The 72,089-nt window shown below is 43.9% G+C and overlaps 1 long non-coding RNA gene across 1 annotated transcript; it reads right to left on the bottom strand.

The window, feature by feature from the left end:
- Window positions 1-22,123: 22,123 nt before the first annotated feature.
- Window positions 22,124-48,823, bottom strand: LOC141107861 (uncharacterized). Its single transcript, XR_012235978.1, has 2 exons — window positions 48,407-48,823; window positions 22,124-22,742 (listed from the first exon to the last, which is right to left on the bottom strand). It is a non-coding gene; the product is annotated as an uncharacterized lncRNA (long non-coding RNA).
- Between the last annotated feature and the right edge of the window lie 23,266 nt (window positions 48,824-72,089).

Raw genomic sequence — 72,089 nt, 5'->3', positions numbered from 1 at the left:
TTAAAACTAATGAAATTTCTGGACTGACTATATTGACAGTATGACATGACCAGGGTAATAGTGACTGATAGTTGGAGTCAAGATTAAGAAATTATAAGAATTTTACAATTATTGTATGGGAAATAGTATAGGTTGGGAAATGTAAAAAGAATAGTCTATATAAAATACTTTGTAGTGAAAACATGTACTTCAAGGGATTTATAATAATAAATATTATTAATATTGTAAGAGTATTGTATTATGATAAAACTATATAGATACATGTATATTATTTTAGAGAATGTTGTAGAAGTAAAAGGAACACACTAAATTAAGTTATTAGATGAAATGAGAATGTAGGAGCCATTGCTTTGTAGGTTGCCCTGAAGTGCTTGCCAGAGACCTATTGTATCCTGACACTGACTTTATTTTTATTTATTTTTTTACAACTATAATTTTGAAGTGTATTTTATATCCAGACAAATATTCGGTGATCGCAGAAGACATGATGCAACTTGTTACAAATGTTAATTACTACAAAGGAAGGATTTCATGCAATAAAGGAGGAACTGAAACATCTGAGACTTGTACCCTTGCAGAACAGGTATGCACTGAACTTGTGTCTTACAGCATCCAAAGCAGATTGTGCTATGATACTGGACCAGCAACTGATGATGAAGAAGGAGATCTCTCCAAAAAACATCAAGCACTTGGCTAAGCTGAAAAGACTTATGCAGGAAAAGGCAGAGCCTTATGGGACTGAGTCTGCTGAATGCTCCTTGGGACCAAATACTTGGCTTTCATTCACTAACTAAACAGATTGTTCCTCTTCCCTGTTATCCTTGATGTGATGTTGCTGAGTAACTGTTGCCTGTTGCAAGTAGTTTGTGGCAAGAATGATCACGATGCCACTGAGACTGACAACTATGTTTTCCGTGCCACATATGGAGAAGGACTTTGCAGCTACAGAAGAAGATGCAGTGTTTTTGATTGGACTGATTTATTTATTTTTTATTTTTTGGACTGATTTATTTTTATTTTTTTTTGGACAATTTATGTGATCAGTGTTGGGTGCATGGGGTCTCTGAGGAGCATGGTGGGTGATCTGTACTGTAATTGCTGTGAGACTTATGCCTCAACAGGGGGGAAATGTTGTGGAATCTCATATTAGCCAATGTATTTCATATATATATATTGATTTGCATATATTTTATTGATAATTATTATTATTATTATTATTATTATTCATATTATTATATAGTAGTGGTTTTATCAATATTATTATTCAATAAGTAAAGCAACAATTATTAATCTTTAATAATGTATACTGTGTTTTCCATAGATTTAGAAAGTCTTCATTTATAAGTGTTAAACTTTAAATGACCTCTGCTTTATGACAAGTACTTGTACACAGGTGTTCTCGAAAATGTATTAAGATAGTTTACTGGGTGAAAGTTCATTAGGATAGATTCAAGTAATATAGAATTGTCTCAAGTCTGAAATGCACATAAATCAGGCAGATAAAGATACGAAAACAGGTGGTTTAGAAATAATTAAAGTTATGTACAGTACATTAAATTAAGTTTGACAAGGTCAAACAAAGGTCTGCTTGTGCCCTCATTAAAACTGTTAAAATACATACATATAGTGAGACATATAACACATCTGGTGGGGTTATTGAAAGTTCATTTTCCCAAATGTCATAAATCTGTCATTCTTGAACTTAAGTAAATCTTATGAAGATAAGGAGAGTTTGATAACACACCTGGGTGCCAGACTGTCTCTATACAGGTGTTTTTAATTGGACAAAAACAGTTATAAATCACTTTAATGAACATATAGGAATTTTGGGAATAATTAAGTTTATCTGGTTGTAGAACAAGTGTCAGATTTATGGTTGGTTACTTTGACGTAGATCTAGTGACCAATCATATGTAAGAGAGATGTTAAGATAAGACTTGTAAAAGTGTATATGAATGCAAGCTCTGCAATTGTTAGACAGACAAGTCAGATAGGAGCTCATAAGGCTGAACTCTATGTATGCTGCCCTATTGCACGGGTCATAGAGGTCAGAACCAATGGGCAAGTATCTGTCCTAACTTGTCCCCTCGGACAAGTCAGATAGGAGCTCATAAGGCTGAACTCTATGTATGCTGCCCTATTGCACGGGTCATAGAGGTCAGAACCAATGGGCAAGTATCTGTCCATAACTTGTCTCCTCATACGAGTCAGAGAAGACTTCTTAATTTGTTCCAGAATGTGGTCTCAGGTGAATTTCTCTCAAGAACTTGGTCGAGCTGGAACCCAGAACTCTGTGAGGGGACCAGACCACCAGCAGATCGGCTGGTCCCTATCAGATAAGAGGTTCCCAAGAATTGGCAGTAAAGACCCATTCTGGTTCAAGGTGAGAACAATTCACAATTGTTTAAATTTGGTTAGAGGATAAGAATATTTATATCTAATATGCTTGCATTGTAAGAAACTGTATAAATTAGATCTGTATTTTGTAATACTTTGAACATAAACCTGTATGTTATCAGCTGTTAATAAACCTGCATTGCTGAAGTTCTGCCTGGTTCGATACTTTACTATTCTACTTCAACTCCCCCACTGCCTGTAATTACTGTCTCGAACCACAAGGTACTGCTTAAGTTTGATGCTATTGCTTCCCCTCTGTTCCCGATCATCTTGGGTCTACTGTGGCTTCAGGCCCACAACCCGCAAATCGACTGGGGCTCCGGAGAAATCAGGTTTCAGTCCCTCTACTGTCAAGAACATTGTCTGCCCTTACCTTCCAAGATATCTGGCCCTTTGCTGTGCCTGGAAGCTGACTCAGAATTACGCTCAGCAGTACCTGAACAGTATCACGAGTTCTTAGACGTTTTTAGTAAACGAGGGGCAGACACACTTCCTCCTCATCGTTCCTACGATTGCCCAATTGAGTTACTGCCCGGAGCTGAAATCCCCTTTGGGCGAATTTTCCCTCTGTCTGAGCGGGAGTTGGAGGTTTTAAAAGAATATGTTGACAAAAACCTTAAGAGGGAGTTCATCCGGCCATCCACCTCTCCGGCTGGGGCAGGGATCTTTTTTGTGGAGAAGAAGGACCACTCATTGCGTCCTTGTGTGGATTACCGGGAGCTGCACAAGGTCACGGTCAAGAACTGGTATCCCTTACCCCTGGTACCTGAGCTTTTTCAAAGATTAAGAACTACTGTTGTGTTCACCAAACTCGATCTTCGTGGGGCCCTTCAATTTGGTTTGCATTCGTGCAGGGGACGAGTGGAAAACGGCCTTCCGTACCAGGTTTGGCCATTACGAATATCTGGTGATGCCCTTCGGCCTGTGTAATGCCCCTGCTACCTTCCAGCACCTGATAAATGATATCTTCAGAGACTATCTGGACATTTTCGTCATAGCCTACTTAGACGATATCCTGATCTTTTCCTCATCCTTGGATCAACACCGGAAACACGTCAAGATGGTACTCTGCCGACTCCGTCAGCATGGCTTATACGCCAAACCAGAAAAATGCGAATTTGAGCGGCAGAGTATCCAATTTCTGGGCCTGGTAATTTCCACAGAAGGGTTCAAGATGGACCCACAAAAGGTCACAGCTGTTCTGGACTGGCCTGCACCCTCAGATAAAAAGGAGGTGCAACGTTTTGTTGGCTTCGCCAATTTTTACAGAAGATTCATCAAAGGATTTTCTGCAATTATCTCTCTGATCACCCAGCTAACAAGACAAAACGTCCGATTCCAGTGGAATCCCCAGGCTCAAGCTGCCTTTTCTACCCTAAAGGGACTCTTTACCTCTGCCCCCATCTTGAGCCATCCGGATCCCTCTCTTCCTTACCTATTCGAGGTTGATGCCTCAGAAACAGCTGTGGGGGCAGTTATTTCTCAGCGCCAAGGACTCAAGGATCTCATGCACCCCATAGCTTTCTTCTCTCGGAAGCTTTCACCTGCAGAAAAGAATTACGATGTGGGGGACCATGAACTTTTGGCCATTAAAGCCGCACTCGAAGAATGGTGATACCTGCTAGAGGGAGCTGCGCATCCTATACTTATCTACACGGATCATAAAAATCTGGAATATTTACGAACTGCCAAACGTTTGAAGCCGCGTCAGGCATGATGGGCGTTATTCTTTTCCAGATTTTCATTTCACATCACCTACCGGTCAGGATCAAAGAACATCAAGCCTGACGCTCTCTCTCGGATGTATGATGACCCCAAAGAAACTTCAGTTCCGGACACCATCTTATCTGAGGGCAACTTTCTGCTTTTCCAGACAGACCTGATGTCTGGTCTAAAACAAGCCTCAGAGGGGGTGTCCAGTCCTCCAGGATCAATCTTGATACCCAGGGATGGGATGCTTTGGAAGGACAGCAAAATTTTTGTGCCAGAAAGTTGCCGGACAGAAGTGCTGAGCCTGTGTCATGACCACCCGCTGGCCGGACATTTTGGGGTTCACAAGACTCATGAACTAATCCAGCGCATGTTTTGGTGGCCGAAGCTTGAGAAAGATTGCAAGGACTATGTTAAGTCATGTGTCATCTGTACCCAAAGCAAGTCTGCCAGGACCAAGTCCTGGGGCCTCCTCAGACCACTACCAATTCCTGACAGACCCTGGAGCATGATTGCCATGGACTTTGTAGTGGAACTACCCCCTTCTGAAGGACATACAGCTATCTTTGTAGTGGTTGACCGTCTGTCGAAGATGGCCCACTTCATACCCCTAAAGAGTACGCCGTCTGCTTTGGAAACCGCCCGGGTGTTCATCAGGGAGATTGTAAGGCTGCACGGGGTACCAACCAACATTGTATCTGACAGGGGAGTCCAGTTCACCTCCCGCTTCTGGAGGTCACTATGCCAAATTCTGAAAATTGAACTTTCCATGTCATCTGCTTTCCACCCCCAGACTAACGGACAAACTGAAAGGACGAACTAAACCCTGGAACAGTACATCCGTTGCTTTACCTCATTTGTCCAAGATGATTGGGTAGCACTTTTGCCTCTAGCGGAATTTGCTTTCAACAATGCCAGCCATTCAGCCACAGGTCAGTCACCGTTCTTTGCGAACTATGGGTTCCATCCTGTCTTCCTGCCTAACATTATTCCGGAATCTCCTGTTCCAGCAGTACAAAGCACTGTCGAGTTCCTGGGTCGCAACAACAAGTTGTTGCAAGAAGCTATGGCCAAGGCGCAGGCAACCAACAAGAGGCTTTATGACAGGAAGAGAAGAGGTGAATTACGTCTCCAACCAGGTGATCAGGTGTGGTTATCTACCACCAACCTCAAGATGGCTTGCCCTTCAAAGAAGCTGGCACCCAGATTCATTGGCCCTTTCCCAGTTAAAAGGAAATTGAATGAGGTCTCCTATGAACTTACCCTGCCTGAGTCGCTCAAAGTGCACCCAGTGTTTCACGTGTCTCTGCTTAAACCCACAGTACCCGACCCTTTCCCGGACAGAGGATCGGGGCCACCCGGACCCGTTATTATTAATAAGGACGAGGAGTATAAGGTGGAGGCTGTCGTAGACTGCAGGAGGAGAGGTAACCAACTTCATTTTTTAATCAAATGGAAGGGTTATGGACCAGAGGAGAACTCATGGGAACCTAAGCAAAATGTGCATGCTCAAGAACTGATCCAGGCCTTCTTCCGCAGACATCCTCAGAAAAGAGCTCTTTTGGGCACCCGGAGGTTGCCCTTAAGGGGGGGGCAATGTCATAGACATACTACTTCCAGACCTGCAACAGGGCTCAGGCGCATCCCCACCAACAGGTTCCCAGTAACGAACAGGCGTGCGCCAATGCGCATGTGCCGATCGCGGAGATCGCACGCACAGTGACGCGGCTTTGGCGCCCAGTGGCCTTTAAGAGGGGCTTCCACCATTCAGCTCTTGCTGTTTGATCTACAGCTTCACCTGAGACCTGTTCCTGTAATCAGCATCCGATCACCTGACCTGGCTCTCTGACCACGCTGCTGTCTCCAATCCTGAACCTTGGCTTTCCCTGACTCTGATACTGTTTACCTGCCTGCCTGATATCCTGTTACCAGAAACCAGCCTGAACTTGACTATTCCTTGCCTGCCTATTCTGTTGAACTGATCCACTGTGTATGACCCGGCTTGTCTGACCTTGCTTCTGCCTGCTGTGTGCACCCTGCTGACCTGCATCCAGCTTACCTGCATCCTGCTGACCTGCATCCAGCTTACCTGCAGCCTGCTGACTTGTATCCAGCTTACCTGCACCCGGCACTCCAGCCAGTTCCAGTGTCTCCCAGTGGACATCATCTCCAGCTCCAGAGAATCCACCAGGCACTCATACGCCGCTGTGCTCCTACGGTCACTGTCCTCAACTCCAGTGATCTGGGAACCAGGGGTGTGCGAGAGGTCTCCCTCTGCACGTCAGGCTCACATACGAGGTACGTGTCAGTTTCCTTCTTCTGCGATCTGTTTGCTTCTGTGTTTGTACTGCCTCGTGGTTCCCCTCGTTCCAGCGCCATCTTTGTTTGCGGCCTGTGTCCGGCGGAGGGCCCGGCCGCTCCGTTAGTGCTAGGCTATTTATATGGCCTTCTCTTGGGCTGTCCCATTGCTCTCCGGTTCATTACAACTACGGGGTATGTGTCACTCGGTCCTCGCTGTTAGTCCCCGCTGTCTATGCTAATTATAGCTTCTTTGAGTCGGAGTGTGCGGAGTCTGCTCCTGAGATCCCTTGCATGCGCACGACCCAGGCTGTATTTTTTTGAATGGGCACTGGCAGGCTGTATTTTTTTGAATGGGCACTGGCAGGCTGTATTTTTTAAATGGGCACTGGCAGGCTGTATTTTTTTTAATGGGCACTGGCAGGCTGTATTTGATGGGCACTGGCAAGCTGTATTTTTTAATGGGCACTAATAGGCTGTATATGATGGGCACTGGCAGGCTGTATTTTTTTAATGGGCACTAATAGGCTGTATATGATGGGCACTGGCAGGCTGCCTTTCATGGGCACTGATAGGCTGTATATGATGGGCACTGGCAGGCTGCATTTTATGGGCACTGGTAGAATGTATTTTATGAGCCCTAACACAGGCTGCTCTATGCAAACAGTCATGTCATCACATTCTGTAATATCATCAGCCTGCTTTAGGCCTCAAACTTTACAAGTCTTTTTTTTTATCCTGTTAGAAATGGATCCCAATACTTCTAATCCTGGACCAAAAGAAAAACACAGGTCGTACGAAGCTGGTTTCAAACTTAAGGTTGTGTCAAGAGCAAAAGAAAGCAATAACAGTATTGCAAGTAGGGAATTGAAGGAGGGAGTGGCGGAAAATGTGGAGGAAAATGAAAGCTGACTTGGAAAAGATTCCAAAGACAAAAAAAGCTTGACGTGGTTTGACGATTTCATATGGGGCTCTAGAGACTGAATAGCATAAATGGGTTATGGAGTGTAGTCAAAATGGTTACTGCATAACACGCATGGGAATTCGCTTACGCGCCCTTCAAATGGCTAAAGATGACAAATTAAAAGCACCAGGCATTAAAAATGTTGTTGCATCAGCAGGATGGTGTACCTGCTTAATGAATAGGTTTGCCCTATGTTTGCGGCAAAGAACCACAGGAAATGAAAAAAAACATTTCACAGTTGTTCTGTCATGTTTGGCTAATGGAACTAAGCTGCGGCCTGTCATTATTTTTAAAAGAAAGACCTTGCCTAAAAAGGTCAAATTCCCACCACGAATTACAGTGCGCGCACATATTAAAGGCTGGTAGGATGAAGACAGAACAAAAAAATGGCTGGAAGAAATTTGGAACGGACGATCAGGAACAGCCTTAAAGAAAAAACCATCATTGCTAGTTTGGGATATGTTCAGAGCCCAAACATCTGATGACATAATAAAATTGGCAAAGTCTTCTCAAGTTACTTTGGCCATTATTTCAGGTGGGCTTACATGTGTATTACAGCCCCTAGATGTATGTTTAAATAAATCTTTTAAAGACCGTGTGCGAAAGCTGTGGCATGAATGGATGTCAAAACAAAAGTTGGAAATCTGATGAAGCCTGACATAAAATTGATAGCAAAGTGGGTCCGTGATGCATGGGAAGAGATTCCAGAGGACATGGTGCAACGTTCCTTTAAGAAATGTGGCATTAGTAATGCTATGGATGGCAGTGAAGACAGCGCTTTGTATGAGAACGACAGCAGTGATGGTGATGACTGTGAACTCAGCGATGATGCAAATGTCTAGACTGATAACCTCACACCTGCTAATGCTGAAACTCTGTTTGGACATACAGATGATGAGGAGGAATCCAGTTTTGAAGGATTTTAACTATTGTGTTTTAGCTTGGTTGCTGATTGAGCTGAAGTTTTTGTGCTTTTAAAGTTATTGTTGATACCATATTGTTTTGGACTCTCTTTTCCACTTACAGAGCTAGTTTACTGTTTTTCTTTGAAATAAATATTCAAAAACATTATTGGTATCTATTTCATTTTTGAAATTTACCGGTAGCTGCTGCATTTCCCACCCTAGGCTTATACTCGAGTCAATACGAGTCATTTGTACAACATCAGATATATCACCCCTTGGGTGTTACAGTCTGGGGTAAAAAATTTCTCAGTTTGGGAGTACAAAACGGGAGCCAGTGGAGATCCATGGACAGAAAGTGCAATGACCACATTTGTAGATTCTTCTAGCATGTGCCTCCCTTCTCTGGGCAGGAGTGTGATGGCTACACGTTAGCCTATCCCGGAGAGAGTTGGTATGGCTAAAGGTGATCTCCGGGTTATCACAAATGTATTTCCTAAGAGTAGGGTCATCATATAGCAAATGCCAGTGAAGTGATAGAATTTTCCTGAGTTGTTGTTGCTGACCTGAGAATTTGACGATGAATCTCACGGCGGGAATATTATTTTCCTTAGTATTAGATTTATACAAAAGTATATTACGGGGTTGTTTAAGGGCTCTGTTGTAAGTCTTCTGTAAAAGAGATTTTGTGATTCCTCTCTATAGTAACCTTTGGCGCAGAGGATTAGCCTGATATTTGATATCTGAAATCTGACAAATGTGTGCAATTCCTTCTTAATGATATACTGCGCGTATGGAATGCTATGAACAAGTGCAGCTGGGTGTGCACTTCCAGCGTGCAGAATAGTGTTCCCCGCAGCTGCCTTGCAATACAAGGTGGTGGCCAGGCAGTTCTCAGAGTCTTTAAAAATTTGGAGGTCTAAGAATGTAATAGTGTTGGGGTGACAGTTTACAGAAAATCTCAAGTTGAATGTGTTGTTGTTTAGAATCTTTACAAATTTGTCATGCAATCGACTGGTCCCTGTCTAGATGATAAGAATATCATCTATGTAGCGTAGTCATTATTATTATTATTATTATTATTATTATTATTATACAAGATTTATATAGCGCCAACAGTTTACGCAGCACTTTACAATGTATAAGGGGGACACAATTACAGTACAGTTCAATACAAAAGGTATAGGAGGGCCCTGCTCGTAGAGCTTACATTCTAAAGGGAGGGGGTGGTGGTACAAAAGAAAATAGCTGCAAAGAATGATTTGATGGGGGTGGCTCAGGGACAGTTATGTGGGTGTGGGATATGCTTCCCTGAATAAATGAGTTTTCAGGGATCTCCTAAGGGTGGACAGGGTAGGGGCTGATCGGACATACTGGGGCAGGGAATTCCAGAGGATGGGAGAGGCTCTGGAGAAGTCCTGAAGGCGAGCATGGGAGGTGGTAATAAGGGAGCTAGAGAGCAGGAGGTCCTGGGAGGAGCGGAGGGGGCGATTTGGGTGATATCTGCAGATGAGGTTGGTGATGTAGATGGGGGCAATGTTGTGAATGGCCTTGTATGTTATGGTTAGCATTTTGAATTTTACACGGTGGGGTAGGGAAAGCCAGTGAAGGGATTGGCAGAGAGGAGCAGCAGTCACAGATCGATTAGTGAGGTGTATTAGTCTAGCATCAGCATTCATAATAGACTGAAGGGGGGATAGCCTGCTTAAGGGTAGGCCATTAAGGATAGCGTTGCAGTAGTCGAGGCGGGAAATAATCAAGGAGTGAATAAGTTGCTTTGTGGTGTCATTAGTCAGGAAGGGTCGAATTCTGGAGATGTTGCGGAGGTTAAGGCGGCAGGATTTAGCCAGTGATTGGATATGGGGGCTGAAGGAGAGGTCAGAGTCAAGGATTACACCCAGGACCCTGGCATGTGTGGAGGGACCAATGGTTGTGTTGTTGATATTAATGGTGAAGTCACAGGAGGGGGACCGTGAAGGAGGAAATATAACAAGCTCAGTTTTAGAAAGATTAAGTTTGAGGAAGTGGTGTGACATCCATACCGATATGTCATTCAGCAAGTTTGAGATCCGTGAGGAGATAGTGGGGGTGAGTTGAGGAGTGGAGAGATAGATCTGTGTGTCATCGGCATAGAGGTGGTATTGGAAGCCATGGGAGGTTATCAACTGGCCCAGGGAAGAGGTATAGAGTGAGAAAAGGAGAGGCCCAAGGACAGAGCCTTAGGGTACCCCAACAGAAAGAGGAAGGGGAGCGGAGGAGATAGAGTTGTGACACTGAAAGTGCGCTTAGATAGGTAGGAGGAGAACCAGGATAATGAAGAATCACGGAGGCCAAGGGAGTGTAATTTGCTGAGGAGCAGCAGGTGGTCAACTGTGTCAAAGGCAGCAGAAAGGTCTAAAAGTATGAGTATGGAGTAGTGGCCATTGGTTTTGGCAGTTATTAGGTCATTGGTGAGTTTTAGTAGGGCAGTTTCAGTAGAATGTTGTAGGCGGAAGCCAGACTGTAGGGGGTCAAGAAGGTTGTTGCCCGTGAGGTAGCGACTCATTTGGTCATGAACAAGGCGTTCGATGAGCTTGGAGGCAAACGGCAGCAGGGAGATAGGTCTTAAGTTATTCAAACAGGTGGGGTCTAGTGAGGGTTTTTTGAGTATGGGGGTAACCAGTGCATGTTTGAGCGGAGAAGGAAAGGTGCCGGAGGAGAGGGAGAGGTTGAAGATGTGGGTTAGGGAGTTGAGGATAGAGTGGGAAGGTGGTCGCAGTAATTGAGAGGGGACAGGGTCCAGGGGACATGTAGTGAGGTGGGCCATGGAGAGGAGTTTATCAACTTCTTCTGTGGTAACTGGGCAAAAGGAGGAGAGTATTGAGTGTGGTGTTGGACCTGATATGTTGGGTAGGGGAGGAATTTGAATGCTGGATATCTCCTTGCGAATTGTCTTGATTTTGCTATTGAAGTGGTTGGCAATATGTTGAGCGGTAAGCAAGTTGGTGGGTGGGGGCAGTGGGGGGTGAAGTAAGGAATTAAGGGTAGAAAAGATTTGACGAGGTTTGGATGAGAGGGTTTTGATGAGAGGTTTGTTTAGCAGTGTGGAGGCAGGAGTTGTATTTGAGAAGGACAGATTTGTAGAGGGTAAAATCTTGCAGGGATTTAGATTTACGCCATGCTCGCTCAAGAGCATGCTCGCTAATGCATGGCTAGTGTATGGGCCCAGATTCTCTTCTGAAAATATCTCCCGCTCCCAACCCCCCAGGTACAAATTGGCGTAGGCCGGGGCACAACATGTGCCCATGGCCATGCCTTGCACCTGGAGGTAGTGGGAGCCCTTAAAGATAAACCAATTGTGTGTGAGAACATAAAAAAGAAGCCTGAGAATAGACTAATTGAATGGCCAAGATGTGTGATCCTGTTCCATGAGGAAGGTGCATACCATTCAGACGCCCTGCTCGTGAGGGATGCTCTAATACAAGGATTTGACATCCAATGTCATGAGCAGGGCATCGGGAGGGACCACCAATCCTTCAATTTGTTTGAGTAGGTCTCCTGTGTCCTTCACATATGATGGCAGCCGGGTGACGTGGGGCATAGTGAAAAAATCAACAAATCTACTCGCATTTTCCGTGAGTGATCGTGTACCAGACATGATGGGTCTATCGAGGGGCGATAAAGGATTTTTGTGAATTTTTGGCAGCGTATAAAACATAGCATCCCACGGGAAGCGATTATTCAAGTAGGTATCCTGATCAATTAATCCCTCCCGGTAGGCCTCACCAATAAGTTCTTTGTATTCTTTTTGAAAGGCTGATGTACTGGCTATAGGGATTCGTCTGTACCAATGTTGGTTAGAAAGAACATCCATACACATCTTATCGAGCGTCAGTAAGTAATACAATATTCCCTCCTTTATCGGAACGTTTTATTATCAAATCCGATGATTTCGGAGTTTAGCATAGGCCTGGTGTTGTTCAGAAGATAAATTCCTCTGAAGGGAATTTATCTGCACCATGTCTGCAGCCTCTGACCATCTCCCCCTGCACCATGTCCGCAACATCTAAAGAACTGCAGGCCTCACTTGCCTCAGGTAAGATCAGTGTTCATGATTCAACAATAAGAAAGAGACTGGGCAAAAATGGCATCCATGGAAGAGTTCCTAGACCAAAGCCACTGCTGACCAAAAAGAACACAAAGGCTCACATTTACCAAAAAATATTTTGATTATCCCTAAGACTTTTAGGCAAATATTCTGTGGACTGATGAGACAAAAATTAAACTTTTTGTAAGGTGTGCGTACCGTTACATCTGGCAAAAAACTAATACAGCATTTCATAACAAGAACATCATACCAACAGTCAGACATGGTGGTGGTAGCATGATGGTCTGGGGTAGCTTTGCAGCTTCAGGACCTGGACGACTTATCATAATTGATGGAACAATTAATTCTGAGCTCTACCAGAATGTCTTGCCATCAGTTTGTGACCTCAAGCTCAAGTGCACTTGTGCTATGCAGCAGGACAATGATCTGAAACACAACAGCAAGTCCACCTCCAAATGGTTCAAACAAAGCAAAATTTAGGTTTTGGAGTAGCCTAGTCAAAGCCCGGACTTAAATCCAATTGAGATGCTGTATCACAGGGCATTCATGCTGGAAAACCCTCCAATGTGGCTGAATGAAAACAATTCTGCAAAGAAGAGTGGGCCAAAATTGCTCAACAGCAACGTGAAAGACTCATTGCCAGCTATCTCAAACGCTTGATTGCAGTTGTTGCTGCCAAGGGTGGCACAACCAGTTATTAGGTTTAGAGGGCAATTACTTTTTCACATAAAGCCAGGCAGGTTTGGACAGCTTTTTTGCCTTAATAAATGAAACCACCATTTAAAACTGTATTTTGTATTTACTCGGGTTATCTTTGTGTAATAATAAAATTTGTTTGATGATCTGAGTCATTTAAACACGACAAATATGCAAAAAAATAAAAAGTCATAAAGGGGTCAAATACTTTTTCACAGCATTGTATATATATATATATATATATATATATATATATATATATATATATATATATATATATATATATATATATATATATATATATATACAGTCAGATCCATAAATATTGGGATAGTGTCACAATTCTAATATTTTTGGCTCTATATACCACCACAATGGATTTGAAATTAAACGAACAAGATGTGCTTTAACTGCAGACTTTCAGCTTTAATTTGAGGGTATTTACATCTAAATCAGGTGAACGGTGTAGGAATTACAACAGTTTGTATATGTGTCTCCCACTTTTTAAGGGACCAAAAGTAATGGGACAGATTAACAATCATCCATCAAACTTTCACTTTTAAATACTTGGTTGCAAATCCTTTGCAGTCAATTACAGCCTGAAGTCTGGAACGCATAGACATTACCAGACGCTGGGTTTCATCCGTGGTGATGCTCTGCCAGGCCTCTACTGCAACTGCCTTCAGTTCCTGCTTGTTCTTGGGGCATTTTCCCTTCAGTTTTGTATTCAGCAAGTGAAATGCATGCTCAATCGGATTCAGGTCAGGTGATTGACTTGGACATTGCATAACTTTCCACTTCTTTCCCTTAAAAAACTCTTTGGTTGCTTTCGCAGCATGCTTCGGGAATTACCCATCTGCACTGTGAAGCGCTGTCCAATGAGTTCTGAAGCATTTTGCTGAATATGAGCAGATAATATTGCCCGAAACACTTCAGATTTCATCCTGCTGCTTTTGTCAGCAGTCACATCATCAATAAATACAAGATAATCAGTTCCATTGGCAGCCATACATGCCCACGCCATGACACTACCACCACCATGCTTCTCTGATAAGGTGGTATGCTTTGGATCATGAGCAGTTTCTTTCCGTCTTTATACTCTTTTCTTCCCATCACTCTGGTACAAGTTGATCTTGGTCTCATCTGTCCATAGGATGTTGTTCCAGAACCGTGAAGGCTTTTTTAAATGTTGTTTGGCAAACTCTAATCTGGCCTTCCTGTTTTTGAGGCTCACCAATGGTTTACATCTTGTGGTGAACCCTCTGTATTCACTCTGGTGAAGTCTTCTCTTGATTGTTGACTTTGACACACATACACCTACCTCCTGGAGAGTGTTCTTGATCAGGCCAACTGTTGTGAAGGGTGTTTTCTTCACCAGGGAAAGAATTCTCCGGTCATCTACCACAGTTGTTTTCCATGGTCTTCCGGGTCTTTTGGTGTTGCTGAGCTCACCAGTGCGATCTTTCTTTTTAAGGATGTTCCAAACAGTTGATTTGGCCACACCTAATATTTTTTTTCTATCTCTCTGATGGGTTTGTTTTGTTTTTTTCAGCCTAATGATGGCTTGCTTCACTGATAGTGACAGCTCTTTGGATTTCATATTGAGAGTTGACAGCAACAGATTCCAAATGCAAATAGCACACTTGAAATAAACTCTGGACCTTTTATCTGCTCTTTGTAAATGGGATAATGAGGGAATAACACACACCTGGCCATGGAACAGCTGAGCAGCCAATTGTCTCATTACGCTTGGCCCCTTAAAAAGTGGGAGGCACATATACAAACTGTTGTAATTCCTACACCGTTCACCTGATTTGGATGTAAATGCCCTCAAATTAAAGCTGAAAGTCTATAGTTAAAGCACATCTTGTTTGTTTCATTTCAAATCTATTGTGGTGGTGTATAGAGCCAAAAAGATTAGAATTGTGTTGATGTCCCAATATTTATGGACCTGACTGTATATCCTGACCAAGCTTCACCTACAAAGTCAATGATTCCGCAGCCTATCCTGGAGTGAGGTGGCACGTCTAAATGTGATCCCCTGGGTGATCACGAATGTATTACCTAAGAGTAGGGTCATCATTAAGCAAATGCCAGTGATCTGATAGAATATTCCTGAGTTGTTGTTACCGACCTGAGAATTTGGTGATGAATCTCACGGTGGGGGTATTATTTTCCTTGGTATTAGAGTTATACAAAAGTACATTACGGGGTGTTTAAGAGCTCTGTTGTAAGTCTTTACAACAGAGGGATTCCTTTCTGTAGTAACCTGTGGCTCAGAAGATTAGCTTGATATCTGATATCTGAAAGCTGACAAATTTGTGCAATTCCTTCTTAAGTCCTGTACACACAATCAGACTTTCCGACGGAAAATGTGCGATCGGAGCTTGTTGTCGGAAATTCCGACCGTGTGTAGGCTCCATCTGACTTTTTCCATCGGAATTTCCGATACACAAAGTTTGAGAGCTGGATCTAAAATTTTCCGACAACAAAATCCGTTTGCATAAATTCAGATCATGTGTAGATAATTCAGACGCACAAAGTGCCACGCATGCTCAGAATCAAGCAGAAGAGCTGCACTGGCTATTGAACTTAATTTTTCTCGACTTGTCGTACGTGTTGTACGTCACCGCGTTCTGGACGTTCGGAATTTCCGACCAACTTCGTGTGACCATGTGTATGCAAGACAAGTTTTAGCCAACATCCGTCAGAAAAAATCCGATGGATTTTGTTGTCGGAATGTCCGATCGTGTGTACAGGGCATTAGTTTGATATACTGCGCGTATGGAATGTTATGAACAAGTGCAGCTGGGTGTGTACTTCCAGCGTGCAGAATAGTGTTCCCTGCAGTTGCCTTGCAGTACAAGGTGGTGGCCAGGCAGTTCTCAGAGTCTTTAAAACTTGGAGGTCTAAGAATGTAATAGTGTTGGGGTGACAGTTTACAGTAAATTTCAAGTTGAATGTGTTGTTGTTTAGAAATTTTTGGGCTGTTTAAGGGCTCTGTTGTAAGCCTTCCGTAAAAGGGATTTTGTGTATCCTCTCTGTAGTAACCGTTGGCGCAGAAGATATCTAAAATCTGACAAATGTGTGCAATTCCTTCTCAGTCTGATATATTGCGCGTATGGAATCCTACAAACAAGTGCAGCTGGGTGTGCACTCCCAGCGTACAGAATAGAAAATAAGCAGCCTGTGGCCTATAGAAATACACTGAAAAGAAAACTCAGGTTAAAGTGGGTTCATGATCTCCATAGGCAATGAGGACCCCGGCCTATAAGCAATTGCTGGAGATCAGGCGAAAACGTCTTCAGGTATAGTTTCTTCTGGCTGACACAGACCTTCCTTGGTGTTAAGCTATTACAGAGCCCTCTTGTCAGCTTATGCCTGACAACATTTTATTTGGAAAATGGGTGTGGCCCCCTTCACAATACTGAGTTTCAATAAAAGAAACATTCTCCAATTCGACCACAAGATGGCACTAGGGGATCACACATAGGTTATATATGGCAGGTCTTTAACCACCTCAATACAGGGCACTTACACCCCCTTCCTGCCCAAGCCATTTTTCAGTTTTCAGCGCTGTCGCACTTTGAATGACAATTGCGCGGTCATGTTACACTGCACCTTAATTACATTTTTATCATTTTTTTCCCACAAATAGAGCTTTCTTTTGGTGGTATTTGATCACCTCTGCGGTTTTTATTTATTGCGCTATAAACAAAAGAACAGGGACAATTTTGAAAAAACACAATATTTTTTACTTTTTGCTATAATAAATATCCAATTTTTTTTTTTTTTAAACAAATTTTTTCCTCAGTTTAGGCCGATACGTATTCTTCTACATATTTTTGGTAAAAAAAAATTGCGATAAGCGTATATTGATTGGTTTGCGCAAAAGTTATAGCGTCTACAAAATACGGGATAGATTTATAGTATTTTTATTATTTATTTATTTTTTACTAGTAATGGCGGCGATCTGCAATTTTTATTGTGACTACGATATTGCGGCGGACACATCGGACACTTTTGACACATTTTTGGGACCATTCACATTTATACAGCGATCAATGCTATAAAATTGCATTGATTACTGTGTAAATGTGACTGGCAGGGAAGGGGTTAACTCTAGGGGGCGCTCGAGGGGTTAATGTATGACCTAAGGAGGTGATTCTAACTGTGGGGGGAGGGGACTGACTGGGGGAGGTGACCGATCGCTGTCCCTATGTACAAGGGACATGCCATCGGTCTCCTCTCCTCTCTGACAGGACGTGGATCTGTGTTTACATGCACAGATCCACGCTCCTGCTCTGTTACCCGGCAATCGCGGGTGCCCGGCGGACATCGCGGCCGCCGGGCACGCGCACCGGGTCCCGAGTGACGCAGCGGGCCGTAGTGGTTCGGGAGGGCAAGGACGTCATATGACGTCCTCCCAGAACAATAGAAGCCTCGTCCAGCCGTCATATGACGGTGGGCGGTGGCTTAGTGGTTAAAGCGGTGCGCCACCGAAAATAAAATTTTTTAAAAGTCAGCAGCTACAAATACTGCAGCTGCTGACTTTTAAAACATGGACACTTACCTGTCCAGGGCACCCGCGATGTCGGCACCCGAGGCCGAAGCGTCTCTCCGTCCTCGGGTGCTGCCGCCTCCATCTTCGGTAAGGGAATCAGGAAATGAAGCCGTGCGGCTTCACTTCCCGGTTCCCTACTGCGCATGCGCGAGTCGCGCAGCGCAATCCGGATGGTCCCTGCTGCCTCTGGGACCCGTGTGTGTTTCCCAGCAGGCAGCGGGAGGGAGCAGGAAGTGGCGTAAATACCCGCAGATTCTGCGGGTATCTATGCCGGAAGTGGGTACAGATACCTGTAATATACAGGTATCTGTACCCCCCTCCCCCCTGAAAGGTGCCAACTCTGTCACCGGAGGGGGGGAGGAATCTAATGAGTAGAAGTTCCACTTTTGGGTGGAACTCCACTTTAAGCTATTGTTTGACCACAGTTACAGAACAGTTGACTGATCCAACTGTCAACTGAAATGCACCAATTGTATCTAAGTTCCCATTGTTTGAGGACACCCTGTGTAATTGTTACCAAGGCATTTGTTTGAATAGGAAACCCTCAAAAAAACTTATGCATATGCATATCTGTTTCTAAGTCTAATCAGATTCTTCCATCTACAGTAAAGTCTGATTAAAAATCATAAAACACATATATACTGTATATATATATATATATATATATATATATATATATATATATATATATTTATCAAACGCAACACATGGACACACAGAGCTTTCTTGGGAGCGAGCACGCATGAGTGCCTCCAAAGCCAACAGCCTGCAAAGGAGGCACTTGCTGAGAAGAGGAGGATCAGGGCTGCTCTGTGAAAAACAATTACACAGAGCAGGTAAGTATAGCATATTTGTTATTTAAAAAAAAAAGATTGCCTTTACAATCACTTTGGGCATGCCCCACTGCAAGGGCAGATTTTTTTTATTTTCCTGGAGTTGGGATTTAAACCTTTATTATGAAAGAGAAAGTCAGAGAAGGCACTTGGGTCATTCAAGTACATAAATGGGTGATTTTATGTATATTTATATGTGAGTGTTTGTATGTGTGTGTGCGTATATATGTAGGTGTGAAATGTCGTATAGGGGGTACTGGTGTGCACTAGGGTGTATATACCCCTGGTCTCTGTACTCCGTAGTTTACCCACTCTTGACTCCTGCACATTATATATTACATACACCTTACATCTGGGATTATTTTCTCCCTCCACTGACCCCCCAGGGCTTGATTTGGAACCCAACCTTTATTCTGTCTAATGTGGATGATGATTTCATAAAGTCATTAAGACCATTAATCGATCTATTGTATAAATGAGTAATACTTTTTTTGGGAGGATAGCTTCTGTTATTAATTTCAATATCATTGATCCTCATTTCATGCTTTATTCATTTCCAATTTTGTTAACTGTATTGGTGTCTTATGTGGATAAAATTGAGGTTTGTAAGGTCCCGAAGAAACGCGTTGACCCCATCACATCGACCAGAGATATCTCACTCTGGTTACATTTCCGATTGGTTGATGGTGAAGTTGTGACCTCTTGTGCAATAAATTAATTGTTTTTACTATGCACTTATTTCATGTCTTTAATGTGATTTGTTAATAAAATTTGGATATTTTTTAACTGCTGCTTGTGTACAATTGGAGGCATATACAAAGTCCCACACTTTTTTCTTTGGATTATAGTAAAAAAGTAAGTAGCCATTTGGCTTTTCATTTTCAATAAATCCTATTTTAAATAGTATTACACTATTGGAGCTTTTCATCTATTATGATTATCTCCTGCCCCTGGATGATTGGGAGGTGTGAGGGATGACTACAGTGAGGAATTCATCCACCACTTCATTACCCTTGGAGGTTACATTCTTGCTACCCCATAGAGATTATTCTGCTTGCCTACTTGACCATCCTAAAAATAGGTGGTCCCAATCATTTGGTAAGAGTCCCTGATTACTTATGTGGTGTGCCACTGAAAAATCCTGCATCCAGTCACTTGGTGGTGGAATATACACGTATTCTTGGACCATTTTTCTTCCTTTTTCATTGCACTTTATTTTTATCCACTTGTTTAGTGTGTCACAGTATTATAAGGAGTGATATATTCACTGACTAGCGCAATTTATTTTTTGTTTATTTTCTTTGGATTGTGCCATTAGGGATGATGCCTCCTTTGGTAACCTATATCTGTTTAACATGAAATTTGCTACCACATGTTTGTTCCACATTATTGACCCTTGCACTTTGTAATTTATCCAATCCTGACCTCTGCAATTTATATATACAGTAGGTATAATGATCAGGTATGGGTGAGATGATTGGTCATGGGGGCGGGCAGCTTGGCTTGGCATTAGTCATGGGGCAGCTTGGCATGTTCTCCTTGGGCGCTGGATGACCTTGTCCTGACACTGCACAGGGTTGATACACGAGGTTAATAAATCTTTCATGGTCACCATGTGACAGCCCTGGGGGTCTTCGCAGCTATTTGCCAAGCACTGTCACTGTAGATTGGAGAAAGAAGTGAGACTCACACACTCTCCTATATCGGGAAGAAGTATGTATTTTACTTTGCTTCTGACCACTGAACAGAGCAACATGGATGTGAAACAAAAGCAAATGATGTGCTGCCTCAGTGATACATGGTCTGCTTTAACCACTTGCCAACTGTCTCCTGTAGCTTTACTATTAAAGGGTGGCTTGCCGGTGCAGAATCACGTAAATAAACGCGATTTGCACCTCTGGGTAGGGGACACACGTGCGCTGCCCCAGCTGTGCTGTCATGCTGCCAATGATTTATGGCCGGAATTCGCTGATCAGCGGAGTGAATGACAGAAGTGAGCCCTGTGCTGGCAAACAACACGGCTCAGATCGGACAGCTGCGATGTGCCATTTTTTTCCTCCGTTCAAAACAGGGAGTAAAAATGGGCACATTGCTGAGTAAAACAGCACACAGTACACACACTAAACATTGTTAGGCACACAGTTAACCGCTTGCTTGCCCCTAAATGTTAACCCCTTACCAGCCAGTGTCATTAGTACAGTGACAGTGTATATTATTAGCACTGATCACTATATTAGTGTTACTGGTGATAGTAGAGTCAGTCCCCCCCCACAGTGTTAGTTAGTGTCAGATCTCCCGCTGCACCTTTGCAGTCCCATTGTAAGTTGCTGATCACCACCATTACTAGTATACAGAAATAAATAAAAACTCCAGTATATATACCATCACTGGTAGACGCTATAACTTTCACGCAAACCAATCAATATACATTAATGGGATTTTTTTTTTATCCAAGACGTAGCAGAATGCATTTTGGGCTAAATTTATGAAGAAATTCGATTTTTGATCATGTTTTATATCAGAAAGTAAAAAATATTGTTTTATTTTCAAAATTTTCAGTCTTTTTTTATTGATTATATAATAAAGTATAAAAAAACTCAGTGGTGATCAAAAGCTCAATTTGTGGTGAAAAATTATTTAAATTTTATTTGGATACAGAGTTGCATGATGTGTAGTTGTCAGTTAAAGTAACGCAGTGTTGAATAGCAAAATATGGCCTGGTCCCAAAGGGGGTAAAATCTTCTGGAGCTGAGGTGGTTAAAACAGAACTAAAACCTCCTATCTTTTACAGCCAAGGAAGCTGCCATCTTATCTTCTGTTGAATCTACAGTTGCCATGATGCTGCACATGTGATGAGCTCTGACACCAGCCATATGATGGCTTGACAGTTCATTTGAAAGCTAACATAAGCACACTAACAAGGCATGGCTTGAATGTAACTGTTTTCAAAAACAGTTAAATTGGTGGATTTAGTTCCACTTTACATGCAGTAACCATGGAGCCTATCAGAATCCATTCTAAAGAAATCAGACTAGTACATAGATTCTGATTGGCTGCCATGGGTTACAGCAGTTAAAGAGGAACTGCAGTCTGCTCACATAATTTGTAATAAAAACATATTTGCCATTCTGAAGCTTCCCTCCAACCACTTTGCATATTATTTTATATACTGTAATTCTGTACTTGCTAAATATGCTGCAGAAATCTCCCTCCACTGAGTCTGGCTGCAACCATTTTAACTGTGGGCAGCTGAAGCTGCTACCTGTTCACTTCCTGGATTTACACAGACACACAGAGGCATACCTCCAGCTCTGCAGCTCTCATTGGCCCTCTTATCATTGGTCCCCCCTCGATTCCTGGCAAACGCTCACAAGAGTGAGAGAGAGAGCTGTGCATGATGTCATAAGCCTAGGCTTTTTACCAGACAAGAAACAGGAAGTGGGCTGTAGAAGATATTTACTGTCAGAAAAAAAATGTTTTACTCTCCAAAGTTAAAACAACCAGGGCCAAGGATTTAATAGATGGAAAGTTGAAACAATTACTGAAGGTCTGCTTTAAGCATAAGAGCTCTTTATTGAATAAAGAATATATATGTTTTGTCTTATTAATAACTGTGCTTGGGGTTTAAAAGGCAGATTACACAACTAAAAAAAAAACCAAGAAAACAAACAATGTGAATGAAAGAGTAAAGCTACTTTATTGTACAGATTGTCATGTAATGAGAAACAATCGGTGCATAAGGGTAAATGGCAGTCAGACTGAATCCCCTGACTTTATGAGCTTAGATATAGGATTTAGGAGGCGGCATTAGTAGGCAAAATGACTGTCATACATTTATAAAAGCAAAAGATGCAGTAAAGCAGAGGAAAAAAATAAAATCTTTTCATTATTGGCACCTTCCTGTGCTAACAAAGTGAACAGGAACTTTATCTCTGCAGGTGATACATATGTAATTGGTTTGAAAGCTTTGAGAATAATTGTGCCCGACGGTGTTTCTGCAAGTAGTTAACGGAAATGTTTGCGTACTGCTTTTATCTACAAGACCAGTGGCTCCTCTGCAGATCTCCCTGACTGGTTTAATGGTCGAATGGATGAAGGTATTGACCGGTCGAGTTCTTATAACAGACATGGCACTGTTGCAGTTGAATGCAGCGACAGTTTGAGTGGTGAGATGCTTTTCTTTAAAATTTTCCCACTCCCAGTTTTCTTTTGGTTGGCATTGGGAAAGACCAACGAGAATTCCACTGATAACCAGAAGTGTTGTTAGTGAAAACATCTTGCCAGGCATGTTCTGAAAAAAATAAAATAAATACAAGCAAAGTAATAAACAGAGAGAAACAAACAGAGATGAAAAGTGCCCCCTTTGTTGGTGTCAGTGAGATGAAAAGTGCCCCCCTTGGTGTCAGTGAGATGAAGAGTAGCCATGATTTTTTTTTCCGTTTTATCAGCAGACTGTGGGCTTTACCTCCAGGATGACCATTGGGTACTACAGAGGAGAAATCAGATGATCTCTTCTCCATACAGTACAGTGAATCTCTGCTCAGAGCTCTCTTAGATGACAGATCCTTTCCAGCTGGGCCCAGGAGAGGAGCAGATTGAGTTCTTCCTGTACTCGATCTGTTTGGCCTCAGTGCAGAGGGGAGAATTAGTAGTCTAATAGAACTCTGATATTGCCATAAGGATAGGGTTGCCACCTTTTCTTCAAGCCAAACCTGAACACTTTAGCAGCACAGGGCACTTTTTTTTTCCTGTAGTATACGCTATAGGATTATAAAAGACCTGGGACATCTTTGGGTGCCCCAAGGAGAGTAGTAATGGGGTACTTTGCTGGGAATGGTGGGTGTGTCCAAATTACTCTTGCTGACATCATCACCCTGCCCCCCGGAGTGATGCCGAACCTGCCTGCAGACAGCCACCCACAGCTCCCAGATAACATCAGATTTGTGTGTGATTATCTTAGTTACTTGGGGAGCCACAGCCCTGTCTGACAAAATGTGTCCGGTTTTAGTCTGCCTGAAACACGGACACATGATTCAAAACCTGGACTGTCCGGGTGAATCCTGACAGGTGGCAACCCTACACAAGGAGGACCTGCCACCTGCACTATGCTATTACATAGGGATCTTACAAGCTCTTGCTATATTTCAGGCTCACTGAGGCCAATACAAAGCATTCTGTGAAAGGGCCAGGGGAGAGGAAGGGGTGGACAAACAACAGTACAACCTCCATGTATAAGAGACTCAGCTCCTATAGTTGTAGCTCCTGTGCTCCAACTATAGGAGCTACACCATCCAGCCTCAATTAAAGTGTAAATATGAAAGTCGTATTAAACCGAAAAACAAAAGGTTTATGTATTGCAGCTTACCAGTCCTTAGATGTGGTGGCTGCATTAGTTTTAATTTTTTATGCTTATTCTTCTTTATTTCACCTGGTGATTCTGCCAGTAACACACTTCCTGCCCAAGAGTGTCTGCATTCTGGATGAAATAGTAAAGCAGACACCTTTGGACTGCATCATTGCAAGCCTGGGGTGGAAGTAGTGCTAGACTAGAAGATAGATATAGTTGGCTAATGCTTTAAAACAGTTGCAGGTTTTTTCCTTTTTGGATAAAGGTTTAACATAGATGATTAAAAACTTACCATTGTAAGCACCCCTCTCAGTGGTAAATGGTTTGTCTCAACTCTCTAATCGCTCCTTTATCTGAACAGCTTGGTCCGTTAAAGGAAGTGGAAAAACAAACTTAATGACAGATTTTCCAGGTGAAAATAAAGGAAAAATAAAAAATAAAACTAATGCAGCCATCACATCAAAAAATTGGTAAGCTGCAATCTAAAACATTTTTGTTTTAGGGTTTAACACCACTTTAAAAAAAGTAAAACATCTCATGAGACTTTACATTTTTTATTTAAAAAATTGCCTGGAGTTTAAATAAATAATTCAAATATATATAAAATAATATCTAATAAAATAAGATTTATCATTAACTCCAATCTGAGCTGGGTCTCTGTTTGTGTTGTATGTCTCCACTGCAGTGTTATAAATAACACCTATTACACTTGATTCCCCTCTGTCCGCACGCGTCACATCCCAGGTGGCCTTTACTATTTGAAGAAGGTGGCCGAAGTCATTTCCATATCCGCTGATGAAGTACCGCCCCCTGGGACGTGACGCGTGCGGACAGAGGGGAATCGTGTGGCATCACCCGCAGCCGTTGCTGATTCTTGTGGTGCATGCCTGTGTGCTTGGCACTGGGTTACAGTGCCGTGTTTGTAAGTTTTATTCTGCTTTTATATACAGTAAATACCCATTCTGGCAGAGAGTACTATGTACTCTTTTTATTCCATGTTTAATCGTGACACCGGAGAGATTGTTCTTTGTGCTTGGAGGGATCTGGAGCGTGCAGAAAAGGATCTGTTTCTCCTATTAGCCTATCCTGGTGATTCCATTCATCTACACAGAATTGATTACCCTATTTGAGGAATGCGCTTGTGACCCTATTCCTACAGGGGTCCACTTTGGGAGGACAGCTGCTAATATTACCAGTGATGGAGGCTCTTCACGAAGTCACCTATATGATTTTTCAACATCAGCACTTTATATGGACACTTAAAGTGGTTGTAAACCCTTTTTGCTGACTTTTACCTTTAGGTAAGCCTAGAATAAGGCTTACCTATAGGTAGTGGAAATATCTCCTAAATGTGCGCCGTTTAGGAGATATTTCACTTGTAGTGCATCAATGTCTTCATTGGCGCATGCGCTGTGAAGAAACGGACCACCTTGCCGATTTTTTCCCCAGCGTGTACCGTGACTGACGGCTCCCGCGCGCATACGCGGGAGTGACATCACACGACTCCGTCCAGTCACAGAGCCAGAGTCCGTGGCCCCGGAAGGAAGAAGGGCGAAGATGGACGCGGCCTGCTCAGGGGACAGCGCAAGCTTCGTTTGCAGGTAGTGTCATGTAATGGGCTAGTATGCGATACATACTAGCCCATTATGCTTTTCATTTGCAGGCCTTGTGGGGAGCAAAAGAGGAAGTAAAACCCATCGGGGTTTACTTCCTCTTTAATATTGGTGCTCGTGATTTGTTATTCAAATATTTTAGTTTTAGCGCTGCACTATTTTATTATTATAGTGCTAACTTAGCTTTGCCAAACAAAAACCCTACATGGGTTTGATTGAGAGAATCTCTTTTCTCTGACTTGCAGCAAGGGAAACTGAAGTGTAACAGCGTGGTATATCAATTCCATCTAAGGCATGTAGAGATTGTTTTCAGGACTCCCAGTTTGAATGTTTGTCTGTTGTAGTGGAGCATCCCAATCTTTAATAGTCTCTGATAGCTGTCTTAACCTGGCGGTATTATTAGGTCAGATTTATGCGCCTCAAAGCGGTACATTGTTTTGCATGGAAATTTGGCATTTTATATTGTAGGCCTGTAATTTAGGAATAACTCAGTTAAGTGAGTAGACAGTCTGGTAGACATCCCGGGTATGATAAAGTTTGAAGCACAAAATCATAAATTATAATAAATAATTATAACAAATAATAATAATAAAATTTATTCAATAATGTAATCAAATCAAAAACACTGAAATTTGCTCAGTTGCAGAATTGTCGCTGCCGTTACTTTCAGTGTTTACTTTCCCCACTAATCACTATCATTCAATTCTGAAAGTGTTTCTAATTTACTATCGCTGTTTTCTAGCTGGTCTAAAATGGCTTTTGACATAAAGGGACGCATTTTGGTTGTCATGGACATTCTCAAGTTCCCAGGCAGAAAGAACAGTATATATATATATATATATATATATATATATATATATATATATATATATATATATATATATATATATATATATAAAACTACATGCAGGAGACAAAGCATTAAGGACAAAAGGGATGTGTCAGGGCTGGGCTCAGACCTTCCTTCTCTGAGCTGGCCGCTCAGCTGTCAGCTAATTGCCAGCTCCTATCTCTCCACAGTGACTCAGCTGTTGATGTTATCCTGCTCGTCAGTCCTGCTTAAGCCATCCAGTCCCTCTGCCTTTGCCTTGCTCAACATCACAGAAACTTTCTCCTGCACTCCTGTAAAGACTTGCTTGGTGGACATTCCTTCTGGCTCCAGATCCTGTTTGCTGTTTCACTACGCTGATTCCTGGCTTCCTGACTTTCTAGCTTGTCTGACTATCCATTCTGGTTACCGAACTTTGGCTATGTTTTGACTACGTTTGTTCTATTAACTTTTATTATTAAACAAATATGATTTAACTGTACTTCTGTCTCGGTCTGATTCACGGTTTCTGACAGGATGTGAAATGATTTGATACACTGTAATCTTACAGATTATATTACTGTATTGTATGTGTTTTGTTTTTTGCACTTTAATTTGCCCCCGGGCTCCGTCCCTGTGCGTCGCGACGCTCGCAGGGAACGGAGCCCAGCACAGTGATGAATCGAGCCGAGTACACAGCCTGCAGACACAGCGGGAGGACATGGTAAGTAACTTTCCCAGGATATCCTGCGATGCAATCCCGAGTGTGGCTCGGGGTTACCGCTTTTGGTCATGAAAATTCAGCCCGAGCCACACTCGGGATTACCGCCAGAGAGGTTAATAGGGATTTACCTTGTATGATAATGGGAGCCACAAATCTTAGTGGATCGTATAGACTGTTCATCACTGAAAGAGCACCATGTTTGCTAAATTGCTTGTCTGCAGAGCTGAATTGAAAGTCGAAGGTGTCTTTTTAAATTCCACCATAAGCCCAGACTTCTGTGAACAGGAGGCAAATCTTTAAATTCTGTGGCATGATCACCAGGCTATAAGGCTTTCACCACAGCAGCACTGTTTGAGGCAATCTTATGGAGTCTGAGTTTGGCCTCAGAAAGCATACCTTGTGTCCTTTGGAGCAGGTCTAGGGCTTCTTCATCTGTCGGTAAGAATTTGAGTCCATCGTCCACGTAGAAGTCTCTCTCAATGAAGTGTCGAGCATCTGCATTCTGCACCATATTCCTTTTCGACATCAAGAGCAGTCCTTTGTAGACTATATGTTGCAACAGCAGGCAAAGGACTGTTTCAGAAGACGTACCTTTATATGGTATTCAATCACTTTGTTGTTTATGTTGTTGTCACAGTTCCACAGAAACCTTGGGAAGTTCTTATGGTCTTCTCTTACTATAAAGCAATGGAGCATTTGTTCATTGTCAACACTTATGGCAATTGGCTCTCTTCTGAACCTCATATGTACTCATGCAAGGTTGTTGGTTAAGTTAGGACCAGTGGGAAGAACATTCAGGGATACGCTTTGATGCTTGGCACTGGAGTCAAACACTATCCTGATTTGATTTGGTTTATGTGGATGATGCACTCTTAAGAAAGGCAGATACCAGCACTTGTCATGTTCTAGAAGAGGTGGAGCTGGTTCAGCGTGATCATTGTCAAAGATCCTTTTTATAAACGCAGTGAAATGGTCCTTCATTTCAGGCCTGTTCTTTAGAGTTCGCTGAAGTGAGTTGAATCTGGATAAAGCTTGTTCACGACTATTTGGAAGCCTCACTCTTGTAGCATGAGGTTTCATCTTTGAAAAATTCACTGTCCATTATTGCGATGAACTCTCTATCTTCAACTGACAAGGTTATTCTGTCGTCATTGCGTGTATTACAAAACACTGTGCTGCCTAAGTTGTCATCACAGGGGATGGGAGTAACATCAGATACCTGGATGATGTCAAGAGGCTTCTCCTTTACTTCATAATGATGAGTGCATTGTCTGAAGTGAGATGCATGCCCATTTCTTAAAAAGTGAGTTTTGAAAGAGTTGATCTCAGATTATGTGCGCATTCTATTCAAGCATACATTGCCCACTATTACCCAGGCTAGATCAAGTCTTTGTGCATATTGGGCATCGTCAGAGCCAACGCTCTGCTGGTGTACTTTATGTACTCTGAGAATGTCTCTTCCCAGCAGGACTAATATTTCAGCATCCTGAGGAATATCAGTAATGAGGTGCCTTAAAGCGGAGTTCCACCCAAAAATGGAACTTCCGCTTTTCCGATTCCTCCCCCCCTCCAGTGTCACATTTGGCACCTTTCAGGGGGGAGGGGGGAGCAGATACCTCTCTAATACAGGTATTTTGCTCCCACTTCCGGGCATAGATACCCTAGCCACACGCGGGTATCTACGCCACTTCCCGTCCCGTTCTGGGAGACATACGGGTCCCAGAAAACAGCAGGGACCAGTGGGATAGCGCAGCACGAGTTGCGCATGCGCAGTAGGGAACCAGGAATTGAAGCCACAAGGCTTCACTTCCTGATTTCCTAACCGAGGATGGCGGCGGCAGCACCCGACAGGGAGGGACAGAACGGCTTCGGGTGCCGACATCGCGGGCGCCCTGGACAGGTAAGTGTCCTTATTTTAAAAGTCAGCAGCTGCAGTATTTGTAGCTGCTGACTTTAAAAAAAAAAATAGGCGGAACTCTGCTTTAAGTGGGGATGGTGATACGCAGCTTCTGGAGTAGGAATTTCTTCCCTGTTGTCTGGTATTTCGTCACCCGACTAATGTTGGCAAGGGTATGCCCTTTCTTGCCTTTGCTTTGATATGGGAGACCATGAACCCATCAGCCCTTCTGCCGAAGGCTTTTACATGACCAGAACAGGTGTTGAGAGTTTATGGTGTAGAAAGCCCGGAGCAATAGCAATGAAGTGAATAAGCGCAGGGCAGGCATGACGGGGTTAACAGGGATTTAACCAGACTAAAAGGGTGGTGAGTATAGAGCCGAGGGGGAGGGGCTGGAGGAATACTGAAAAGGGGGCCCCGCCTGGGATGAGTCACCAAAGCATGGGGGAAAGTTCAGAGAGAAGCAGCATGGCAGAAGTGGAGAGAATTTTGGCCCAGCTCAGAGAGGAGGCAGCAGTGCGGGGTCTGAGTGGCTCCAGGAGACTTGAGGTAAGGCACTTATGAGGACAGATGCGGCGTCCGGGCAGGCGGACAGGAGTGTTACCAGAGCCCGCAGGGCCAGACCACCGGAGCGGTATTCGCCAGAGCAACGATCGGAGGCGCAGCGGCAGTCGGGGGGGAGCCGGGGGGGATCTGCGGCGGGCCCACCTCCAAAACGGTCGGCACAGGCGAACAGCGGAAGCCCAGGGAGAACAACCGACCGGGAAACCAGATCATGCGGCGCAAGGCAGGGGAAGGACAGGGCCGCATTGAGGCCTAGCAGACGCGGTGAGTGCGAGCGCGCCGGCCCCGCCCCCAGGCTAACAGAGATGGAACAGGGACAGATGCAGAGGAGGGATGCAGATGGGAGCTCCGGGCCTACAGCGGCAGGAGATCCCCAGCGGCCTGATCGAGGACAGAGGGAGCAGAGATAGGGGAGAGCGGAGGCCGCCAGGACTGTGGTACCGCACACCGGTCCTGGTAAGGCTGTCCAAAAGTCGCCACACGGACACGCTGCTCAGAGGAGGGAGAGGATGTCTGCGACAGCAACAGCTAGCGGGCCTGGCAGGCTCTCATTTGAAGAGGAGGAAGATATGGTGCTGAACCTTGCGGACGATCGATCAGAGTCCGAAGAAGAGGCGGCTCCCGGGGAGGACAGCAGAAGTGGACGGCAGACGATCGGCTGATGGGGCGACACCTATGCAGCCCGGTAAGTCAGCAGCTATTGTACCTGAGACATGTTTGCAAGTGAGCAGCGGGCCTAGCAGTGGGTCAGGGTCTAGGACAGCAAGGGGGGGGACGGGGGAGACCTCCGTAGGTGCTGTGGGCTTATTGGGTTTCTTGGAAGGAAACAAAGATCTAGTACAGAAGTTTGAGCAGGCCGGCAAAACAGCAGTGGGACCAGCGGCAGCTTGGGTCCCACCTTTAGCAGGATCGGGGGAAAACGTAGGGTCAAGGGTGAGTACAGAGATGACGGCAGTCGCAGGGGCCAGCACGGTGCCGGCCAAGGAAGGGGTGAGTACGGTCGTTGCGCAGGGGACAGACAAGACGGCTGTGGCCAGTGAGATGGTGGCGATGCAGGATATAATTAGAATTGCGGATGCAGCAAAATGTGAAGTATATGTATGTTATGAAGGGCCGTTAGGAGCGCATCTGAAGCAGGAGGTCAGGGAGAAGCTGTGGAAAGGTGAGTATGTGGAGATTTTTTCTCTACTCCCTTTGGAAAAATTCAAAACCTGACGATTCCAAAAAGGAGGACGAAGAAAAAAGGAGATATCGGTTAATCTCGTGTACATTTACCAATTGGCTGCAGGCGTTCGCCATAATGGCAAGTGTTATTGGGGAAAAACAACCCGAACATTGTTCGGCGCTGTTTTGCTATCAGGATTCTATTGGGGAAGCGTATAGAGTTTATGGCGGGACTGCGTGGCTGAGGTATGATGAGCAGTTTTGGCAACGGAGGGCAGTGCGAAAAGAGCTGCGATGGGACCACAAAGATATCAGCCTATGGATGCGTTTAATGACGACTACGCAGGCACCGAACCAGTTTTTTCAGGGGGGGGGGCGGTGGACCTTCAGCACAGGGACAGTCGGCCGGAAACAAAAAAGGGGTGTGCTGGCAATATAACACAGGGACATGCAAGTTTGGAAATTCATGTAGGTTCAAGCATGAGTGTTCAGGGTGCAATGGAGCCCATTCAGCATCCAGATGCTTCAAACAAGGCAAGGGTCGCTCAGGGGAAGCTGGACACAGGAGGGAGGACTCCGGTGAGAGTGGGAAGGATGCGGCCGTTTCTCGGTAGGTATCCGGATAGGAGAGCGGCACAATTATTGGAAGAAGGTTTCGCTGTGGGCTTCCGAATACCCTGTTCACTGGCGGTAGTTCCTCCCGTTTCACCCAACCTCCGATCCGCTTTGCAACACCCAGATGTAGTTGGTGAAAAACTACGTAAGGAGGTTGCAATGGGAAGGATGGCGGGGCCATTCTCGTCAGCACCTTTGGCTGATCTGGTGGTGTCACCACTGGGGGTAGTGCTGAAGAAGGAACCCAATAAATTCAGGCTCATCCATCACCTGTCCTTTCCAAAAGGGGGGTCGGTGAATGACGCCATAGATCAGGGGGCATGCTCAGTGACATATACGTCATTTGATGCAGCCGTAGGGTGGGTGCGCCGGTACGGAAAAGGGGCACTGTTAGCTAAGGTTGATATAGAATCGGCTTTTAGGCTGTTACCAGTGCACCCTGAAAGTTTTAGGTTGCTGGGATGTCATTGGGACGATGAGTTCTACGTCGACCAATGCCTACCGATGGGTTGCTCTATATCATGTGCGATATTTGAGCAATTCAGCTCTTTTGTAGAGTGGGTGGTAAGGGATGTTTCGGGTGTGAATTCTATAATTCATTACCTGGATGACTTTCTATGCATAGGACCAGCAGAGTCCAGGATCTGCGCGGTGCTCTTGGCAACGCTGGAACACATAGCAGACAGATTTGGCATTCCATTGGCGCCTGAAAAAACTGAGGGACCTTGTACTGTCATCACGTTTCTAGGTATTGTACTGGATTCAGAGGCCATGGAATGCAGGTTACCGGAGGCAAAGTTGGCAGACCTAAAAACAAAAATTGCGAGCCTGATTGGATTGCGAAAAGTGCAATTGCGCTTATTGCAATCGGTGTTAGGCAAGCTTAATTTTGCTTGTCGCATTTGCCTATGGGGAGGGTGTTCAGTCGCCGGCTGGCAGCAAGTACGAGTGGCGTTAAGTCCCCGAGACATTTTGTATGCTTGGTCAAGGCACATAGGGATGACCTGAGGGTATGGCATACCTTTTTGGAGTCATTCAATGGGCGAGCGTTATGGATGGCAGGACCGGTCAGTAATTTTGACCTGGAGCTCTTTACGGACGCAGCGGGGTCTTCAGGTTTTGGAGCTTTCTTCCAGGGGCAATGGAGTGCAGGCCCCTGGCCACAGTCCTGGATAGCGGCGGGTTTCACGAAGAATTTGGAGCTGTTGGAATTATTTCCAGTAGTGCTTGCAGTGGAGTTGTGGGGAGCATCATTCAGGGATCTGAAGGTGCGTTTCCATGGGGACAATTTGGGGGTGGTGCAGGTAATCAATAAGAACACGGCGTCTTCTCCGCCGGTTATTAGATTACTTCAACATTTGGTGCTGAGATGCTTACAACTGAATGTTTTCATTCACGCTGTACACCTGCCAGGAGTGGAGAATGTGATAGCTGATGCATTATCTCGCTTCCAGTGGGACAGGTTCCGAGAGTTGGCGCCGGATTCGGAGCAACAGGGAGTGCCTTGTCCCGAATGGTTGTGGGGGATAGCGTTGGAATCATCACGGGATGGATAAAGCGGTCGGAAAGTGGGTCTACGTGGTCAGCATACACGAGGGTTTGGAAGGAGTGGTTGGCGTTTGTGCAAGAAGTGGGTGAGGAGCCAAATGGGTTTGTGAGGTAATCAGGTGGGCAGGACTCTTCAGTCTGCCCGGGTATGGTGTTTTTGAAAATGATGGTCATGTTATAGTGTATGTTGTTTTTTCCTCTTTTAATTTCAGGTGCGGCGACCGGGATGGTCTGGATCATGGGCCATTCCTATGTCTGCTGGGGGGCACGGAGAGGGGACGTGAGGTACGATGGTAGGCAGTTGGGTTTTGACAGACAGGAAGCCTACATAAAATGGTTTGGAGTCCCGGGAATATTATGGGGCCGGTTGGTTACTGAGGTGCAGCGTTATGCAGCTAGGGACAGACCGCCTGATGTGTTGGTATTACATGTGGGCGGCAACGATTTGGGGATTAGGTCCATGTTAGACATTACACGAGACATCAAATCAGATATTGACCGTTTGATGGAGCAATTTCCTGATATGGTCGTTGTATGGTCAGATATAGTGGCGCGTATGACATGGAGAATGGCCAGATCAGTGGAAGGTATTAATAGAGCCAGGAGGAAGATTAATAGGGAGGTGAGCAAATTCATGGTACGGAAGGGAGGGTTGGCAATACGTCATCTAGAGTTGGAGTTTGAGACCTGGAGGTATTTGAAAAAAGATGGGGTACATTTAAACGAGGTAGGCATAGACATGTGGGCTTTGGGCCTTCAGGACGGTATACAACGAGCACTTTGGGTGTGGAGGGGCATCCACGGGTAAGGGAATTACCCTTGTGTGCTGTGGCGGACGTTGGTCTGTGCAGGGAAAGAAGATATCAGAAGGATGAGATCGGGACTATCGTTGGAGGGGTCCTGATGGTGGTTCCCGGTTAACGGAGGTTAGCCGGGAAGTGATAATGGGGCACTGCGGTCAGGGGTAGTCTTTGAGCCAGCTTGTCGGCTTGAGGCAGGGATAATACATTGGAGAGGGACTGCAGTGCAAGAAGGTTTATTAACACAGAGGTTTATTGATTTCCTGCTCAGACCAACGTTAGATTTCATAGGTTTTATAACAGATATGTTTTTTCTACTTATACGTTTTATATGTTTTGATACTTGAGTCATTATATTTGTTAAATAAAGTAGGCTGCTACGGCCTTTGTTACCCCAAGAGCACGGTGTGGTCTCGGTTAATGAATAAGGTTATAAGTGGGGTGGTATAGTTTATGGGGGAGTTAAACACATCTGTTATACAACAGTCAAGAAAGCCCGGAGCAATAGCAATGAAGTGAATAAGCGCAGGGCGGGCATGACGGGGTTAACAGGGAATTAACCAGACTGAAAGGGTGGTGAGTATAGAGCCGAGGGGGAGGGGCTGGAGGAATACTGAAAAGGGGGCCCCGCCTGGGATGAGTCACCAAAGCCTGGGGGAAAGTTCCCACCCACCCTCCCTACGTATAGCGTTTTTTTCGATTGGGAAGTGTTTTTTCTGTTTTTCTGTATAGGTACTGGCAATGGGATGTCGTAGCGGTGGCGGACGTTGGTCTGTGCAGGGAAAGAAGATATCAGAAGGATGAGATCGGGACTATCGTTGGAGGGGTCCTGATGGTGGTTCCCGGTTAACGGAGGTTAGCCGGGAAGTGATAATGGGGCACTGCGGTCAGGGGTAGTCTTTGAGCCAGCTTGTCGGCTTGAGGCAGGGATAATACATTGGAGAGGGACTGCAGTGCAAGAAGGTTTATTAACACAGAGGTTTATTGATTTCCTGCTCAGACCAACCTAAGATTTCATAGGTTTTATAACAGATATGTTTTTTCTACTTATACGTTTTATATGTTTTGATACTTGAGTCATTATATTTGTTAAATAAAGTAGGCTGCTACGGCCTTTGTTACCCCAAGAGCACGGTGTGGTCTCGGTTAATGAATAAGGTTATAAGTGGGGTGGTATAGTTTATGGGGGAGTTAAACACATCTGTTATACAACAGTCATGCATGTTCCTTTATGCCAAAGATCTCAAAGAATGTAGGTTTAACAGGGGGATCTGTTGCTCTGCTCATCTTTTATGGCATACATCCTGGTAGCTTTCTCAGGTTGATTCTTCGGATATGTGCGGTGTTCAGAAAGGTTAGCCTAGTTAGACAGGGGTCTGACTTTGCCAACTTTAGCTCCATGACGAGGTTGCTTAGTTCTTGAAGCTTGCGATGATCTTTGTTTCCTATTATTCGAATGTTTTGCAGTCTCTTGAATAGAGCACTTCCTATGGTTTCAGAGCTACCCTAGGTTTGCTCAAGTATTGCTGATACAGCAGCAAGACCTGCATCTGGATAGTCAACTTGTACTGTGCTCAGTATTTTTAAACGATCTGCAGATTCTGGCCCCAGCCACTTTATGAGCAAATAAAGTTTCTCCTTGACAGGAAGGTTGAGACCAGCAATAGCAGCTTTGAAGTTTGATCTCCAAGCCCTATAGTTCTCTGGACAGTTGTCGAACCTTGAGAGGCTAATGTTAATGAGCTTGTGGCAAATCATATCTGGCGAAGTCAGACATGTCTGATCTCTCACTCTTTGGCGAGAAAGTTACTTGTGGGACACCTTGGGTGTGTAAGTTCTCTGGTGAATAAGAGTGAGGTTTACCAGGATAAAATGACATTGCAAAAGCATTTAGCTTAGGCTCTATTCACACCCAGGCGTTTGGAATTGCTATTCCAAATTGCAGCAAAATGTGGAATGCATTTGCAATGCCATTACTTCTTAATGGCACCCCAATCGTGGGACAATCATGGCAAAACCACGCAAACAAAATGGTGGGATGCATGTCGCCCAAAAGAAGTGAACTTCTTTTGGGCGACGCGCGTCCCGCCATTTTGTTTGCGTGATTTTTCATGCGACAATCGCGGTAAAATCGCGCAGCATTTGGGGTGCCATTAAGAATTAATGGCATCGCAAACGTGTTCCGCGTTTTGCCACGATTTGGAATCGCGGGCAGAATCCTGGCGATTCCACCCGCAATTCCAAATGCCTAGGTGTGAATGAAGTCTTATAGGGCGTACACACAGTCGGACTTTGTTCGGACATTCCGACAACAAAATCCTAGGATTTTTTCCGACGGATGTTGGCTCAAACTTATTTTGTCTACACACGGTCGCACAAAGTTGTCGGAATTTCCGATCGCCAACCACGCGGTCACGTACACCACGTACGACGAGACTAGAAAAGGCCGGTTCAGAACCAAGTGCGGCACCCTTTGGGCTCCTTTTGCTAATCTCGTGTTAGTAAAAGTTTGGTGAGAGACGATTCGCGCTTTTTCAGACTTGTGGCTTTCAGATCGTTTTCTGCCGTCCAGTTTGTGCTTGTGGGTTTGTATCTGCTCTTCAGTGCGTGCAAGCAAGTTCCGCGTGACTTAGTCATTGTATTCTTGTTCGTTCGTTACTGTTTTTCAGGTCGCTCTTCACAGGCCTTGCTGTTCTTCAGTGCGTTCTGTTACTTCGTTCTGAGCAGCCGACCGTTTTCTAGCCATGTTTCGTATGCGTACTCCTCGTAGAGTTCGTGCTGTGCGGGGGCTTGGTGTTGGGGTCCTGACCTTGACACAAGTCCAGTCCATGAACAGGGTGGGGAGGAGTTCATGGACCAAGAATTGGTTGCTTCAGCCTGACCAGTTCTCTCATATGCCATTGCTCCGTGAAATCCGTGAGAATAATCCTGATGATTTCAGGAACTTTCTCAGGATGACGGACCTCGTGTTTCACCGTCTGTTGGCTTCGCTGACCCCCTATATCAGCAGGCAGGATACCTGCATGAGGCAAGCCATCACTCTGGAGCAGAGGTTGGTCGCTACCCTGCGGTATTTGGCCACAGGGAGAAGCCTGCAGGACTTGAAGTTCTCGACAGGCATCTCCCCCCAGGCTCTGGGGATCATTATCCCAGAGACCTGTTCTGCCATCATCCAGGTCCTACAGAAGGAATATATGAAGGTAAGATTTTTATCCTTTAATATCACATTTTGTTGTATTGAATGTTTGCTAATATATTGTATTTCTTTCCTCATTCCCTAATTACCATGATTGGAATATGCTGTGAATGTCCCCTTTGTCCTCATGCATGCTGGATTTTTATGTAATTATTATTTTATGTCCTTCATACATATTTGCCCTTCACTAACCTCCCCAGCATGGTCTCTCCTGGCCTATATTCACCTAATGTAGTCACTTAACAATGTATTTTTTCTGCTCCATAGTAGTGCTTTACCCCAAACACCCCCTAAAATGTTTGGAAATGTTATTTTTTATTTAAATTCAGGCAGAGTGCCAGAGGTTTTTTTTTTGTGGTGTCCCCAAATAATTTTTAGTAACCCTCCCTCCCCCAACTGCTAAGTCAGCTGATCCCAATTCTCTATCTATCCTCAATCATCTATCTGCTGACTTTGCCAAACCCATACACACTATACCCATCTCTTTAGTGCTCAGATGTATGGATGAATTCCCCAAAGCATGTAGTGCAAGGGCCTGCCTGTATACTTTCCAATGGTACTGTTTAAAGTTTTTGTATCCTATTATTATCTTGATAGGTAATAGCAGAATGTCCAAATGTCCTCAAATGTGTACAATGTGTATTTATATCTTTGTATTATGACACTTCTTACCTGTCCAGTGGTCTGCCAATAGTGTAACTAAGGAGGGGCTGTTCAAAGTAATACCCATTATTTAGGCATTCATCTCTCAATGAAGTGAAGAGGGTTACCTGTCCAAGATTTCCACACACCCCCTATAATGTTAGACATGGCCCATGAGAGGGGGGGAGGGAATATGATAGGTGTACCTTATACTTTGGCCTTGTTAAATTCCCCTTAGTAAATGCTATCTGGACGTTGCCCCATAATGTTTGTGTATAATCTGCTTGCCATGTTTCAGAGTAAAAATAGTAATGTTTATTGTTTTTTCCTCAACAGTTTCGTTCCACGCCACAGGAATGGCAGACTGTGGCCTCCCACTTTGCCGAGCGGTGGGACTTTCCTAACTGCGGAGGGGCAATTGATGGGAAACACGTCCACATCATCCCACCACCCAACTCGGGGTCGTACTATTATAATTACAAGGGGTTTAATAGTATAGTGATGTTGGCGGTGGTGTCGACTAATTACGACTTCTTGTATGTGGACGTGGGGAAGAATGGACGGATGTCCGATGGTGGAGTCATCACCCAGACGGAGTTCTACAGGCGTCTCCAGAATGGCAGCTTGGACTTGCCAGCTCCAGAGGACAATGTGGAAGGACTCCCATTTGTGTTCGTTGCTGATGAAGCGTTTGCGCTGGGGGACCACCTGATGTGGCCATTCCCAATGAGGACCCTCACCCCGGAACAGAGGGTTTTTAATTACCGGCTGGCCAGAGCCCGAAGAGTGGTGGAGAACACATTTGGAATCCTGGCCAGCCGGTTCCGACTATTTCTGACACCCATCCATATGGCGGAATATAAACTGAACCATATTATACTGGCGTGCTGTGTTCTCCATAACTTTTTAAGGAAACATTCGGCCAACTATGCTGGCTCAGTTGGGCCTGAGGCCGGAATCCTACATCAAACCACACTGACGGCGCTTGAAAGTGGCCGTCTTGGCTTGCCCTCCCTGAGTGCCCGTGATGTCCGGGTTCTTTGCGGGTAGGGGGGCTATCAATATGCCAGACAATCTGTGAAGCCTTTTTATAATAAAAAAAAAAGAAATTCTTGGTGGACATTTACTGCTTGTGTTTGTTTTAGCTGACCCTGACAGAAATGTGTTGAGTCCAGAAAATGTCGTGATTGTGTAACCTTATACAAAGCACTGTTGGCTGTTATTTCCTAAATGCAAAAACACATTTCACTACAAGTGCACTTGCAACTGCACTGAAACTGCACTTGTAGTGCAAAGAGGATTTGCCCTTACTAAATAACCCCCATTTTTGCTGAAAACAGCAATTACATCACCCCAAAAGTGTTGTATTGTAGTGTTGAGACAATAATCCACACATTCTTGAGTAAGCAACTTTTTTATACCTGCACAATCACATGTGCATTTACCAAAGGTTTTTAAAACAAACCAACATGTTTGTTGTATAACAATTTTTGCAGTAGCATTATCAAAAATCGAAATGTCCATTTCAGATAAAACAGGCCTGTGTAAAACCAACAAGAAAGACAAAAAGCTTGAACTTACAAAGTTCACATTAGGTAAAACTTGAAGGCTATATCAGACATCAGTATTTAGGAACTGGGTTTGATATAGCGTTCAGATGGGGGGAAAGCACCCCTGGAAAAGCCAAATTTGGAAGATGCACACCAATTTACGAATGTCAACATGTGCTATCTGCCATCAGGGGGGATCAAGGGACGTGTTTTGGGGGAGCAAGCCCTTCCTCAACGCTACTTTATAATTGAGGAAGGGGTTAACCCCCAAAACGTGTCCATTGATCTCCCATGATGGCAGATAGCACATGTTGACACACTCTGTGCATCCTCCAAATTTGGCTTTTCAAAACATTGCAAAAAGTTTTAAAAGATTGGACCACAATACAAAAAGTGATTTTGTGGGGTTTTAAATTCGCCCCAAAACATCAATGATGTTATTATTTTTTTTAATCACATCATTGATTTTTTGCTGTATGTTTTGCAGTTCTACATTATACCCCATGATCTCCCCGATCAGGATCTGGGGACTTTCTGATGTGAAACATTCTGTATCCCTCACATCACGTTCACCTAAAAAGAGAGAAACAAAACAAAAACAGGTATCAAGGTATCAAAAATCTGCCACCATCCATCTCTTTTACCTGAGCCTGTGGTCGCAGACACTCACCTGTTGTGGTGCCAATCTCCACCACATCTTCTTCTTCCTCCTGCTCTTCTTGGGTTGGTGTTAGTTCCCCTTCTTCCAGAGGTGGGGGGTCTGTGGTCTCCTCGGGTGAGGGGTGTCCTCAGAGTCTTTTCTCCCCTATGTAAAACAAAAATGGTATAATTAGCACAGAGATATTTGATGGCAGAACTAGAAATAGGAAACATTGCTTGGAAGTGGGGTACAATTGTTTATTTTAGCCGAGTTCCAAGATGTCTTTTTTTTAATGCCCTTTGTCAAGCTGCAATACTTTACCTGTTTGGTACAAGCTTCACAGATGTAGCCCCCCCCCTATAGTATACACTGGAGCACCTGTGTGGCCCCCCTAATAAAAATGGTGTTCTGGGGTCCCACACTAGTGCTCCATTGTCCAGATGTGAAAAGAGCTGCTCAGTGTCCTCTCCTTACACAGAATCTAATTTGCATTTCATTCTAGTAACAAACCCATCTACACAAACAAATATTTGGCATCCAAGTAGGTCCCAAAAAAATGTGGGAAAATGCATATGGCCTAAACAATGGTGTTTTAGAGGCCGAAAGAAAAATGTTTGATACGAACGAATAATGGGCCCATGAACATTAAAGTTGCCCTTTTAAACGTTACAATTAATAAAAGCATATGGAGCAGCACGAACGGAATAAAGACAGAAAGAATAGGAACACAGCACAACTACTTACTTTTTTGCAGCACTCTCCGGATCTTTCGGTACTGCTCTGGCTCTCTCAATTTCAGGTCCGACCACCGCTTCCTGAGCTGATCTTTCGATCGTCGTACCCTGAAATTCTTCTGCAGACTTATGATCACTTTCGCCATGATCTTGGCCTTTCGGATATTGGGGTTGGGGTAAGGCCCATACTTTTTGTCATAGTCGGACTTCTTCATGATGTCGACCATCTCCAACATCTCCCCAAAGGACATATTTGTGGCCTTAAAACGTCTCCTTCTGGATCGAGACGTGTCCGGATCCGGGCTTTCCTCCTCCTCCTCCTCGTTCCTGCAATTATCACGCACCTGCTGTGACTCCGCCATGTGCTCTTCCCCCACTGCGCCGAACGAAAAGGGGCGGGGAATAGACTAGAAAGAATGTCAGGGGCGGGCGGAGTTACACGCATGCGCAGTGTGTATAAAGCGTAACATGCGTGCGTATTACGTACGATCTGTGAGCGGAGGAAGGAGCATTGGATGCGCCGATCGTAAGAACGAAGGTAAGAGACAAACTTGTGCCTATACTGCTTCTACATTGAAGCCTATATTGTAACAAGATTAGGAGAGTTTTGTCTGACATTAGGCTTTGTCTTGTGTTGTGTCTTGCAGTGAACATGGATATGCTACTGAAAGACAATGACTTCATGTCAGTATTCGTAGATATGTTAAGGGGGCTGCCCTGTCTGTGGGAGATTAAACACCCCCATTTCAAGAACCAAGCAAAGAGGAAGGCAGCACTGGAGCAATTGTGTGAAATTGTGAAGCAGGTGATCCCCACGGCAGACATCACCTATTTAAAGATATTAATTGGTGGCCTGAGGAGTACATATCTAAGGGAGCGCAAGAAAGTCCTGGATTCACAGAGATCCGGAGCAGCAGATGACATCTATGTCCCCAGGATGTTGTACTACGACAGGCTGCATTTTCTGGCAGGCCAGACTAAACCCAGGCCATCCCTCTCCAGTCTTCCTTCCACGCTTCCTTCCCCCCTGGCTGAGGTTTCTGACGCCCAACCTGGGCCTTCCAGGCCGCATGTGGAGGAGCCCAGATTGAGCCAGGTATTGCATTCCTCTAAATATTTCTGCTTGTCCAATCAATGATGTTAACTAGATGTTAGTTGGGAGTACTAATTTATGATTGTGATTGATGATGCAAAACATTACAACCATGTCCCTTTTTCATACACAGGGAAGTCTCAGCCAGGAGGTGGCCGGGCCGAGCCGGCTGGCTGATCTGCAGGTCCCTCCACCCCCACTGGAAAGAGAAAGTGGCAGTAGGAGGAGTGCCCTAGAGGAGGCTACCAGAGGACTCTTTTGGAGGGCTACAGAGGTCCTGGGAGCACCACACACCGTGGAGGAGGACATTGCTGCCGTCATTGCATATAAAATGCAGAGGATGGAGGAGGGCCAACAAGCCATGTGTGAGGCGCTCATATTGGAGGCTCTTAACAAAGGTATGAGGGGCCAAATGACAGCTCAGACACACCTTTGCGATGGTCCTCCTCCTCCTCCTGCAGGTCCTCCTCCTGGTCCTCCCTCTCCTCCAGGTCCTCCCAGTCCTCCTCCAGGTCCTACTCCTCCTCCTGCCACATCTCCAACAGCACAGCCACAGCCTGGAAGGAAGCGTGAAAGGAAGACCAGAAAGTGAGGACCCTGGATCCAGTCTGGTCGGCCAAAAAATGCAGCCTCTTGTGGTACCACAGCCTGGGGACACACATGTCATCTGCTGCTTTCAAGATCTCTGAGAATCCCGGACCAGACTGCCCTCCCTTACATATGGACTCCTCAGGCCACCAATTTTGATGTTCAAGAATTGATGTCTGCCGTGGGGGTCCCAGGCTTCGCTAATTTCTCATGTTGATCCAGTGTTGCCTTCCTCTTTGTTTGGTTCTGATCCCTTAATAAAGGATTTTTGTTTTGAATTATACTCTCCTATGTTTTTTACTTCAAAAATGACAGTTTGTTTGTGAGGATTCAGGTACATTTCAAATATACAATGTGAAATGAACAAGGGACACCAACAACAAACAATCTCCTTGAGATTAAATAATAAAAGATATCAATGGTGTTGGGGTAACTTGACACACAAAACACACACAAAAATATTCTGGAATAAAAATAAAAATAACATTGAACAAAGATCAGCCTTTGAAAAAATCCAAGCATTAAATAAAAAAAAAGGTTTAAAATCCCCAAAAAATTAAATAAAAAAAAAAAAATCTGTCAGATGTGACAACTAATAACAATATATTCAAGGAATCCCAATAAAAAAACAAAAATAAAACTTTGTGAGAAGTCTGTGTGAATATGAGCAGCAAAACTACTTCATTCTTGTCACATTATAAAGAAGAAGAGAGTGCGCTGTATTAAACCATTTTTAACATGGCAGCGTGACGAAAGTGCTATATCCATTGCGAACGCTAAGTTTACCAGAACGAGCTGTTCCGTCTTGGAAATTCTTCTGAGCATGCGTGGCACTTTGTGCGTCGGAACAGGCCACACACGGTCGGAATTGACGCGATCGGATTTTGTTATCGGAAAATTTTATCTCCTGCTCTCCAACTTTGTGTGTCGAGAAAATCAGATGGAAAATGTCTGATGGAGCCCACACACGGTCAGAATTTCCGACAACATGCTCCGATCGGACATTTTCCATCGGAAAATCCGACCATGTGTACGGGGCATTAGTCTCTAAGACTTCTGATGGCTGTTGCTTGAACTGTGGCTTGTCACTGGGAGTCACTTTGTTGTTGGCAGGAGGTAATGTGGTTTGCTGTGTAGAGAAATTTTAACGCAAACCGTTAGACAGGATAATTTGGTTGGTTGCAGATCGACTGATGAGTTGAGCTGGGAATCATCTTTGGTTTTGTTTTGCACGTGTTGCCCTTCGTGCTTCTTGCTTTGAAGGCCAGATATAGGTGGGGACAGTGGCCAGTTTTTTGTTACTGATGTAATATTGGTGAGGGGACACACTGGGCACCTTTGCTGCAATTGTGCTATGTGCTGCGTGTCCAGTGTACCCCTGTGCTTTTTTAAAGAGAGGTGGGCTACTTCCAGGCTCACCTGCCCTCTATCTATCCATTAGAATGCATGTGCTTCTACTATGGAGGCTCTCATAAATTTACAAGAGTTAGGACTGCAGATAATACTGGGGTGTCTTGGAGCAGCAGTGGAGGCACAGAGGGATCCCTGGCTCTGAGCCTCTAGACCAGTACAGTGTCTCATGACATGACAGCACACTGTACACACATTTCCCTATGTCTATTTTAAATTATATAGCAGGGAGCAGCAACCAAATGTGACCTAATTACCATCAATGATGGCAGTAGTCACACTCACACAGTACAGGTGCTTTGAGCCACATGATGATAATGATGAGGATCATTAAAGAAAGGAAGGACAGTGAATCGCATCCTTAACTCCTTAACGCCAGCACCTCCCGGTCCTTTAAGGGGTTTCTGATGCCGGGAGGTGGGGCAGGGTTGATGATCATGTGACCACCGTTAATTGACTGTCACAGCGGTCACATGATCGGAAAGCTCCTAATTGCAAGCAGCAATCGGAAGCTTTCCATTAAGTGGTAACCGGTAACTGTGCCAGGAGCACAAAGCGTGTGCGCCTTCGGCACAAGTTTGTTTACATTTTGTTACGCAAATGTGTGGCCTCTTGGTGTCAAAGACCACCCACCCAGAGGCCGCATATTTGTTTACGCTCGGCGCTAAGAGGTTAAACTGGCCATAGATAGTTTGAATCTTGGGTGTTTCCGCAGAAACCGGCTAAGATTTGAACGATCTATGGGCAGGCTGATAACTGCCGCTAGCAGTAATCACTCCCCGCTGGGAGAACACAAAGGCTTCCCTTCAACTGGTGGTTGCAGGAAAGAAAATTGCATTATCTATGGCCTGCTTTGGTCCCCTATTACATGGGATGGAGTCTGCTTTGCTCAGTAGGGGGATCTGTCTGCTGATCTAAGCAGAGCAGGCGGATGACAGGTCCGTGTCCGCTCGGTTTATGTAGAACAGACACAAACACAGCCCGCTCTGCTCTATGAGTGGCCGGGTGTAAATGGACTCCACTGTCTGTTTACACCCGACTACCCTCCAAACTGATCCAACTTGACAGAGAAGGATGAATCCCCTTCCGTTTTTTTAGCAGACTAGATTGGAGATAGGCGGGTGTAATCGGACACAAGTAAAGTATCGACGTGTATCCTCTCCTGATTTCATAGGCTTGGGAACTGGATAAATAGGAGTGTTAGCAGAACTCCTACAAGGGGTAAGAACACCCTCTTGTAGTAATTCCTCTATCACTGGTTTAATCCCTTCAACTGATTCAGGAGATAAGGAGTATTGAGGTAATCTAGGTACTGGTAGTGTATGGTCCCTATTTAACCGCACAGGAGCAACTTTCATGAGACCAGGAGTGTTGGCTCCTGTTACCCATATAGAAGGGTTAATTTTTTGTTTTGCTTCTTCTGGAATTCCGCCCTCCATATCAATTTCTAATAAAGGCATAAACAACAAGTCAGTTGTTTCATCTTTTAATCTATGCGGTATATCAATAACCGTTTTATCTGGAGATAATGCAATTGTTACCCCCATTTTAGAAAGTAGATCTCTTCCTAATAAATTGCAGGGGGAATGTGGAGACAATACAAATGAGTGTTTTGTCGAATGCTCTCCCAATGTTACCGGTAGAGATTGCGTAACCCTTGCTGAGATTATATTATAACTTACCCCCACCAAAGAAACTCTTTCATTGGAAAGTGGTAAGTTAGGATTAAAGACATTCAAAAGAGACCGTGAAGCCCCTGTGTCTATGAGTCCACACAAATCAATACCGTTTACATTTATTTCAACCATTGGCTCATCAATAGAATCAACTTCAATTACATTCAACGCTTGAACAAATGGATCATCTATATTGTCACCACATTCCACCTCATCCTAGCGCCCTCTACAGTCCCTGGCAATATGCCCACTCAATCCACACTTGTAGCAAGTGGGGGAAATAGAGGACTGTAGGGTTGGGAGCCTCGCCCTATTCGAGATGATTTGCTGATATCGAGACTGAATTCTAGGGTTTATACGTTGTCCCTCATTCCGTCTCCAATTAACTCGCTTTTGACGCGGAGCACCATAATTAGAAATATATACAACTCCCGAAGGTGGGTAAGGGGGGGCCGCTACTGGCACACCCTGGGGTGTTACCTGTACTGTAGATACTGGCACTCCCTTAGATTCAGGGGCTTTTTCTTTAACCTCTGGTAGTTGTATATTCATCATCTTTGTTTTTTCCTTCTTTTGCACCTTATCCTTCCTCTTTTGTAACACTTCATACGCTATTTGAGCAATCTCAACTAATTCAGGGGCAGGTCTTTTTCTCCATCCCACCGTGCGAAGTTCTATTTCTTCTCTAATTTCAGGCAACATGCCACCCACCAATACATTCACCAACTCTGCTCGCTTCATATCACTCTCATCATCTGGAATCCAATCAGTATGCTTTTGAATAGCATCTTTAAACCTATTCCAGTAATCTAACACATCTTCACCTTTCTTTTGCACCACATCCATTAATGCTCGCATATCTTGTCCTTTATCAAAAGTGGTAGTCACCCAATCTTTCAAAATCTCATTCAATCTATCAATTATTTCTTCATACACAACTGGATCTCTTGAAGGATCTTCTATTTTAAAAATCCCTTGATAACATGCTCCTTTCTTCCTTGCAAACACACTCCATACATCCACATACTTTTCTGGCACAGCACAATCAATCAAGATCCACATATTCATATATGTAGCCTGTTGTGTTTTCTCTATCCACATCAGCTTTTTATACCATTTTTTTGGACATCTTTCTAAGTTGGGCAAATCTGCAATAATTGCCCTAATTTTATTAGGTTTCCAGGGGACATACACTTTTCCTATTCTTGTGGTGTAATTACCCTGGTCATCTTCCTCCCCTGGTAAAGCCACCTCTCTCAAGGGCATTTGTCCGAACGGTTCTAACTTGGATTTAAAATATTCCTTTGTTCTTAGTCTATCTTCTGGGGTACGTTGGGGTACTAATCCCATTCGCTTCACCTGTTGCCTAGTCAATACTGGTGAAGCATGTTCTCTAGAACTCCTTCCTGGAGGAGTATTGGTATCAGTTTTACTCAATTTATTAAATCTTGCTAAGGCGTCTGTTCTTGCTGGAGTAAACTGCCACAGTTCCCCATCTTTTTCAAATGTCAATGTATTATTTACATCATAAAATGATTGTTCTCTACGGTAATGCGGGGAATATTGTTTATTCATGAGTTTACCTATGTGTTTATACTGTGGTGTTTCTATCATAGTAAGTGGAGTGGTTTGCTGATAACCAGACGCCTCTCCTCTATCCCCATCAGCTGGCTCCCCTCCTGCAGTCTGCACTTGCTGTACACTTGGTGCAGACGCTTCTAACAATTCCCTTCTTACCATATCATAAGGGGAAGCCCAAGCATTGGGCATTTCATCCTCATCCTCTATTTGTAAAGCAGCTTTTTCTGAACACATTTTATAGGGGGGTGGTTTTATATTTTTCCTGGATAACTCTTCCCAGGCTGCTAAACATTCAATTCCCCCACAATCAGACCTTTTAAAAAGTAAGTTAAACAATGCATCAATTGTAGGAGTATCTAAAGAACCTTCTGGCAGCCACCATTTAGACGGGTCCTTTCTATACTCCTTCTTTGTTAGTTTACACCATTTTACATGATGTTTCAGGGCATCTGCGTCTCCACTCACCATCATTTTAATGAAAGGAGCATTTGGTTGCAATTTACCAACATTTAGCCCTGTTTCTTTTGCTATTTTCAATAACTTTTTTGCCCTATCATTTGTTAATCCAAATGTATTCATGACAGGTAAAACATTTTTTTCAAGCAAATTTCCCATATTTATCACAGTTTCTCATTAATCTCTGCAGAAATGACAATAATTTGGAACTCCGGGATCAAGAGCTCCACCGTTTATCTTTATGGCTGTGTACCAGCAGCCCAGTACTATATTGAGATATCTCACTCGTTCTACTCTCAGAAGGACGTCTCCTTTTTGAGTGGTAATAGGCTAGTCCCTATCTAGACTCCCTACTCCAGAGAACACACAGCAGGTCATTCACCCATTTGTGGATATCCGCTGAAGGCAATACCAATCTGCCTTAGGACCACAAATGTTCAAAAAACATTATTCACCCATTTGTGGATATCCGCTGAAGGCAATACCAATCTGCCTTAGGACCACAAATGTTTATACACACAAAAAAAAATTCAACACAGCACCAACTTCTACTCACTATTCAGAAATTGTGGTACCTGCTTTTATACATCCCTTTACAAAATAATATATATATTGTCACTTCTGGAGACAAGGAGAAAAAAGGCAAGCATTTTAAAATGATCATTCCTTTTTTAACATGCTTTAAATTATATTAGGTACCTTTAGCACTCTTTAGTAACCACACAGAGACAACATTGCAGGCAAAACCAAAAAGGAAACGTGCGTGTTACCTTCTGTGGCTGCACTCCCCCAACCGACCCTCCACACCACACAGGAAAACAAAGACAATTCCATAGCTCAACTTACCAACCAGTCTGCTGACCAACCAAATTAGCCTGTCTAACCGTCTGTTAAATGCAGGGGTTTAGTTAGCACACATTTGCAAACGCATGTGAAAGCTGCAAGGCCTCGTCAAGGCACCCTGTATTACTTGCAGTCCTAACACTAAATTTATAAGTGTCTCCACAGTGGAAGCACATGCATTGAATGGATAGGTGTGAGACAGGTGAGCCTGGAGGCCGCCCTAGCCCCCTTAAAATGTGTGCTAACTAAACCCCTGCATTTAACAGACGGTTAGACAGGCTAATTTGGTTGGTCAGCAGACTGGTTGGTAAGTTGAGCTATGGAATTGTCTTTGTTTTACATGTATATGCCCTCCATGTGCTCCTTACTGTGAAGGCCAGTTATGGGTGTGGGCGGTGGCCAGTGTCTTGTTAACACCACACAGGAAGACAGTATTTATAATGAGAAAAGAAATTGTTTTTCTCACCTGAGGCCTCTTTGTTGCTGTCCGTCCCGGAGAAGGTGGGGAGCCGGTGGTGGAGATGCAGACAAGAAGATCCTCAACATTCAGAGACAGAGTGACATACAGGCATAAAAGTACAATATTTATACACAATGGTTACATTGGATCCTATAAAGGGCACAAAGCCCACAGTTATGCGTCATACGTGCGCATTTCACTTAGTATTTCAACACATGCTTGGCTAACGATTTTGGCCACAAAGTCCAACTTTTAGGGGTCATCATTACCTAGAATATTTCAAACTGATAAATTGTTTTGACGGTTGTTTTGACAGAAAAGGGAGAAATAATTACAAGAAATAATTACTGGAAAAGAGGTCAAGTTGACATTTGGACAGGGACTTTTTATGTCAACATCTTTCCCTATCTCATATTCCGAGAATCATTGACAGAACATTTAGATGTTTGGTCAACCCAGCCACATGTGTTGCAATACCGAGAGAATTCAGAAACTGTTTACTGGAACACAGATTATTAAAAAAAATACAGAAATATATATTTTAATAAAAAAGGAGAACTCTGAATATACAAGAAAATATGGGTTCCTATATTTTATATATCTTCACACATGGGATGGAGTCTGCTTTGCTCAGTAGGGGATCTGTCTGCTGATCTAAGCAGAGCAGGCGGATGACAGGTCCGTGTCTGCTCGGTTTATGTAGAACAGACACAAACACAGCCCGCTCTGCTCTATGAGTGGCCGGGTGTAAATGGACTCCACTGTCTGTTTACACCCGACTACCCTCCAAACTGATCCAACTTGACAGAGAAGGATGAATCCCCTTCCGTTTTTTTAGCAGACTAGATTGGAGATAGGCGGGTGTAATCGGACACAAGTAAAGTAAAGAGGCCTTTTCTCTCTGATCTAAAAACAGTATTCCTTTTGGATAATCAAATTTGTAACTGGAGAAAGATATCTATCCCTTGAAGAAAAAGCTGCATTTTTTAGGGGCCCCATCAGATAGGCTGCCCCATGATTTCTGACAGCGGCCCTACTTATAACTACAACATATACCTGGCACTATGCCCAGACATGTTGGCGGGGAAAAAAGGAAGGAACTTTAACCACTTCAGCCCCGGAAGGATTTACCCCCTTAATGATCAGGCCATTTTTTGTGATACGGCACTGCGTTATTTTAACTGACAATTTCGTGGTCGTGCCCGAATAAAATGTATGTCCTTTTTTTCCCACAAATATAGCTTTCTTTTGGTGGTATTTGATCACCTCTACGGCTTTTATTTTTTGCGCTATAAACAAAAAAAGACCGTCAATTTTGAAAAAAAAGCAATATTTTTTACTTTCTGCTATGATACATAAAAAAAATGTTAAATCTAATTTCTTCATCATTTTAGGACAATATGTATTCTTCCACATATTTTTGGTAAAAAAAAATCCCAATAAGCGTATATTGATTGGTTTGCGCAAAAAAATTATAGCGTCTTCAAACTAAGGGATAGATTTATGGCATTTTAAATTTTTTTTTATTGTTTTTACAATGTAATGTTTTTACTAGTAATGGCGGCGATCATCGGCGGACAAATCTGACATTCTGATCTCTGTGTACTTCCCTGTCAGATAGGGGATCTGCTTTGTTTACAAATCCCCGTTCTGCCTCTCTGTGGAGCTGGTGGCTGGCAGACATCGGGACCACCTACCTACTGAATGGCTCCCCATCCGTGCAGCGGGCATGTGTTCATAGTATTTAATGCACTAAATGACACACAGGTACGTTGTTTCGCGTAATAGAGTCACCCTGCCGCAGTATAAATGCGGTGGGTGGTCTTCAAGTGGTTAAAGCAGAGTTCCAGCCTGGAAATGTTTTTTTTAAATCAGCAGATACAAATACTGTAGATACTGACTTTTAATATAAGGACACTTACCTGTCCAGGGATCCCGCAATGTCGGCACCCCAAGTTGATTCTTTCATCGGCTTCGGGTGCAGGCGCCGGCATATTCACTAAGGGAAACAGGAAGTGAAGCCTCGCGGCTTCACGGCCTGTTTCTGCATGTGCGAGTCATGCTACGCATTCTGAATGGACCTTTGTGTCTTCCAGAAGAGACAACAGTGGGAAGGAGGTGGGGCCGGAAATTTTGTAGATTACCACGATCACGGTGCGGTGATCCTACTGGGAAGTGGGAGCGGGTACCTGGTATCCACCCCCCCGCCAAAAAAAATTGCCAAATGTGGCAGTGGAGGGGGGGGGGGGGGGGGAGGGTGCAAACAAGTGGAGCTTCCCCTTTTGGGTGGAGCCCTGTTTTAACTTTAACATTATTATTTCATAATATTGCTTAATTTTGCATTTATTTACTGCTATCTGTTTTTTTACCAGGAGGTAAGTATAAAAATATATATATATGTTTAAAATTTTATTTATGTTTTGCTTTTATACTTATATATATATATTTTTATACTTGCCTCCATTTTTTGCCCCCATTGTTACTCCCATTTTTACTATTGTTAATATTATTGTCTCCATGTTTACTACCATGCACTTCTCCCCATTAATATATATGTTTCCATGTCACTCACTATTATATAACCTCTTTTTTTCTCTGTGTATATTATGTTACCTTGTAGTTACCCTCCCACCCACAGTTGGCGCTGTGCTTTGTTTGACAGACGCTGGGACCTGTTGTCCCACAGCACTGCCATATAAAAGCACACTGCAGACACCTCCCTATTAGGCCTATTAAAGGAGCAGTGGCTCAGAGCGTGTAGCCTCCCTACAAGCCCTCCTCCCTGGATGATCCCCCCCCTGGATACTGAACCCGGAAGCGGGCGGACAGACGGACGACCTGTGGCGTCACGTGCGCTCCACGCCGGCCCCTAGTCTCTTCCTGATGGCCACAGAAGGAGCCCCCGGCTGGTAATCCACCTTCTGTAGCCCAGCATTCCTGCAGCATCACCACCACAGGATCAGAGGGAACACCGAGGACCACATACCTATATAGATGAGCCTTTTATATGTTTTTATTGTGTTTGTGTGTTTTTACCTGGTGTCATTAAACATCATTTGTTACATCTACACTCAGGTGGCGCTTCCTTCTCTACCCCTCTCTCATCCATCACAGAGCTAGCTCTCTGAGGACAGCAGCCGCCTAGCTTACCAGCCTACTTTAACCATTACATTACCAGTTACCACTTAACCCTTGAACTTCCAGCCTGTCCCCTATGGACTAAGTTGCTCAGCCCTTTATATCTCCTGGTGTTTGAGCTTACAGTTACCAATACTCTGTTGGTCTAAATCAAGGATATGCAATTAGCAGACCTCCAGCTGTTGCAGAACTACAAGTCCCATGAGGCATAGCAAGTATCTGACAGCGACAAGCATGACATCCAGAGGCAGAGGCATGATGGGACTTGTAGTTTTGCAACAGCTGAAGGTCCGCTAATTGCATATCCCTGGTCTAAAGGACTGAACCAATGTCTGTACATGTACCAAAGTCATATCCCCATCAAAATTCAACCCTGCCAATTCCTTCCATACCTTCCTATATCTTTTCACAAATTCCTTCACGCCCTCTTTAGGGAGTTGCTTACAAGAAATGGCAGTAGCTATTGATCTCTTGTCCCCGCACAGTTTTTTTTCATTAAACTAAAATTTGATCCCACATCTTATTTATATCTTGAATAAATTGAAAAAAGATGGGGTGATTGGCGCTACCTAGGAAACCTAAATGCTATTGCATATTAGGAAAAACCACAGAAGGTAATTTTATAATGATACAATTGTAGAATTGCACACCAATGCCCATATCATCACAGTCAGTAGGTAAGAAAAAATACCCCAGTGACTGGTATGAAAGGGGTAAAAAGGAGTCCTTGGATCCCTAAACTGATTATTATTGAGTATTTTATACTGTGTGTAAAGAGAAAAAAATAATAATAAAATAATAAGAAAGAAATGGTGTATATATGGACTGCCTATGTGGGCACAGTATATAGACAAAGATGTCTCAATATATATGTGTTAATATACACTGTGCCAACTACATAAAAAAATTCACAGATCAAATGCAAGCAGTCAGCCAAATGGGTACAGTATAAATCATATCAGCCAAGCGGATGCAATATAAGTCATATAGTGAGGCATGAACTCTGCATATGCTACAGTAGATAGATCAGAGTGATGTACAGTGGCGGCCTGTCCAAAGAGGTCAAGTTGACATTTGGACAGGGACTTTTTATGTCAACATCTTTCCCTATCTCATATTCCGAGAATCATTGGCAGAACATTTAGATGTTTGGTCAACCCAGCCACATGTGTTGCAATACCGAGAGAATTCAGAAACTGTTTACTGGAACACAGATTATTAAAAAAAATACAGAAATATATATTTTAATAAAAAAGGAGAACTCTGAATATACAAGAAAATATGGGTTCCTATATTTTATATATCTTCACACATGGGATGGAGTCTGCTTTGCTCAGTAGGGGATCTGTCTGCTGATCTAAGCAGAGCAGGCGGATGACAGGTCCGTGTCCGCTCGGTTTATGTAGAACAGACACAAACACAGCCCGCTCTGCTCTATGAGTGGCCGGGTGTAAATGGACTCCACTGTCTGTTTACATCCGACTACCCTCCAAACTGATCCAACTTGACAGAGAAGGATGAATCCCCTTCCGTTTTTTTAGCAGACTAGATTGGAGATAGGCGGGTGTAATCGGACACAAGTAAAGTAAAGAGGCCTTTTCTCTCTGATCTAAAAACAGTATTCCTTTTGGATAATCAAATTTGTAACTGGAGAAAGATATCTATCCCTTGAAGAAAAAGCTGCATTTTTTAGGGGCCCCATCAGATAGGCTGCCCCATGATTTCTGACAGCGGCCCTACTTATAACTACAACATATACCTGGCACTATGCCCAGACATGTTGGCGGGGAAAAAAGGAAGGAACTTTAACCACTTCAGCCCCGGAAGGATTTACCCCCTTAATGATCAGGCCATTTTTTGTGATACGGCACTGCGTTATTTTAACTGACAATTTCGTGGTCGTGCCCGAATAAAATGTATGTCCTTTTTTTCCCACAAATATAGCTTTCTTTTGGTGGTATTTGATCACCTCTACGGCTTTTATTTTTTGCGCTATAAACAAAAAAAGACCGTCAATTTTGAAAAAAAAAGCAATATTTTTTACTTTCTGCTATGATACATAAAAAAAATTTTAAATCTAATTTCTTCATCATTTTAGGACAATATGTATTCTTCCACATATTTTTGGTAAAAAAAATCCCAATAAGCGTATATTGATTGGTTTGCGCAAAAAAATTATAGCGTCTTCAAACTAAGGGATAGATTTATGGCATTTAAAATTTTTTTTTATTGTTTTTACAATGTAATGTTTTTACTAGTAATGGCGGCGATCATCGGCGGACAAATCTGACATTCTGATCTCTGTGTACTTCCCTGTCAGATAGGGGATCTGCTTTGTTTACAAATCCCCGTTCTGCCTCTCTGTGGAGCTGGTGGCTGGCAGACATCGGGACCACCTACCTACTGAATGGCTCCCCATCCGTGCAGCGGGCATGTGTTCATAGTATTTAATGCACTAAATGACACACAGGTACGTTGTTTCGCGTAATAGAGCCACCCTGCCGCAGTATAAATGCGGTGGGTGGTCTTCAAGTGGTTAAAGCAGAGTTCCAGCCTGGAAATTTTTTTTTTAAATCAGCAGATACAAATACTGTAGATACTGACTTTTAATATAAGGACACTTACCAGTCCAGGGATCCCGCAATGTCGGCACCCCAAGTTGCAGGCGCCGGCATATTCACTAAGGGAAACAGGAAGTGAAGCCTCGCGGCTTCACGGCCTGTTTCTGCATGTGCGAGTCATGCTACGCATTCTGAATGGACCTTTGTGTCTTCCAGAAGAGACAACAGTGGGAAGGAGGTGGGGCCGGAAATTTTGTAGATTACCACGATCACGGTGCGGTGATCCTACTGGGAAGTGGGAGCGGGTACCTGGTATCCACCCCCCCGCCAAAAAAAATTGCCAAATGTGGCAGTGGAGGGGGGGGGGGGAGGGTGCAAACAAGTGGAGCTTCCCCTTTTGGGTGGAGCCCTGTTTTAACTTTAACATTATTATTTCATAATATTGCTTAATTTTGCATTTATTTACTGCTATCTGTTTTTTTACCAGGAGGTAAGTATAAACATATATATATATATTTAAAATTTTATATATGTTTTGCTTTTATACTTATATATATATATTTTTATACTTGCCTCCATTTTTTGCCCCCATTGTTACTCCCATTTTTACTATTGTTAATATTATTGTCTCCATGTTTACTACCATGCACTTCTCCCCATTCATATATATGTTTCCATGTCACTCACTATTATATAACCTCTTTTTTTCTCTGTGTGTATTATGTTACCTTGTAGTTACCCTCCCACCCACAGTTGGCGCTGTGCTTTGTTTGACAGACGCTGGGACCTGTTGTCCCACAGCACTGCCATATAAAAGCACACTGCAGACACCTCCCTATTAGGCCTATTAAAGGAGCGGTGGCTCAGAGCGTGTAGCCTCCCTGCAAGCCCTCCTCCCTGGATGATCCCCCCCCTGGATACTGAACCCGGAAGCGGGCGGACAGACGGACGACCTGTGGCGTCACGTGCGCTCCACGCCGGCCCCTAGTCTCTTCCTGATGGCCACAGAAGGAGCCCCCGGCTGGTAATCCACCTTCTGTAGCCCAGCATTCCTGCAGCATCACCACCACAGGATCAGAGGGAACACCGAGGACCACATACCTATATAGATGAGCCTTTTATATGTTTTTATTGTGTTTGTGTGTTTTTACCTGGTGTCATTAAACATCATTTGTTACATCTACACTCAGGTGGCGCTTCCTTCTCTACCCCTCTCTCATCCTTCACAGAGCCAGCTCTCTGAGGACAGCAGCCGCCTAGCTTACCAGCCTACTTTAACCATTACATTACCGGTTACCACTTAACCCTTGAACTTCCAGCCTGTCCCCTATGGACTAAGTTGCTCAGCCCTTTATATCTCCTGTTATATATGGACTTGGGTGTTTGAGCTTACAGTTACCAATACTCTGTTGGTCTAAATCAAGGATATGCAATACCCTCTTGCCTCTAAACTACTTTATCTAGCAGATTTACTACATATACCTGTGAACAGCACTATTCTTCCCTTTCTTATCTATAACACTCCAATGGACAATAGACAGGGACAACATAACATATAACCACCAATCAATACAGTTCGATTAAGGGGAGTAAAATAGGTACCCTTTGTCCCAAAAATGCCTTACCGATCAAGGAAGTCTGATAACTCAAATGTAAGCAAAAGGCTTACCTCAGCCGGCTGATTATCAGAATTTCCCGGATCGTCTCAAGCTCCTCGTTTCGGATACTCAGGGTCACCTGGTATCCCCTCCTAAGGCAAAGCTCGCCATGCTGACTCGGTTAAATTGATGATAGGCAACTCCTATCCTCATATTGATTAGTGGTTCCAAATTAATAATAACTACTGCAGTAGGGAACAGACACAAAAGATACGCTCAGCATCTTTCCAAATTACTGTTCTGCTTTATTATGACGCAATTGAAGGTTTTTATGCACATGATTACGTAGGTATCACATTAATATTACAATTGTAGGTTTATCGTAACAATGGGCGTTACATAGGCAGGCTTATTCTAATCAGGACTCGAAAGAATGTAAACATGTACTGAAAACATTATTAGTGCTGTGTGCACAGTGAGGGCAGTGTGCAATACATACAAAATACAATACAATTATATACAGAACTTACAAATTTCCATTACAACATGTAGATGTGTTTGATGCAGATATAAGCCTATGGGACTTTTATACATCACTCTGATCTATCTACTGTAGCATATGCTGGGTTCATGCCTCACTATATGACTTATATTGCATCCGCTTGGCTGATATGATTTATACTGTACCCATTTGGCTGACTGCTTGCATTTGATCTGTGAATTTTTTTATGTAGTTGGCACAGTGTATATTAACACATATATATTAAGACATCTTTGTCTATATACTGTGCCCACATAGGCAGTCCATATATACACCATTTCTTTCTTATTATTTTATTATTATTTTTTTCTCTTTACACACAGTATAAAATACTCAATAATATTCAGTTTATGGATCCAAGGACTCCTTTTTACCCATTTCATACCAGTCACTGGGGTATTTTTTCTTACCTACTGACTGTGATGATATCGGCATTGGTGTGCAATTCTACAATTGTATCATTATAAAATTACCTTCTGTGGTTTTTCCTAATATGCAATAGCATTTAGGTTTCCTAGGTAGCGCCAATCACCCCATCTTTTTTCGGTTTATTCACGTTAGCAGAGTACCCTCTGTGAGTGCTGTGTGTAGGGGAGGCAGCAACCTGTTCTCTTACCATATAGGCCCATCCTAAGCGCAGTTTCTCTACGTGTTACTATTACTTATTTATATCTTGCTGTCTCCTGAGCGGATACTTGTCTGCTTCTTTTAGAAGCACGTCTTTCTGGCTTCTGTCTGGTTGCAACTCTGGTGGTGATTACCAAGTCCTCCACTAAAGCAGCAGTCATCTGGAAATGCTGTTTTGTCTCCCAAACACAATGCTTTGATCGTGTCTAAATGAAAAGGATTAAATGAGCCTTGGCACGGAAATGGGTCAGAACTTCCCATTCCATCCCTAAATTCTGATAAATTATCTATAAATGGCTCTGCGTAATAGTCATCGGACATGCGGAACACAAACTCTTAAGGCGTTTTATTGCTGGGACCATTTCCGGGATCCTGCTCTCTAGCTCCCTTGTTACTTCCTCCCATGCTCGCCTTCAGGACTTCTCCAGAGCCTCTCCCTCTCCCCTGGAACTCCCTGCCCCAGTATGTCCGATCAGCCCCTACCCTGTCCACCTTCAGGAGATCCCTGAAAACTCATTTATTCAGGGAAGCCTATCCCACACCCACATAACTGTCCCCGAGCCACCCCCATCAAATCATTCTCTGCAGCTATTACCTTTTGTACCATCACCCCCTCCCTTAGAATGTAAGCTCTACAAGCAGGGCCCTCCTGTACCTCTTGTATTGTACTTTAATTGTGTTGTCTCTCCTATACATTGTAAAGCGCTGCGTAAACTGTTGGCGCCATATAAACCGCATATAATAATAATTATCTGGATTTGATTTATTTGAACGCTTAGGGCATTTCTTACTTATGCTGCTCTTATGCGGCTTAGCATTAGCCTTCGGGTTTTCCATTTACCTTGGGAATTTCCCCATCTTAACCACTTCAATACCAGGCACTTACACACCTTCCCGCCCAGGCCAATTTTCAGCTTTCAGTGCTGTCGCAATTTGAATGACAATTGCGCGGTCATCCATCACTGTACCCAAACAAATTTTTTATCATTTTGTTCCCACAAATAGAGCTTTCTTTTGGTGGTATTTGATCACCTCTGCGGTTTTTATTTTTTGCGCAACAAATAAAAAAAGACAGAAAATTTCGAAAAAAAAAACCCAAGTTTTTCTTTGTTTCTGTTAAAATTTTTTGGAAATAAGTAAGTTTTCTCCTTCAATGATGGGCACTGATATGGCTGCACTGACGGGCACTGATACGGCGGCACTGATGGGCACCGATAAGGTGGCACCAATGAGGTGGCACTGATGAGGTGGCACTGACGGGCACTGATGGGCACTGATAGGTGGCACTGATGGGCACTCGTAGGTGGCATTGATTGGTACATATGGGTGGCACTGATGGGTACTTATGGGTGGCACTGATGTGTGGCACTGATGGGCACTGATAGGTGGGCACTGATGGGCACAGATGGGCACAGATGGGCACTGATGGGCACAGATGGGCACTGACAGGTGGCACCGATGGGCAATGACAGGTGGCACAGATGGGCAATGACAGGTGGCACTGATAAAACATTGGGGGCATTGCTGGGCAGATCTGGGACATAATGGTGCCAATCATTGCCCATTTGTGGGCACTGATTGGCACAGATTGGGCACATGTGGATGGCCATGGGGTACATACCTGGCCATCCACATGTTGCCCCTTCCCTGGTGGTCCTAGTGGCGATCCCTGGTGGTCCAGTGTGGTGATCTGAGGGGGGGCTGCGCTGATAAACAATCAGCGCAGACCCCCCCCTGCCAGGAGAGCCGCCGATCGGCTCTCCTTTACTCGCGTCTGTCAGACGCGAGTGAGGAAGAGCCGATCAACGGCTCTTCCCATTGACAGCGTAATCAGCCGTGATTAGACACGGCTGATCACGTGGTAAAGAGCCTCCGCCGGAGGCTCTTTACCAAGATCGGTGGAGCGGTGTGTCAGGCTGACACACCGCTCCACCGATCGCCGCGATGTGGGGAAGTGGTTAAAAAGCAATAAGCGAAACTTATACTTTAACCCACAAATGATAGATTATGATAACACTTATGAATAAACAAATCTTATACTCTATACCAGCCTTTTTTAACCTTTTCAGCACAGAGGAACCCTTGGAATAACTTTCTGGCCTCAGGGAACCCTTGCTTAAATTCCCATATCTCCATCTAATGATACATTAGAGTGATGATCAGTGGGAAGAGTTCTTGTTAGACTTGTGGTCGCTGGGAAGAATTACCCCCTTCTGGATAGCTAAACAGATCAACGGTGTCAGTAGGAACTTATTTGGGAGGCAGCACTTGGTCATTGCTCAAGGAACCCCTAGCAACCTCTGGAGCAGGGGCGGCCGGTGGTAATTTCCTTTGGGGGGGCGACATACAGTCCCCCCCAGTTCAGTCGGCCCGTATGTCAGAGGAACAGAGGGACAATTTGAAATTTGGGCCGTATTTTTACCATGCATATTGTCCCATATGGTACTGTTCCTGTGTGTATCCAGGGTAGCTGGTTGCTTAGATCACTTATTGAATATGAGTCCCCCCCCCCCATAAATTGTAGAAGTCACAGGTTTAATCCAAAATTTGGGCCGGGCTCTTTGCCACCTATATTGTTTCATATGATACCATGCACGCCAAGGTTAGCTGGCCACTCAATCTATCCATTTACTGAATACGAGTCTCTCCTATAGATTGTAGAAGGCATAGGCACTAAGTAAAATTTGGGATGTGTGTTTTTACCACCCATATTGTCTCACATGGTACTACTCATGTGTATACCCAGGATAGCTGGTTTCTTAGATCATCTATTGAATATGAGTCTCCCTTATGGATTGCAGAAGACACAGGTTTAATCCAAAATTTGGGCCCTATTTTTTACCGCTTATTTTTTACCGCCTATATTTTTTACCGCCCATATTGCTTTATAGGATACTATGCACGCTCAGGATAGTTGGCCACCCAATCCATCTATTTATTTATTAAATACGAGTCTCTCCTATAGACTGCAGAAGGCATAGGGACTATATAAAATTTGGGCTGTGTTTTTACCATCCACATTTTCCCATATGGTACTGTTCCTGTGTATGCCTAGGTTAATGGGTTTCTTAGATCATTTATTGAATATGAGTCTCTTTTATAGATCACAGAAGACATAGGTTTAATCTAAAATTTGAGCTGTGTGTTTTTACCGCCCATATTGTTTCACAGGATACTATGCACGCCCAGGATAGTTGGCCATTCAATCCATCTATTTATCTACTAAATACGAGTCTCTCCTATAGATTACAGAAGGCATAGGGAGTATATTAAATTTGGGCCATACTTTTATCGCCCACATTGTTCCATATATATATATATATATACATTTTGAATCTATCTAGTTAGGACCGACCAGGTTACTGAGGTCATACGGAATGGATAACCAATGGTTGTCTTTGCTCTGTATGAAACATATACCGTTGATTGATTTGGTCTTTTTTGTCTCATCCTGTACTCCTCCGTTTTCCATCTTTATACCCGAATAGCTTCCCCATGTTTGTGATCAATGTTTTTATTGTGGGGTTAGTTATATTAATATATATATGTATCTACATATATATTTACACAGGTCTAATGGAGTACAGGAAACATACATTTATCTTTAAAGCGGGGGTCCACCTATCTATCGTTTTTTTTTTTTGAGTTCATTCACAAACTTTTCTTCTCAGCATTACATACTCACATATTGTGTGTAATATGTCCGCCTGTGTCAGATTTCGTCGGAAAGAATAACTTATATTATTCACTGCAGGCGGTTTCCATCTTCATTGTGGGCATTTGAAGCCCACAAGCATTTATTTCCTGGATGTGGTGAATGCTGTGCTCCCAGCATTCACCGCTCGTTCCTGCACATGCTCAGTGGCATCCTGGGAAGCCTGAGACTAGCTCCCAGGAGTCTGGGAGAGGCTAGAAACACGCCTACTCCCACGGGAGGAGAACCAGGAAGTGCAAAGAAAAATAGAAAAATAAAAGGTAATTACGGCGATTAAAATTTTTTTAAACGGCATGTCAGCATCTAGGCAAGGAAGAGAATACATACAGATATTGTTCAAAATTTGGGTGGAACCCCGCTTTAACCATTGGGATATAAATAGGTTATAATGTTTTCAATGTTGGTATGCTTTCTCTTTTCTATATACATTTTTATATATATTCTATATGTATACACTGTTTCCTGTTTTCTCATAGCACATGGTATGTCTATATTGGTATATCTTCATTACTACTGCTAATTTTATCTTTAATAGATATCCAAATATGTGCAAGTTTATATGTCTATGTCTTTCTCTTTCTTATTAATGTTTTATGTGAATCACATGTGGCTAAAAAGAAGTCTGCAATGTAACAATCTGTATCACCTGTTGCTATACTAGATAGGTGTATATAAGGAAAACAATGGTGACTTATCTTTGGAATGAATAAGCGCACCTGTTAGTGTGTGAAATGCATCTACCATTTGAACTGTTTGAAACACTTGGGATGTTTGTTCATTAAATACAAATTTTGATGGATCTTGCAGTGCAGCCATTTCTTCAGTGTCGGCCGGTATGTCAGTCGGCCGGCGGGTCTGGTGCACTTACCCCATCAGCGGCGCTTCTCTCCTCCCCTGCTCTCCAAAGACGAGACTCTGGCTTTTGCTTCCTCCTCCTCGGCGGCCAATCGGGAGTCTTCTCTTTTCAACCAATTAGAAAACTGGTCTCAGATCTGATTTGCCGGATTGAGGATCAGTGTTACAACAGCGAATATATATTCGCTGTTGTAACACCTGGGTGGGCTCATGGCGCAATGCTCTGCACCACGAGCCCACATATTATGAAGCCTATTGGAGCCTATGGCTCTAATCAGCTGTTTTACCCCCGCCACTGTAATTCAGGCACCTGGCGTCTGAAGAGGGGCCGCACGCCTGAGTAGGGGGTGGCAGCAGCGGACATGGATAGATTCGTGCAATGCTTGAATCTATCCATTATTCATAGAGGGGAGTGGCATGGAGAGAAGGGGTGGAGCCCAGGCGCCCCTAATGGACGAGCCGCCACTGCTCTGAAGGAATCCTAGGGTACCATGAAACCCTGCTATATACAATATGCACTTTATCATTCTATCAGCCTTAAAATATACAAAGCAAAGTTAGTACTCTACCCCCATTACAGCAGCAAGCAACAAACGGGTTAATAATATCCCAGACTTCCCCAACACAAAGAGACTCTGTAATCTCCAGTGCTAATAGAACTATGGGTTTCTCCCCCTGGCAACTTAACTCTTTGTTTACTACCAAAGCAAACACATCTCTCTCTGCCCCCACTGCAAAGTTTTCCTCTCCTTTTTTTTTTTTTAACACCTACATTACCAGCAAAGGTACATGGCAAGATAAAAGAAAAGAAAAGATGCTTACCGTGATCTTGACGGATAATGCCCAAAACTTCTACCACCACGAATGAAAGATCGGGGAAACCGTCTGTTTATCTTATCTGTCTGTCTGTGCCAGTGGTAGCTACATGTTATTACAACTTATATATACAATATAAAGGGAGGGAATCATATACTCTTGTCCAGTGATATGTCAATACGTCACCAATGCATTACCAATACGTATAATTATGGCTTAATTATAGGCTGGTATTAAAACAGTAGATGACAGTAAATAAATGCAAAATTAAGCAATATTAAGATAAAATAATGTTAAAGTTACAGTTAAAGTTACTTCCTCTTTTCCCACCAACACCAGGTACATCTTGTGATTAGAAGTTTCCAAATACTTGCTACATTAATTTCTGCAATCAAGCTTGCATATTTAAAACAAGTTACATTGAATCAATATGTTAAGGGTAATTCTAACAAACTCAAGCAAGATAGTATAACAAAGTTAAAGGGGAACGCTAACCATTCCTAACAGGGACAATTGCATATTACCTATTACCCATAGGTCAAAGTGGGGGGTGAGCTGCTATTGGTGGCAGTGTGTGTGGCACATTATGTGTGTTCACTTCACAAAGGTTATTCTTTCAAGTGTCTGAGGAGTGTTTTAAAGAGCACAGCACATTGACTTTTTATAAATGTATATTGGCACTGCACATAGACATTTATTGATTGAATATTATTTGAATTTGTATTATTTGAATATTTAAGTACACTGGATGTACATGGGGTATTATTATTTAATTTCGACTCATGGCTATATTCTTAAAATGTCTGTGTTAACAAGGTGGGGCGTCCATTAAAGCGGTTGTATACCATTATTTTTAACTTTTACCTACAGGTAAGCCTATAATATTCCCCTCGCAATGAGCCGCTGACTGCAGCGGCGCATGCGCACAGGGGATTCTCGGCTGACAGCCCGGCAAACTCCAGAGCTTGCCAGGCAGAAGTCTCCCGCGTGCATGTGCGGGAGTGACGACATCGCGGCTCCGGCCACTCACAGCGCCGGAGCCGCGATACCCGGAAGACACGCGAGGGGAGATGTCAGCTCCCTTGGCGTTGACCAGGTGAGATGCCGGCGCCTCGTTCTAAGGTAAGTATCTCATAATGAGCTAGTATGCGGTGCATACTAGCTCATTATGCCTTTTCCCTTGCAGGTGTAAAAAAAAAGACAGCGGGTATACAACCGCTTTAAGGGCGTAGAGGCGGCACCCCCTCTATCCACGCTAGATAGATAAAAGGGGATTTTGCGAGCCACAATGGTATATTGCCTCAAATGTGGAAATCACCTAGCTGCCCGTGCAGTACACGTTCCATATGCCGTGCAATACAATGTATACAAAAGATACGCTGCGCTAAGGTGAAAATATCAATCTGGAGATTATTAATACTTATGAGGTATACTGAAAATACCGCATAAGTGGCTTATCCAGCCACAGCAAGGCACAAAGGATATATATAAAAAAAACAAGTGATTTTAAGGTGCAATGTGTAAATAATATACTAGATGTATACCCTTAGAATGAGAGTAGCGATGACTAAACTACTAACTGTATATATAATGAATGAAAAATTATTTATACAATCTGAAATTTACCGTGTAAAAATATATAAATATATCGCAGTGATAAGTGCAAAAATATAACAAAGTGCCAAGTGCCACACAATGAGTGTGAATATCAAATCCAAGATGTGATACGTAGTTATTAAAGTCCAATTTATGAAAGAAATTAAAAATAAAGTCTATAAAAACAGTTCATAAAAAATCCAACGTGCGTGCATTAATCTTAGTGCTCAGAATTCCACGCTCAAGTGCCATCCAGTGACCCCCCCGGGGACAGCCGCTCACCTCAGAGCGTGCGACTCAGCTGTGAAACACGCTTATGAGCCATCCCACGGCTCAGTGATGGAATCCAGATACACAGTTTTCAGCAGCAACTCCACAGTTAGGAATAAAGGAAAAGAAAAACTGGATAGTGTGATATCATTTATAAATGTTTATTAGAATAAAAGCTCCCTACATTAGGGTACTCACATTTGCAAGGTGCGTGAGTGCACCAATCTGATAACAGTCTCCAAAGTTAGCCTCAAAGTTTGCCTGTCAGGAGGGATAAGCTGTGCATCGCATCTCAGTGGAGTGAAAGGCTCCGTGCTCCGTCCTGGCCCCTTCCCTACGCGTGTTCGACACAGGTTCACGTGTCTTCATCAGGGGGATGAAGACACGCCACCCCCCTATATGGTTAATGGATAGATTCATGCATAGCATGAATCTATCCACGGCTGCCGTGGCCACCCCCTATTCAAGTGTCTGAATTACAGTGGCGGGGCTGTGTTTTTGAAGAACCTGATTAGAGCCATAGGCTCTAATAGGCTACAAAATAGGGTGGATTTGGAGCGTAGAGCATTGCGCTTGGAGCCCACCCAGATGTGTTAGAAAAGCAAATGAATATTCGCTTTTCTAACACTGAATCCCCTCTGCGCCAATCAGGAAGCGCCAGTCTGTTACCTGTTTCCCGATTGGTTGAAAGGTCAGGTGATCCTATTGGATGCCTAGGAGAAGGGGAGGAGACGCACGGTGGAAGCCATTGTGATCTCAGTAGAGAAGAGACAGGATATGCTGCCAGATGCCCACCACAGCCTGATTCCCTGACAGCCGTTCACCGCCGCTGTGTGCCCGCCGTTCCCCAATGTGCCCGCCAATCTGACGATTTGAGGTGTTGCGGGGGGTGGTTGTTTGCCGCCCCCCAAACAAAAGACAACCAGCCGCCACTGGTGTCAACTGTGGTTTTTCCCAATCGCTATGTGTGAAGTGCCGTTTTTGGGTTTGTTTTTTGGTATGACATTGACATGCATGTATATTTTACGTGTGAAAAACAATAGTGTGGCGCCTTGAACCCTTGAAGTAGATTAGAGTACAATAAATGGTAATAAATGACATGTGAATAAATGGTGCTAAAATATAAAGTCCAATAATCACAAAATAAAAAAAAAAAAATCACAAAATAAAGTCCCACAGAGTGTATGATCAGAGAAAACAGATACTGTGTATAACAACTCCAGTGTTCATGTAGATAATCCTCAAAGGTGCTCCAGTGACCAGCCACCGACATTGAGTGAATTAACATCTCACCGGACAGAATGGCTACCATTACAACGGCATGTGCGCCCAAGCAAACATAGAGGTCTCACAGGAACCACTGTGTGTTACTTGTATATAGTGAATTGACATCGATAGTTGCTAGTAGACATACCTCTGGTATGTCCAAATTCTCTAACATTCTAATTAAATCTCCACTGTCTTTTTTTTTTCACAAGAAAAAATGTTTATTCAAGATAATTAACAGTGCAAGCGATGCATAGACACAGTTAGGTATAGTAGTATTATTACATATGTAGTCACAAGGTAGGTAATTGGTTTGTTCACATAAGCAGGAGAAAGATGTTTGAGAGCATTACATGACACTGCAGTAAAATATGGGTGTAGAAGCAACAGATTAAAGCGAATTAACCAATAGGGATGAGCTTCGTGTTCGAGTCGAACCCATGTTCGACTCGAACATCGTCTGTTCGCCCGTTCGCCGAATTGCGAACGATATGGGCCGTTCGCGCCTAATTTGTGTGGCGCGTCATGGCCCATAGTTCACTGTGGCATCGCAGTGCATTGCTGGCTGACGATTGGCCAAGCATGCACTATGAGCCGCATGCTTGGCAAATCACAGCGCCATCTGAACAGAGAGTCGTAATTGGCCAAAGCCAAGGAGGCTTTGGCCAATTATGGCTCAGGGGATTTAGTAAACGCCCCACACTATATAAGGCCACCTGCATGGCGGCCCTGTGTAGTGTGTGTTCCGGCTATGAGATAGATAGATAGACAGAGAGACAGTGTCATTCGATTTAAGTTAGATTGATTAGGCAGGACAGTCAGTGAGTTAGCTGCACTTACAGTGTATTGTGTATATATATGCATCCCAGGTGTTGTGTATATATATATATAAATATATATTTATATATTTATATATATATATATATATATATATATATATATATATACACTATTCAGTTTAGCTAGATCCGTTCCTGTTATCTTGCTACTGACAGGCAGGCTTGTCTTGTTACAGTATTTACAGCTACCTGAAGAAAATTGCTGGTGTTCTTTTTATCCTATTAGTACCACAGTCAGGCAGCTAGACTATTTACAGTTAGTGTAGTGCATCCTCCTCACAGTGTTCAGTTAAAGCTACAAGTTAGTTTAGTGTGACCTCTGCATAGTGTTCAGCTAAAACTACAAGTTAGTGTAGTGCACAGTGTTCAGCTAAAGCTACAAGTTAGGGTAGTGCGTCCTCCTCACAGTGTTCAGCTAAAGCTACAAGTTAGTGTAGTGCGTCCTCCTCACAGTGTTCAGCTAAAACTACAAGTTAGTGTAGTGCGACCTCTGCACAGTGTTCAGCTAAAGCTACCTGTAGAAGGTTGGTGGTATTTTCCTGATCCTATCACTACCACAGGCAGCTAAATAAGCTACAAGTTAGTTTTTTGCGAGCTCTGCACAGTGTTCAGCTAAAGCTACCTGTAGAAGGTTGGCGGTGTTTTCCTGATCCTATCACTACTGCAGGCAGCTAAATAAGCTACAAGTTCGTTTTTTGCGAGCTCTGCACAGTGTTCAAGTTAGTGTAGTGTGTCCTCCTCACAGTGTTCATCTAAAACTACAAGTTAGTATAGTGCGACCTCTGCACAGTGTTCAGCTAAAGCTACAAGTTAGTGTAGGGCGTCCTCCTCACAGTGTTCAGCTAAAACTACAAGTTAGTGTAGTGCGAACTCTACACAGTGTTCAACTAAAGCTACATGTAGAAGGTTGGTGGTGTTTTCCTGATCCTGTCACTACCGCAGGCAGCTACATAAGCTACAAGTTAGTGTAGTGCGTCCTCCTCACAGTGTTCAGTTAAAACTACAAGTTAGTGTAGTGCGACCTCTGCACAGTGTTCAGCTAAAGCTACAAGTTAGTGTAGTGCGTCTTCCTCACAGTGTTCAGCTAAAACTACAAGTTAGTGTAGTGCGACCTCTGCACAGTGTTCAGCTAAAGCTACAAGTTAGTGTATTGCGTTCTCTGAACAGTGTTCAGCTAAAGCTACAAGTTAGTGTAGTGCGTCCTCCTCACAGTGTTCAGCTAAAACTACAAGTTAGTGAAGTGCGAGCTCTGCACAGTGTTCAGCTAAAGCTACCTGTAGAAGGTTGGTGGTATTTTCCTGATCCTATCACTACCACAGGCAGCTAAATAAGCTACAAGTTAGTTTTTTGCGAGCTCTGCACAGTGTTCAGTAGGGTTGTCCTGATACCACTTTTTTAGGACCGAGTACAAGTACCGATACTTTTTTTCAAGTACTCGCCGATACCGAATACCAATACTTTTTTTTTAATGTCACGTGACAGTGTTTTTTTTTTCATTTTTTTTTTTTTTTTTTTAACAGTGCTTGCTTTTTTTTGGGGGGGGGGGGAGGGGGTGAACGTTGTATGTGTGTGTTATTTTTTTTTTTTTACAATTTTTATTACAATAATATTTCTTTTATTCTTTATTGTTTTTTTTTTTTTTAATCAGCCCTTTTGGGGGGCTTTGGTGAGATATCAGGGGTCTTAACAGACCTCTGATATCTCCCCCTTGAGACAGAGAAAGAGACAGAGGATAGAGATTCCCCAGTCCCTTTCTCTGCAGCGTCAGCTGCACTGAGAATGAATGGAGAGAAGACCGCAGCTTCTCTCCATTCATAAACTGACACATCGTAATCACAGAAGATTACAATGTTTCAGTTATGTGAATGGACAGAGTCAGCTGACTCTATCCATACACAAAGGAAGGAGGAGGGGGGGGACGGAGGAACTGAGGGGGAGAACAGAGGGGACAGATAAGAGCAGAACAAGGGGACAGATAAGAGCAGAAGGAGGGGACAGATAAGAGCAGAACGGAGGGGACAGCTGAGAGGGACAGATAAGGAGAGAGGAACGGATGGGGACAGCGGAGAGGCACAGAGGAAAGGAGGGGGCATGGAGGAGGATGCAGTGACAGTCAGCTGTGAGCGATCACCGCTGTATGTCACTAAAGCAGCTGAAAGCCGGCGGGGGGAGAATCTTGTAACTCCCCCACGCGCCGATCACAGCTGACAGTCAAGGTATGGGGGAGGCATCGGGAGCATTTGCCCGAGTACAAGTACTTGGGCAAATGCTCGGTATCGGTGCCGATACCGATACTAGTATCGGTATCGGGACAACCCTAGTGTTCAGCTAAAGCTACCTGTAGAAGGTTGGCGGTGTTTTCCTGATCCTATCACTACCGCAGGCAGCTATATAAGCTACAAGTTCGTTTTTTGCGAGTTCTGCACAGTGCTCAGCTAAAGCTACCTGTAGAAGGTTGGTGGTGTTTTCCTGATCCTATCACTACTGCAGGCAGCTAAATAAGCTACAAGTTATTTTTTTGCGAGCTCTGATCCGTGTTCAGCTAAAGCTACCTGTAGAAGGTTGGTGGTGTTCTCATACTACAGGCAGGCAGTTGATTTTGCTAGCTGCAGTATCAGTATATATATATGTATATGTATATGTGTATATGTATATATATATATACATATATATATATATATATATATATATATATATATATATATATGTATATATATATGTATTAGGGTATCGGTATCGGCACCGATACCGAGCATTTGCCCAAGTACTTGTACTCGGGCAAATGCTCCCAATGCCTCCCCCGATACCTTGACTGTCAGCTGTGATCGGCGCATGGGGGAGTTACAAGATTCTCCCCCCGCCGGCTTTCAGCTGCTTTAGTGACATACAGCGGTGATCGCTCACAGCTGATTGTCACTGCATCCTCCTCCATGCCCCCTCCTTTCCTCTGTGCCTCTCCGCTGTCCCCCTCCGTTCCTCTCTCCTTATCTGTCCCTCTCAGCTGTCCCCTCCGTTCTGCTCTTATCTGTCCCTCTCAGCTGTCCCCTCCGTTCTGCTCTTATCTGTCCCCTCCGTTCTGCTCTCCTTATCTGTCCCCTCCGTTCTCCCCCTCAGTTCCTCCGTCCTCCCCCTCCTCCTTCCTTTGTGTATGGATAGAGTCAGCTGACTCTGTCCATTCACATAACTGAAACATTGTAATCTTCTGTGATTATGTGTCAGTTTATGAATGGAGAGAAGCTGCGGTCTTCTCTCCATTCATTCTCAGTGCAGCTGACGCTGCAGAGAAAGGGACTGGGGAATCTCTATCCTCTGTCTTTTTCTCTGTCTCAAGGGGGAGATATCAGAGGTCTGTTAAGACCCCTGATATCTCACCAAAGCCCCCCAAAAGGGCTGATTAAAAAAAAAAAAAAACAATAAAGAATAAAAGAAATATTATTGTAAAAAATAAAAATTGTAAAAAAAAAAAATAACACACACATACAACGTTCACCCCCTCCCCCCCCCCCCCCCAAAAAAAAGCAAGCACTGTTAAAAAAAAAAAAAATAAATGAAAAAAAAAAAAAAACACTGTCACGTGACATTAAAAAAAAAGTATCGGTAATCGGTATCGGCGAGTACTTGAAAAAAAGTATCGGTACTTGTACTCGGTCCTAAAAAAGTGGTATCGGGACAACCCTAATATGTATATATGTATGTATGTATATATATATATATATATATATATATATATATATATATATATATATATATATATATATATATACCATATATATATATATATATATATACCAGCTTAGTGCAGCTACAGGCCATTAGTATGTCTAGAAGGCCAACAAGGAGAGGCAGACAGTCACAAGCCAATAAAAGAGGGCAAGCAGGCTCTGTGTCTAGAGGCAACAGTGCTGGTCATGGAGACGGTGCATCCTCATCAGCACGTGGCCGTGGGACATGCTTGGCCTTTCTTTCGGCAGCTGGCCGTGTTGACCTGCAACATGCGGAAGACTTGGTCGAGTGGATGACCAAGCCGTCCTCATCCTCCTCATCCTCTCTCACCCATGCTCAGGGTCCTTTGTCTGGCAAAGCAGCTGCCAACGCGGCCTCTTCCCTCGGCTCAATGGCATCAGTGACTCCTTCCCAAGCCCCACCATGTCCTCCTGAGGAGTTCCTCGAACTGTTTGACCACAGTGTTGGGTACATGCTCCAGGAGGATGCCCAGCGTTTAGAAGGCTCTGATGATGATACTGAGCTATATGAAGGCAGTAACGTGAGCACGGACAGGGGGGGTGCCCAAGAAGGACAGCAATCTGGCAGTCATGCTCCCCCTGCTGCAGCATACTGCCAGGTTTGCTCCAGTGATGAGAAGGGAGGGGGTGATGAGGTCACTGACTCAACATGGGTGCCTGATAGGAGAGAGGAGGAGGAGGAGGAAGCGGCACATCACCAAAGAGGCAGGATGCCCTCCAGGGGCCAGCCTAAGGGCAGCACACTGACTGCATCACACCCCAAAGCTCCGCATGTGCAGGGCACTGCTGTCGCTGCGCGTTATTCCAAAAGTTCTTTGGTGTGGGCCTTTTTTGAGACGAGTGCATCAGATCGCACTGCTGCTATTTGCAACATATGTCTCAAGCGTATCTTGCGTGGCCAAAACATCTCCCACTTAGGCACCACATGCTTGACCAGACATATGTTGACCTGCCATGCAGTTCGTTGGCAAGCGTATCTAAAAGACCCACACCAAAGAACAAAGAGGACCTCTCCTTGCTCCTCATCAGCTGAGATCTCCAACCCCACTATACCTTCAGTCCTCCCTGAGACCTGCACTGAGAGGAATGAAGGTGTAGAATTAGGTGTGTCACAGCCAAGTACTTGTGGGCAATTTGCTTTCGGTACACCGATGTCAGATTGTACCAGGAAAATTTCCCTGCCCCAGCTGCTGCACCGCCGAAATAAGTTCGCTCCCAGCCATCCACATGCCCAGCGGTTGAATGCTAGCTTGGCAAAATTTCTACCACTTCAACTGCTGCCTTTTCAGTTGGTAGACTCTGCCCCCTTCCGTGAGTTTGTGGAATGTGCGGTTCCTCAGTGGCAGGTTCCCAAACGGCACTTTTTCTCACGGAAGGCGATTCCGGCTCTCTACCGGCATGTGGAAGGCAATGTCCATGCCTCGCTGGACAGGGCGGTCAGCGGTAAGGTGCATATTACCACTGACTCATGGTCCAGCAGGCATGGACAGGGACGTTACCTAAGTTTCACCGTGCATTGGGTGACTCTGCTGGAAGCTGGGAAGGATGCAGGACAAGGTGCAGTAGTGTTGGAGGTTGTTTTGCCACCACACCTCCAAAATGCCACTACTAATGATTGTGACACACCTCTCTCCTCCACCCCCTCCTCTTCTTCTTCCTCCATGGCCTCTTCCTGTGCTTTGTCCTTGGAACCAGCGGTGCTCCGTAGGCATTCAAGGGGCTACGCAAGTACGCAGGCCAAAAGATGTCATGCGGTGCTTGAGCTGGTGTGCTTGGGGGACAGGAGCCACACTGGGGCAGAGGTTCTGTCAGCTCTGCAGGGGCAGGTTCAGAGGTGGTTGACGCCACGCCAACTTAAGGCAGAAATGGCGGTTTGCGACAATGGCACCAACCTCCTCTCCACCCTCTGACAGGGACAACTGACCCATGTGCCCTGTTTGGCTCACGTCTTTAACTTGGTGGTGCAGCGGTTCTTGGGCAGGTACCTGGGCTTACAGGATGTCCTGAGACAGGCCAGGAATGTCTGTGTGCATTTCTGCCGGTCATATAATGCCAGTGCTCGGCTGGCAGACCTCCAAAAGGAATTTAACCTGCCCAAGAACCGCCTAATCTGTGACATGCCCA

The sequence above is a fragment of the Aquarana catesbeiana genome, linkage group LG09 (genome assembly GCF_042186555.1).
Source record: "Aquarana catesbeiana isolate 2022-GZ linkage group LG09, ASM4218655v1, whole genome shotgun sequence".
Classification (NCBI taxonomy): domain Eukaryota; kingdom Metazoa; phylum Chordata; class Amphibia; order Anura; family Ranidae; genus Aquarana; species Aquarana catesbeiana.
The sequence above is the reverse complement of the archived record's forward strand: the minus strand, read 5'-3'. Positions and strand labels throughout refer to the sequence as shown.